This window comes from Physella acuta, unplaced genomic scaffold, assembly GCF_028476545.2.
Source record: "Physella acuta isolate Inbredline_101_S28 unplaced genomic scaffold, ASM2847654v3 ptg000875l, whole genome shotgun sequence".
NCBI classification, from domain to species: Eukaryota; Metazoa; Mollusca; class Gastropoda; family Physidae; genus Physella; species Physella acuta.
Genome location: NW_026732392.1, coordinates 366,096 through 430,000, shown reverse-complemented (window position 1 = coordinate 430,000; position 63,905 = coordinate 366,096). Strand labels below are relative to the sequence as shown.

General features: G+C 36.6%; 6 protein-coding genes across 15 annotated transcripts in view; 5 read left to right on the top strand and 1 right to left on the bottom strand.

Moving 5' to 3' along the window:
• The first annotated feature begins 3,259 nt into the window (after nt 1–3,259).
• On the top strand, nt 3,260–16,800 carry LOC131952493 (uncharacterized). Its single transcript, XM_059315180.1, has 8 exons — nt 3,260–3,271; nt 6,435–6,584; nt 7,261–7,355; nt 7,682–7,776; nt 12,708–12,734; nt 14,840–14,941; nt 15,501–15,632; nt 16,670–16,800. The coding sequence occupies exons 1-8, from the start codon at nt 3,260–3,262 to the stop codon at nt 16,705–16,707; spliced, it is 651 nt and encodes a 216-aa protein (XP_059171163.1). The 3' UTR covers nt 16,708–16,800.
• Nucleotides 16,801–22,641: 5,841 nt separating this feature from the next.
• Nucleotides 22,642–29,188, top strand: LOC131952492 (uncharacterized). Its single transcript, XM_059315179.1, has 8 exons — nt 22,642–23,029; nt 23,781–24,010; nt 24,573–24,656; nt 25,475–25,632; nt 27,919–28,096; nt 28,213–28,322; nt 28,495–28,558; nt 29,045–29,188. Exons 1-8 carry the CDS (start codon nt 22,933–22,935, stop codon nt 29,186–29,188), a joined length of 1,065 nt encoding a protein of 354 aa, XP_059171162.1. The 5' UTR covers nt 22,642–22,932.
• Nucleotides 29,189–29,232: 44 nt separating this feature from the next.
• On the top strand, nt 29,233–39,700 carry LOC131952532 (uncharacterized). Its single transcript, XM_059315243.1, has 12 exons — nt 29,233–29,356; nt 29,776–29,875; nt 30,075–30,153; nt 31,508–31,641; nt 32,749–32,834; nt 33,449–33,610; nt 34,360–34,549; nt 35,754–35,938; nt 36,984–37,208; nt 37,778–37,892; nt 38,808–38,918; nt 39,431–39,700. Exons 2-11 carry the CDS (start codon nt 29,782–29,784, stop codon nt 38,888–38,890), a joined length of 1,353 nt encoding a protein of 450 aa, XP_059171226.1. The 5' UTR covers nt 29,233–29,356; nt 29,776–29,781; the 3' UTR covers nt 38,891–38,918; nt 39,431–39,700.
• Nucleotides 39,701–43,205: 3,505 nt separating this feature from the next.
• LOC131952474 (papilin-like) lies at nt 43,206–47,089 on the bottom strand. Its single transcript, XM_059315156.1, has 3 exons — nt 47,009–47,089; nt 46,296–46,484; nt 43,206–45,405 (listed from the first exon to the last, which is right to left on the bottom strand). Exon 3 carries the CDS (start codon nt 45,002–45,004, stop codon nt 43,520–43,522), a length of 1,485 nt encoding a protein of 494 aa, XP_059171139.1. The 5' UTR covers nt 45,005–45,405; nt 46,296–46,484; nt 47,009–47,089; the 3' UTR covers nt 43,206–43,519.
• Nucleotides 47,090–49,765: 2,676 nt separating this feature from the next.
• LOC131952477 (uncharacterized) lies at nt 49,766–54,097 on the top strand. Its single transcript, XM_059315158.1, has 2 exons — nt 49,766–49,874; nt 51,794–54,097. Exon 2 carries the CDS (start codon nt 52,191–52,193, stop codon nt 53,622–53,624), a length of 1,434 nt encoding a protein of 477 aa, XP_059171141.1. The 5' UTR covers nt 49,766–49,874; nt 51,794–52,190; the 3' UTR covers nt 53,625–54,097.
• A 6,598-nt stretch (nt 54,098–60,695) lies between these two features.
• LOC131952533 (levansucrase) overlaps nt 60,696–63,905 on the top strand; it is a 24,589-nt gene continuing 21,379 nt past the window's right edge. For 7 of the 10 annotated variants that reach the window (XM_059315254.1, XM_059315253.1, XM_059315249.1 and 4 more), the window contains exon 1: nt 61,687–61,770. The gene's annotated coding sequence lies outside the window, so the exon portion shown is untranslated. Of the gene's footprint in view, nt 60,715–61,686; nt 61,771–63,905 lie in introns of those variants that run through there. The other 3 variants (XM_059315250.1, XM_059315251.1, XM_059315246.1) reach the window with 2 other exon arrangements.

The following is a 63,905-nucleotide window of genomic DNA, read 5'->3' as shown; positions in this document are numbered from 1 at the left end:
TATAGATTGAAATTTTCATTTAAAATTTTCCCCCATTAATTTGAATTTTACGCCTTGGTTTCCAGTAATGATATTTAAAATGGAGAAATACCGAAAATGCGTTTTAATAAAATCAAAACACTAATAGGAATATTACTACAGCACCGTTCGTGGGACCCACCGGGATTTTTTTCCTGCGTGCCAAATTTTTGCTGGGGGCCCATCGATATTTTTTTCCAGGGGGCCAACCGAGATTTTTTGCTAGGGGCCCACCGGGATGGTGTATGCACAATAGTTATCATAAATTAGGCCTACTCCCTTTATTAACCTATGATATTGGTAAATATTGTTATGTTCGGCGTGGTCGAGTCGGTAAATCTCATGGTTGCTAAACGTAAAAGTCTCGAGTTCGAACCCTCGGGCAGATGAGGCTAGTTAGCTGAGGACAGCCATTCTCTAGGACAATGGCTATGGTTTCAAATCCAAAAAGAAAAGCAGGCTGAAATCGGAATCGAAAAAGTCTCGAGTTCGAACTAAGGCTCGATCCCTTCCAACACTTAAAGTTAAGAACGAAGAAGAAGAAATTATATTAATGTTTTTCCCCTATATTAATTCGATCTCTAATTAAACTATTTTCACGCGTGAAACAAACATACCCAGATAGTTTTAAACTAGGTCGGTGTTTCGGCGCTGACGCACTGGGTAATTTCCCTTTGTGATCAAATTACTTTTTTTAATGACGGAAATATTTGCGTTGAAATAATCACCATTGTTATAGACAAATACGGATGAGAGATTGAGTTACATGTTCGTTGTTCACTACAGGTAGCTAGATAGCCTCATTTAAAATACTTTAGAATGTTCTCTTAAAAGCTTAATATTATTTCCCAAAGTCAGCATTTTTTTTTTTTAGATTTATTATTTCAAATTTTAAAAACTAAAATAAATAAACCGGTAGTGATCTCCCCTAAACTTTCTCGAATATTCTTATATAAAACAACAAGGGGATGGTAACTGGGGATATAGTTATGATTTTTAATCCATTTTAAATACTAAAACTTTTAAAAATAGAATAGAATCTCAGTAAAAAACAATTGCGCACCAAGCGAACGCCTAATAAAGGTGTGTATAATAGTTCGCAATATTATTAGTACTTTTAAAATTTACATTAGTTTTTTGAGAAATCGGAAGTAGCGTAAATTACTACTTCCTGTCAACGGAAATTACTCAAAATTTAACAGAAGGTAGAGAATTAGATCTTTTACTTACATGTGAAATTTCATTTATCTATCTGAAATAGTACTCAAGTTATAGGCTTTTAAAAAATTCAAAGTAGGAAAAGTACCACTTCCGGTTATCGGAAATCGCTCAAAAGTTGATACGGATCTACGATTTTGATAAAATACTTATATATGAAATTTCATCAACCTAGCTGTAACGGTACTCAAGTTATCGTGTTTACACACGGACAGACAGACAGACAGACACACACACACACAGACATACGGACAAGATTGCAAAATTATGTTTTTCCGTATCAGTGAGGTGTAAAACGTCGAGATTTGTAAAAATCTCGATTTTTTTTTTTTGCACGATTACAATACTTTCTCTATACTACGTATATACGAGAAAGTAAAAAACACAACCTATAACAATAAAGCTGATGAAACGTTTTTCTAAATGTTAACATCAGATGTAAATCATTTCAACGCTGGCCAAAGCCAAGCAGTTAAAATGTTGTGAGAGTGGTAATTATCTCATCACAAAAATAAAACGTTTATACTTACAAAGTTTCCAGTCATTAATATTTCATCAACAAGAAGTCTGATGATATCCTTTTTACCGTAGAGAAATAATCTTGAGTGTCAGATTACTCGTTGATGTGCTCACGTTGAAATTTGAATCAACATTCATAACTAGAATCGTATGCACATCACTATCACATCAATATCCCTATCATTATCCTAATCCTAATCTGTACCCTCACCCGCACCCGCACCTACACCTACACCTACACCTACACCCACACCCACACCCGCATCAGCACCCACGCCCGCACCCACACCCACACCCACACTCACACCCATACTCACACCCACACCCACACCCACACCCACACCCACACCTACACCTACACCCACACCCACACCTACACCCACACCCACACCCACACCCACACCCACACCCGCACCCACACCCACACCTACACCCACACCTACACCTACACCTACACCTACACCCACACCCACACCTACACCTACACCTACACCTACACCTACACCCACACCCACACCCGCACCCACCCCCGCACCCGCACCCACACCCACACCCACACCCACACCCACACCCACACCCACACCCACACCCACACCTACACCCACACCCACACCCACACCCACACCCACACCTACACCTACACCCACACCCACACCTACACCTACACCTACACCTACACCTACACCTACACCTACACCTACACCTACACCTACACCTACACCTACACCTACACCTACACCTACACCTACACCTACACCTACACCTACACCTACACCTACACCTACACTTACACCTACACCTACACCTACACCTACACCTACACCTACACCTACACCTACACCTACACCTACACCTACACCTACACCTACACCTACACCTACACCTACACCTACACCTACACCTACACCCACACCCACACCCACACCCACACCCACACCCACACCCACACCCACACCCACACCCACACCCACACCCACACCCACACCCACACCCACACCCACACCCACACCTACACCTACACCTACACCCACACCCACACCCACACCCACACCCACACCCACACCCACACCCACACCTACACCTACACCTACACCTACACCTACACCTACACCTACACCTACACCCGCTTGAAATTTCCCGGGGGGGGGGGCGGCGGACACTGGTAAAAGTATATATTTTCTATATACATTCTATTTCGTTCGGGGGGTAGGGGCGAAAGGGGGTTGGTGTAAACGTTCTCCGTGGGTGGGGGGTGGGGTGGGGGGCGGGTGGGCAGATCCCCTCTCCGAAGTAATGCCTGGAAGAAACTCTGTTTATTATTATTGTTTTCATGAAACACCTATCTATTTTAACATCATAATGGGTTTTCTTCCTACCTGTTCCAGGCCACCTACTACAAATGGTGCTTAGTTTGAACGCCACTGAAATCAACACCATCCTGTCCCTCCACAACCAGTACCGACGTAACATGACCACAAGAAACCCCAGATTCCATATCTCCAACATGCAGGAACTGGTAAGTTTTTAATGACCCACAGAACATATTGTGATGGTGTGTGAGTGTGTGTGCACGTATGTGTGTGTGTGTGTGCGTGTGCGTGTGTGTAGGTTTAACCTGACCCGCAGAACATATTGTAATGGTGTGTGAGTGTGTGTGCACGTGTGTGTGTTTGTGTGCGTGTGTGTAGGTTTATCATGACCCGCAGAACATATTGTGATGGTGTGTGAGTGTGTGTGCACGTGTGTGTGTTTGTGTGCGTGTGTGTAGGTTTAACCTGACCCGCAGAACATGTTGTGATGAGATCTTTTCTAAAATAAATCACCAACTCATGTGGGTAATTATACAGGACTATAGGAAATCTCCATAAACCACGTGTGCGATGGTGTGTGAGTGTGTGTGCACGTTTGTGTGTGAGTTATGTGTGAGTTGTATGTGTGGGTTGTGTGTGAGTTGTGTGAGCCCCATGTATCTTGGGCACGACCATGAAAAGATGGTGATGAATCGTTTAAAAAGACTATTGTACAAAGTTAAGAAAGTTGAACAATGAACCTAATTTTGACACATATCCGTTATAAATGTCAGTATCAAAGTACTGATTTCGAGGTTTTAGTCAAATTCGACCGGTTAATTTTAAAGATAATGTCAAATTCATTAGCCAATTCTCTTTGTTGTAGAAAACAAACGTAATTTATGTTGTAAAAAATAAATTGCTGCATATAAAATTAAAGCTAACGGTATTTTGTTCCGTGTAACGTAAGTAAATGAAGGGGGGGGGGGGAGGGCGACACTAAAGAATGCCATATTATGGGAAATTGCTATTTTATGACGTTGTTTGATTATGCGGGGATCAATAAGCGTTAAATAATTCGTAGACAACATAATAACACTTTTACGAAAGGTGGTAAAAAAAATAAAAATAAAAAAACCTTGTGTAGAAAGCTACATTCTGGCCACATGTACTTTTGTTAATCATAAACTTGTTATTTACCTCGCCTTATTGATTCCATCTCAAGCCTTCAGATGTACTGACTAAATTCTGTAGTTTATTATAGAACATGAAACCAATTAATTTTATGCATTCATTAACATGACTTCTCTTCTATTTTAGAATAATTAATGAAACTTGCTGATTAACACAATTTTAAACAAATTTTTATACTAATAGTGTTTCTACTGATAATCTTTTAGTCTTTACATTATTCAACGTTAATCCGATTACTTTCTCTATATTTAGAATGACACGATCATCATTTTTTCAAAAGCTGAATTTAAGGTGATAAAAACAACGATAGTCTTTATAGTCTTTAAAGAGTTCAGTACCTGTTAGCAAACCTCCCATAAAACAGCTTATACTAAAGTACATCCTAGTTTTACCAGTTGTTCGCCTACCTGAATGGCGAATGAGACTAAACGACACTAAAAAATACCGATAATCAGAGACACAGAGGCGTAGCGACACATTCCGGCGCCCTGGGCGAACTATACTTTTTACGCCCCCTAGTTACACCCACATATTTATTCGTTATGGAACGACGTGGCCTAAGTGGTAGAGCGCTAGGCTGCTAACCTGAAAGTCTAGAGTTCGAATTCCGGGTCCAAGTGAGTAGAATGTCCCTGTTAGGGAAAGTAAAAGTGTCTGGGCAAAGTGCTGACCACACATTCTCATCATATGACGAGATCAAGAAACATATACGTTCTACTTCATCTGCCCAATGGATCGCTAGTTCCAAAATGATTATTTAATTTTTTAATTTGTTTACTCAAGTTAGCCACCCCCCCCCCACACACACACCACGAACTTGAAAAGTTGTGGTGCTTTTATTTCAGTCACTCTCCCTTACACGTTTTTATTTTAGTATCACACACTTGATGTAGAAAACAGCCCATTAATCCAAGCTACAGTATATTTAACGAATAATGCAGCTCAAAATAAGCTTATATTTTATTGCATTGCCCCGTGTAGCGCCCCCTAAGGTCCCCGCCCGGGACCGACGCCCCACCTGCCCTCCCTAGCTACGCCTCTGCATAGACAATATAAAATGTAATGTAAAAGCCTATGAAGAGAATAAGATTTATTTACGTCATAGGATCATTTTTTTTAGTCAGAATAACTGTTGACGTCATTGAAATTAGGAGCAGATTTGTATACAAGAGCTGGTGTCGTTAATAACTAGAGGAGGTGTCGTGTATAGCTACAGAAGGTGTCATGTATAACTAGATGAGGTGTTATGCATAACTAGAAAGATTGTCATGTATAACATATTTAACTAGAAAAGGTGACATGTATAACTAGAGGCAGTGTCATGTAGGCCTATAACTATAGCACTTATAATGTATAAATAAAGATGGTTATAACAATACTAGGCGTCAAGCATAACTAGTATAGGAATCATATATAGCTAAATCAATTTCGAGTAGAAATTACCAGTGCATTTATAAATCCCATTATTTGATAGAAAATCTGAAAGAAAGTTTTGTATGAAAAATAAACCGGGAGTGATATCCCCTAAACTTTCTCGAATATTCTTATATAACTTGGAATATAGACATGATTTTTAATTACTTACACTTTTAAAAATAGAATAGAATCTCGTAGAAAAAAGAATTGCGCACCAAGCGAACGCCAAAACAAAATGTGCATAATAGTGCGGAATATTATTAGTACTTTTTAAATTTACATGCGTTTTTTGAGAAATCGGAAATAGCGTAAATTAGTACTTCCCGTCAACGGAAATTACTCAAAATTTGATAGAAGGTAGAGAATTAGATCTTTTACTAACATGTGAAATTTTATTTATCTATCTGAAATAGTACTCAAGTTATAGGCTTTTGAAAAATTCAAAGTAGAAAAAGTACCACTTCCAGTTATCGGAAATCGCTCAAAAGTTGATACGGATCTACGATTTTGATAAAATACTTATATATGAAATTTCATCAACCTAGCTATAACGGTACTCAAGTAATCGTGTTTACACACAGACAGACACACACACAGACAGACAGACACACAGACATACGGACAAGATTGCAAAATTATGTTTTTCCGTATCCGTGAGGTGTAAAACGTCGAGATTTGTGAAAATCTCGATTGTTTTCTGCACGATTACAAGACTTTCTCTATACTTCGTATATACGAGAAAGTAAAAATGACAATTTTCCCTCTTAACCTCTCTTCTAGGTATGGGATGAAGATCTTGCATCACAGGCTAGAACAAACGTCATTAGATTGCCTTACGTACACTGGAAACCTGAAAATCTACACCTGAACGTTGCCTCTAACTTTGGCTGGGAGTTCAGAGGTCAAAATGTCATCGCTGAGGTCATAAGGGTCTGGTTCAGTAGAGTCCAAATTTATAATTTCAGCTATAAATTATGTAACCCGATTAACGAATGTAAAGAGTTCCGCAATGTGAGTACATAAATAATTTACTTAAAGTGATATTGCAATAATTAAAATATATGTTAGTTTTGGTTTATATTTCTAAAAAGTGTACATTATTCAATATATCGAACTATTTAAAAAAAAACGAAAACTTAACTGCTAAAAGGCAAATCAACAAAAAGCTGATTAGTTTAAAAAAAATTAAACTTTTTAAATGTTTGTGGCAAAGTGTTGATATTTAAATCTCTTTTGTGTTTTAGATGTTTGATATTTAAAATCCCTTTTTGTTTTGTTTTCGAAAGAGCGACACTTAAATATTGTTTTTAAATATTGAAAAAAGAAAGTCTATTTTACCTAAATAAACATAGGCCTACTAAGATCATGTGACCAGGATATTTTTATTTTGTTTTATTCATCTCTTTCATAACTAAATAAAATATATAAATATACGATATGTAAAAATTTGATAAAATTACTGCAAAATACAGGTTATACTCAACAAGCAAAAACATTAATAAAAATAATTTTATTATCTTATTGTTTTTTATTTTATTACAGTTTTTCTGTCCCTTATAACATAAAAAATTACATATTATATATAAAAAAGTTATTTTTGTTGCAGTTGGTGAACGCAAAGTTTCACAGCATAGGCTGTGCTAGCCGTCGTGTTGCCAGTCGAAGACCTGCTGACGTTCTTTTTTGTTTATATAAAGGGAAGTAAGTCAAAATGTTTAAAATTAAATATATAAAGGGAAGTAAGTTAAACCGTTTAAAAAAAACAAATATATAAAGTGAAGTAAGTCGAAAAGTTTGAAAACAAATGATAAAAACAAAGTACGCCTTTGTTTAAAAAAAATACAACCATTATATACCTGTTAAAGAGTATTTCTAATTATTCTTTCGCCAAATTAATATCCTAGTAAGAAAGTGAAATAAAAACATAAAATCAGAAACAAATACTATAAAAAAAAACCTTTCATGAAAGCAAATAAAAGACTATTCAACTCGTAAAATCTCAGTATTTTTGATACTATCTTTTTCAGTCCAGGAACATCCGAGGAAGAATTCGGTTTCGAGTACGGCGAGCCGTGTACAAAGTGTGTTGGACCGAATAATTTTTGCAGGGAAAATCTATGTGGTTAGTGCATACATACTATATACATATATATATATATATATATCTATATATATATATATATATATATATATATATATATATATATATATATATATATATATATATATATATATATATATATATATATATATATATACATACATATATATATATATATATATATATATATATATATATATATATATATATATATATATATATATATATATATATATATATATATATATATATTTCGCAAGAATTGGCATAAAATTTAACAAAACATATACATCAAATAATAAAACAAAAGAAAGCAATAAACATAAGGGCTTTATTAACTTGCAAATAAAAAAAATATGTCTCTACATAAACAGATACAATGCGGTTTGTTTTTTTCAACAGAGAAATGTCACTCCGTAATTCGCTCACAATTTTACTCTTTTAATTATAACAATTATAACAAGTTGCGTCTCACGTATATTGTTTTCTGATTCGACCATCAGCATTTATTCGCCTCGCCCAACGTGTCGTTTTAAATTCAGTGTAAAGGAAAATGCTCGGGGTGGCAATTTTCTAATGTAAAGTAATACTGAGAGAGTGTAAAACAAATTTAAATTGCACTTTCCCCCACTGAATTCGTTCTCAACATGGGTTAAGAAAACTAGGAACCAGTGTTTCTTCCAGACTTGTTTCTCCATGTGGGGGGGGGGGGGGGGCACTTGAAATTTTGTTTGGGGGGGGGGGCGGTAGACTTTCTTTGGGGGGGGGGGGCACTGTTAAAAGTATATATTTTCTATATAAATTTCATTTCGTTCGGGGGGGGGGGAGTATTGAAAAATATCTACCCCCCCCCCTTACCTCAAGAAAATGTATACCCCTTCCGCCAAGCGCACTATAATTTATTTAGATAATATATATTTTACAAGTGTCCGTCTCCCCCCCCCCCCCATCCCCCCGGAAAATTTAGTCCGCAATCAAAGTTAGATTTTTAAACCGAGAACGAATTCAACGAAAACAAAAGAGCAATTAAAATTGTATTTACACACTCTGTAAAAAAGCTGTAAACTTTAACTTCATTGTGCCAATGCCGAGCCTGAAAACGCAGGAACTATTGATCTACTTCCTGGGAGCATTCAACGGCCTTGACATTAAGCCGAAGATGACCCGCCAGCCTATGTTAATTAAAAATGTAATGGTTGTTACTCGACATTATCCGATGTTTAATGAAAAAAATATAATTTAAAATGTTGAGGTAAAAAAAAAATATTCCTATGAACATCATCCGCCCACTCGGTTTTTTAACTTTTATTTGTTTACACAACTACGGCAATACTTGCGTGTAATACAATCTGCCAACATAACTTTAGAAGATCGTGGTTGGCAGTGGCGTATTCCACGTTTCTTGACCTCTGCATATGAAGGGATTGTGTAGTCAACATTATGCCCAGCCACCTTTACTTTCCACTATGAGTCGGGGCGAGGTTGGGTACGTTCTGAGGTCTCCAATTTGGACCAAGATCCAAACTCGATACCTTAAGGCTAGCAGTCGAGTGCTCTACAACATAACAACGCTATCCCAATACAATTTTGTTGGTAAAAGACATCAAATTCTTCAATTTTTTATTTGTTTTGGATTAGTCTGAAAATTTCAATTATTAATTCAGCGAATTATTTTTCTTTTTTCTTTAACCTTGAAGCCAACTATTTCTTTACTAGACTAAAAAAAATCGAAATTATATTGATAAGTAAATATGAAAGCATTCTTACAGCGCGTTTGCACTTGCAACATGTATAACAATACATGTCTATAAAAATAAACTTGCGTATGCCCACCTATGCAATGTACTAATAAAATTAACATATTTATATGGCGAAGTTTTGTGTAAACGCGGTATAAGCTATCATACAGGCCACACCCTGAATAGATACGCCACTTTGGTATGGCACAGTTAACGGTAAATTAGATTAAATTTTGCATAATTAATAGAATTATAAATGTCTAGGTAGGGTTTTTAAATAATAATTCACACTTTAGGAATTTTCCTTCTGTTTTGAAAATGAGATATTAAAAAATAAATAAAACGAAACCCAATACTGAAATATAAATCTATCTAATACTACTAAAAGTCAAGTTTGTTTACATGTTTGAATATTTATTTTTTTGTTTGTTTGTTTGTTTGGCTGATCGACTATTGTGATATGTTCTACTCTATCTGGAAAGCTGTAAAATAGTATGTAGGTAGAGAATTTTTTTTTAATGCAGACAGACTGTTAATCACAAATTTATTTAAAGACGTTAATTAATTTATTGATTTATTCATACGTATATTAACCACAATTTTTTAAAAAGATTTGAAAAGCCACTAGACTCGACGGAAACAGTGACGTCACATGATGTGTTTATTTTTTTACATCGATAATGGCGGCCTATCGAAGAAGATTGTGTTCCCATTCCAATGTTTAACGCGTTCTAAAGCTAATTTTCTGTCGGCTTTAACTTTAATAATACGTCCGTTTGCTGTATTTATTACGTTCCAACACTTATATCAATTTTAAACTGTCTTTTTCATTTAGTTTTACAATAAATTTCTCTAGATCTAAAGATCAGCTGTCGAAGGAAAGTTATGAATCTAGCCTAGATCTAGATCTAGCCTAGATCTAGGTCACTAGACTCAATGTAAATTCTAGATCTAGACTTAATGTAAATTCTACATCTAGAATCTATTTCAGGCCTTAATACATCTAGAATCTATTTCAGGCCTTAATTATGTTATATAAATCTTTGTTTGGCTAATTTAAGATAAAATTTAATTTGAAAGTTACTACTACTAGACTTAGATCTAGATCTATGCGCGTAAATCAAGTTGCATAAGGAGACTCAAAGTATAGTATAAAAATTCATTTGTGACGTCAGGAGTAAATAGCTAAGTTGGTAGCGTCGTCGGCTCTCATGCGTGTGGCACAGGTTCTAGACCAATATGTCAATGATATTTTTTTTTCAATTTTTTTTTAGATGTGAATGATAAAGTTGCCTATCTGAACTTGGCAAGATACAGGGCAGGTGAAGTAGAGTTCATCTGTTTCTTTGTCCTAAGCATTTGAAAGGATAGTGTGGTCAGAGACATGCTCGGCTGGAATCGTTTTTTAAACGATAAAAACATGTTGTCTGAGACTTGGCGGGACACTGGGCAGGTGAAGTAGAGTTGAGTAGGTCACCTGTGACGTCAGTATATGAAGGGATAGTCCGAAATCGGTGTTTTTGGTGTTTTTAAAAGATAAAAAAACATATTTTTGAATGTGGGGTCTGTTTTTTGTGACGATAAGTGACACTGCATTAGCGTAGCGAGGAGGGGGGGGACATATGTCCCCGGGCACCGACTTTAGGGGGCGCCAAAATGGGTTGGGAAAATAAATTGAAAGGTTGAGGGGGTGCAAATCGAAAGTTTGAGTGTGGGGGGGGGGGTTCAAATCGAAATCTTGAGGGAAGGGTGCACATCAAAAGTTTGGGGGGGGGGGGGGTTGCAAATCGAAATCCTGCGGGGCGGGGGGGGGGGGGTGTTCAAATCGAAAAGTTTGTCCCCGGGCGCCGGGAAGGGTTGCTATGCCTCTGAGTGACAGACGTGATGTTTTTTGATGGATGACCCCCGAAACCCACAGTTATCTAACGGATGACGGGTAGTCTAGTGTCAATTAAAAAAGACGCATTTGGCAACCTCCTACGTCAGCTATAAGTTGTTTTTTTTATTTATTAGTTTTTGTGGTTTCAATAACCCCATTCCCCTTCAAGCATATCATAACAAACTGTTTTTCTGAAAATTAGTTATTGTTTTAAATACATCTAAGGCTTTTATATAAAAAAAACACCAACGAATAAACTCTTGATGTGAATTTTAGCAATTAGACTATATTTAAAGCATACCATTATATAAAGAAAACGGAAGACTATGAACCAAGAAAAAAATATTTATTGACGTTGAAGTTTTTCAGTAATAAATGAAAGTGGCAACATTTTTATAACATCTATTCACCTATCATTCTAGTTGGACTTAAGAGGTTTAAAAATAAATATCGTAAGATCGGTTTTAAATTTAATTAACCTTTTAATCTTAGAAAAGAAAAGTAGAAACGAAATTCATAGGAAATTTTAAAATAGTTTCGAAAGAGGAACACAACAAACTTGATTGATATAGTGGCCGGATTCGTCTTGGTGCCGTTAGCACTCAGACTCTACTTGACTCTACTTGATTCTACTTGACACTACTTGACATCTTCAATAACGTCAGACACGTTTTGTTATTTTAACTATTGACCTCTTTATCGGAGAAAATAAATAATGTCACATCGATATTCACATCCACATCTACATCATACAAGGTACACAGATTATACTTCTCATAACCATGGTGCGCAGCATCCACATCCACATCCACATCCACATCCACATCCACACCCACACCCACACCTACACCCACACCCACACCCACACCCACACCCACACCCACACCCACATCCACATTCACATTCACATTCACATGCACATGCACATGCACATGCACGTGCACATGCACATGCACATGAACATCAACATTCACATTCACACTTGCACCAACATCCACATCCACACCAAATTCACTTCCGCATCCATACGCTTGTGTAATTGATTTAAATAGGTAGCCGGTTAAACCTTTTCTCCTGTAAATACGAATACACACACATATTCATAGTGTAACCATATTCCCAGACATTTGTATAAAGACACACTATAATTATAATTTAACACAACACTATACACTTTGTTTAAAAAAACCTATTTAGTTCATATATATATATATATATATATATAATATATATATATATATATATATATATATATATATATATACTGGTGTTGTAATATGCTGATTTTTAAAATAATGTTCATCCAAGTAATGACGTTTTTTTTTACTTTACAGTGGCATGTAACAACCAAGATAACTGTGGTAGGTATTTTTTTTCTAACTGTATAATTTTAAATTTAAGAGCAAAAAATAATAATTTTTTTTCTAGATTTTTAGGGCTCTTTGTATGGATGTTTAAAAACTATATTCCTTTTGAGAATTATTTGAAGGTTTTATTTAGTTCACAATGTCTGTTTGTTTAGAGGTTTATGGCGAGTATATATATATATATATATATATATATATATATATATATATATATATATATATATATATATATATATATATATATATATATAATATATATAAAGCTCAGTTCTGTATGTATCGCATATGTTTGTCGTTGGTCTTCGATGGATTTAAGTGTTAGACAATCATCGTGCGCATTTGTCTAAATTTATGAGTTAAAAAATTACTATTGAAAGTGTTGGGAAATAATTTTCATTTTTCAAATTATAGTAATAATTGTCGGCATGTTCATTAAACACAAGTTTTAAAAAAATATCATCTTTTACAAAAATTCTAATTATGTCTTTATTTAGTCCTATAGCACTTACTTCCCTTTGATAAATTAGGAAAACACAATTACTTCCCTTTATAAAACCATTGCATTTGTGGAAAAGAATTTACTTTTTAATTACTTTGTTTTGGTGTTGGGAAAAAAAATAATTACATAATTAGCGGGGATTGATCAAGTGCAAATGTTGTAGGTATTTTACGGATAAGCTTGGAGTATTATAATTGTTCATCAAATTGAAACAGGCGCGTTCGTTTAAGTGAGTGCAAAAGACTATGAATAAGTTGGGGTACTATAGTCGTTCATTAAGCTAAAACAGGTGAATCCCCCCCCCCCTGGCGTTTATGTTCGCGTTAGTGTTTTCTTTGTGTTTAGGTGGGTTTGCGTTAGTGGTTGCGTTTTGATTTGGTTCGTTTTTATTCTTTCTTTTTTCGTTTTTGTTTGTGTTTTTTTGTTTGGGTTTGTATTTGTGTTTTTGGTTGGTTTTGCGTTTGGATTTGGTTTGTTTTCGTTTGCTTTTTCGTTTTTTTGTGTGTTGTTATTGGTTGGTATTGGTGTTTGTGGTTGTGGTTGGGTTTGTTGTTAGGTTTTTGTTTTCGTTTGCTTTTTTGTTTGTTTTTTCTTTGTGTTTGTATTGGTGTTTGTGGTTGTGGTTGGGTTTGTTGTTAGGTTTTTGTTTTCGTTTGTATTTGTAATTGTGTTAGCGTTATGTTTGCGTTTTGTTGTTTTGGTTTTGGTTGGTTGTGGTTTGGGTGGGCAATGCCGGGTTTATGATGATTACTAAACACACAGGTAATGGTCTTAAACAGAAAGGTTTTTCACAGAAGCCAGAGCAGGGCCTGGCCGGGACGGCTAGTATATATATATATATATATATATATATATATATATATATATATATATATATATATATATATATATATATATAAAATTAACAATAACGAAATTCAACCATGAAAGGGACATAACCAGATTAAATTGTAGTGTTCGCTCGATCAGCTAACCGACGACTGTGAACTGCTGGTCACGGTTGGTTGGTTTCTTGCCAGAGTGTTGACCACGGACTGTGAAGAGGCATCACAAGTTACTGATGGGGGGGTTGTCGGCTTTTTAAAAATAAATTAAAAAAACCTTTTTAAATACACTAAATAATACAACAAATTTGTTTTCCTTATTTAAACGTATTTTTTCGACTAAAGTTTGTTACATAAAAAGCAAGATTGGTTTATTGTTTTCAGATTTTCATTCATTTAAAATATTATCATTATTATTGTATTTATTTATATTTGTTTAATGAAAATTAACAAAGTGAATAAAGTTGTAATTAAATATGTTAGTGTAGTAAAGTAAAGTGAAGTTGCCCTTCTAAACCGGACGGCCTATGGGGCAAGTGAAGTAGAGTTCACCTGTTTCTGTGACCTCAGCATATGAAAGGATTGTGTGGTCAGCACTATTCCCAGCCATTTTTACTTTCCCTAACGTGAGTTAGGTACCCATCAGAGCTGAGTGGACTCAGGGACGTTCTACTGACTTGAACCCGGATTTGGACTCGATACTTCCGGGCTAGCAGTTTAGCGCTCTACTGCTAGGCCACTTAGTATGTGCTAAAACACTGTCCAATATTTTACAGACTGTCGAAAAACATGTGCAGAAAATAACGTAGGCGCAGGCGTTTTAGACCGCAGTACGTGCACATGCACGTGCACCTACGGGAACGGACCAAACTGTGATCGTGAGTATTTTCCTTTGTTGAATTCACTAAACCAAGTAAAATTTTTTTTTTAGTTTCAGATATCTGTCATTATTTATTTAAAATGTTTTCAAATACCAGAGATAAAATGTATGGGATTTTAAATATTTTTTTAGTTATAATTATCTGTGATATTTGAGATATATAGAATGTTATACTTTGTCTCTTAATATAGATAATCGTTCAAATGTATATATATATATATATATATATATATATATATATATATATATATATATATATATATATATATATATATATATATATATATATGTACGCTACCCAGTTACCGAGTAATATAGTATAATACCTTCACGTGTACACACATATTCTGCAACCTTTGAACGGCATTAGAACTCAATTATATTCTGCAACTGAATACCCTTTCTAAAATTCATAGATATAGTATTGCTTTATAATATTTAAAGAACATCATTTTATTTTCTTCTTCATTTTTGTGTGCATGAACAAACCTTATTAATATAAACATTTTAAAAATATTATTTAATTAAGAATGCTTTCCACCCCCCCCCCTTTCCAGAGCCGTGTAGAAACATACAGATATACAACACGCTTGACATCTGCCAGTTGGTCGTTGATGAACAGGATTGTCAAGCTCCAGAAATGATCGAGGACTTCAAAAAGTTCTGCCCTTTATCGTGTGGCTTTTGTCGTAAGTATTCTTTATACACAAAGGGGGTGGGTGGTGGTCTAGCGGTAGAGCTTTCGACTGCTAACCCGAAAGTCTGGGATTCTAGGTTTGTGTCTGTACTATTTCCCTGAGTCAACCCATCTCTAGTGGGTAAAGGAAAGCGAAGGGGGCCTGGCTACAATATCCGAGGTAATTGAAACAGTTGAACTCTACTTCACCTTCTCAATGGACCTTAAGGTTCGAAAGGGTACTTTACTTACTTTTCTTTATACGTCGTACTTCACATATATAGTAATATTTAAAATATTCCGCAATAGATTTTTGCTAAAAGTGAAGATAATCTGCCTTTACGTTAATAAAACGTCACCATTTGTTTATTTTTGTTTTGGTAACTTTACGCAAGGCGTCTTAGTAACATTAGAAACTAAACAGTGACAGAAGCAAATGGTAATTAATCTACTGTTTAAAGTTCAAGATTTGTGAATTTTAAAATTTTTAGGTAATCGATGTTTGGTTAACATGGGTTTCCTTTTTGATATTGAGCGATAATAGTTTTTTTTGTGTTACACAAACATATGAATACTATTTCCTAGTTAAAAAGTTTTGCCGTAGGATGTGAAAAAAAGAGTAACAATCAAAAACCGTTGTAATGATTAGAGGGGTCGTCCAAAAATGACGTCACGCTATTAGGGAGTAAAGGGTTTGTTATTTTTGACAATGTTTGATGATGGGAAAGGGGTGGGGGGGTAGCGTAGACAGTGTGACGTCACACTTTTGCATTAAAAAAAAGTAATGTCAAAAATTGAATTTTACTAAATTATTTCGTGTTTTTGAAAACTGTTTTTGTAAAATGTAAAAGAAATTGATTAATGTACTCTATGTCAACCGCTCTGACTGTGAAGGGTTGTAGGGAAGGTCTAGCTTTTTGTGACAATGTGTGACGTTGGAAGGTGGGGGGGGGGGGGGGTAAAAAGCGTTAAAAAAAGCGTGACGTCGTTTATGGATGACTCCCTTATGAGATATATTTTTAAAACATTTTATTTTTATGTTTGAAACAGGACCTGCACCACAAAGTGGAAATACGACAAGCAGCTGAAGTAGTCAACTTTCTACACAAATACCCCAACATTTTCTAAACTATACTTACTCTAAGCTATTGTAAATAATTAAGGCTTCTAGTAATCTCTGATCTATATAAAACATTATATATATATATATATATATATATATATATATATATATATATATATATATATATATATATATATATATTTGTATATGTATATATTTGCCTCTCTCTCTCTGTATATATATATATATATATATATATATATATATATATATATATATATATATATATAAATATATATATATATATATACATATATATATATATATATATATATATATATATATATATATATATATATATATATATATATATATATATATATACATATACGGTTATAATTATATTAAAAGAAAACATTAGTTAAAAGCAGAACAGATTACATTAACTACTAAATTAATGTTGAAGTGTTTCCAAAGTTGTAAATTCAATCAATTTATACTTTTTGTAGCGGTTAAATTTAATTCTGTTAAATTTGTTTGACATTTTACCTTGTATTTATAAGGAGAAGAATTCATGTGTAGAAACTATTATTTATTATTGGAATGTGAATAGTAACGATCGTTTGTTTAACTTGAAAAGTTCTCTATGTCTCAGATTTCTACTTTAAAATAGGAAAATTCTATAATACAAGAACATTTTGAACCAGAAAAATGTAACGTATTCGATTTAATGATTAGTGATCCATTATAAGCTCAGGTTTTTATTATTTATTTATTTTACAAACCTTTTACAGTTTCATTTCTATTAACATTTTTTTTATTTGCTTCACAAACTCTGAAGCAGAATATCCTTTCGTTTTTTTTAATTTAATGTGACCAGTGTTATGCTCATATAATATTATTCAGTTTAAAAATCTTATAGACTGTCTCATTATGCCTTACAAAGCTACACGCCTTCAATGTACTGAATATAATGTCAAAACCAATTAGAAATCAAAACAGAGGACAAAAAATATACAATTTTAAAATAAATTTTGAATTGAAAGAAATGTATGAAGTTTATTAATTAAAACACCTTTCCAACTATGGTTTATTTCTTCCTGATAAGAAAAAAAAATGAGGTAAATTAGTAAAAAAAAGTTATTTATAGCCCTCTCATTGATTTTGCTTAGGAAATATAAAAAATGAAATTAATTTAAAGTAAAAATAGAAAGAAAACCAATTGTCATAAATGGATATATTTTAAAGCATAAAAAGATTTTTAAAATGTTATGTAAAAATAAATGTGTTGTCATTTACAGTTAATAGATTTATCGTTTAAATTTAAATTCTCTATGGCTTTTTATTCAGTAACTAAGATAATCATTGTGCTATGAAATAACTTGTATGTATAAAAAAAATCCACTTACTTTAATTTACTAAAATAGGAATTAAATAGTGTCTAAAAATGAACAACGGTAATAAAATATTTTAAAAATAAAATAATTTTGCATTGTATTTTTTGGAGTGCAAAGAATGTCAGGAGGTAATTTTATATAGACAAACAGCAAGCAGTGGCTGATGGATTTAAATGGTAAAGGGAGATAAAAAAGTAAATGGCAGTATATAATTACAAGGGAGATAAACGTCTGGCCCAGATATTGCCAGCTAGTATTACATTTTAAATTATTCTTTACAGATCCAAAGGTTGAATGTTCATAAACAAAACATGAGAAGCTGCATTTTAATGGACACATTAGTTTGATATTTTGAGACATCTTTCGTTTTTCGTAAAGAATTCCTTGATCGTCGCTCTTCTGATTTTTAACAGAAATTTGATCATTTTTATCTGAATGTCATTTTAAACACGAGGTAACGTTTTCTGGACACAACACGAAACCAGTCTATAAATTAAAAATGATTTTAATTGCAAGAAAATATTCACATATAAATTCACAATTGATAGTCCAGATGCAACACTATCTCTTTTCGGTATTATTTTAATACAATTCTTTATAGTACTTTTATTTTTTGGACGTTAAAAAAACACAACATGAGCTAAGATATAAAAATATATCAAAATGTAGTTGGAACAGTGGCGTAGCCAGGATCGTCTCGAGGGGGGGTTCCAATTTTTACCCGGGTACAAACTTTCGATTTGCATCCCCCCTCAAACTTTCGATTTGCACCCCCCTTCAAACTTTCGATTTGCACCCCCCACAAACTTTCGATTTGCACCCCCCTTATACTTTTTATATATACCGAAGGGTCTATGGGGGGGGGGGGGGGGGTTATGACCCCCCTAACCCCCCCCCTGCATACGCCACTGAGTTGGAAGAAGTTTTTGTGTTATCCCTAGAGGAAGATAGTGGTGAATTTTTTTTCCAACGCCCTGCGACAGTGCTAGGATTCTATTTATAGCGTCGTCTCTTAAACGCATCAGTTTGTATTGTTCATGGATGTGAAAGAAAAAATTAAAGTTCCTTTCTAGGGTACATGGGACAACTGAAGTAGAGTTGACATGTTTCTGTGACCTCGGCAAATGAAGATATAGTGTGGTCAGCTCTATGCCCAGCCGCCTTTGTTTTCCCTAACGTAAGTCTGGAACCCATCACAGCTGGGTGGTCCCAGGGACGTTCTACTGACTTGAACCCGGATTCGAACCCCAAAACTTTCTGGTTAGCCGTTTAGAGGTCTACTATGTGATAATTTAATCTAGTAGTGTTTCTGAGTTTTTCCACTGTCTATTCTCACCTGTATTATGGCATGAAATGGTGAAAGTGGTAAGAGATCAACTATCGATCTGTCTAAGACCCTACGGGAAAAGGACATTACCCCCCACCCCGCTACGTCAATTCCCCCCTCTCGACATTCACCCCAGGCTTGATTTAGGGTCATGATTCTTGAGCTTTGGATAAGGGGGAGGGTAATTAATTACCCAGGGGTTATTACGCTGACGGAGGGGAGGGGTAATTGCTCCGGAATAATGTCGGGTAATTAACAGGGGGGGGGGGGTAATATCCTAGACTGACCTAGACCAATACTTTACTCTGTAAACCAGAGAAAATTGTCTTACAGTAACTGTGCTTGTCGTCTAGAACTCGTCCAGTGCGGCAGGGGACTAAGACCTTACTCTCAGTGTTTCTTCCAGACTTTTTTCACCTGGGGGGGGCGGTATTTTTTTGAGGGGGGGGCGGACACTGTTAAAAGTATATATTTTCTATATAAATTTCATTTCGTTGGGGGTGGGGGGGGGGGTCGGGAAGGGCGGTAGACCTTAATCGGGGGGGGGGGGGGGGGGGCTCCGTCCCTCCCCCCCCCCCCCCCCCCCGAAGAGATGCCTGGAGGTCACATTGTCACCATAAAGGGAAACAGCGCAATTAAAACAATATAGAAACAGGAAAAATAAGGATAATTGCTGGGTTTGTGTTGAGTTGTAAAGTCATTTTAGGGAGTCGGACATGGTCTTTCATTGACGGTTAAAGGTTAAAGGTGTGGGGTGTATGTGTGTGTGTGTAGGTTGGGAGGGGGGTGGTCAAATAAAAATGGGCAAAACAAGCGTGACGTTATTTATGGAATACTGTTGACTGACTTTTTTTTCTACCGTACATCTAATAACTTGTGCACCAACTCAAAATTAATTGTTGAGAATATGATGAACACACACACACATACTCACACACACTCACACACACTCACACACACTCACACACACACCCACCCACATCCCCCTCCCCCCACACACCCCCATACACACCCACACACACCCCAACACACACACCATCCCACACAGCCTAACCCACACACTCATACACACACTCTCTCTCTTTCTCACACACACAAACACATACACACAAACACACACACGGCTAGGATTTGTCGCGGCTAGCATGGACTCCGCCCATTATGGTATAATAAATATAATGATGTGATCTGTGTGATAGTGTGTATCGAAAGAGTAGGGGGGGGGGGAGGGAGGGGGTATTGTCATACTTATATGACACTACACAAACATGCATTAAAGAGCTGTACAATTTTAAGCACTTTTAAATAGTTGGTCTTGTGCATTCGTATAAGTTATCCAGACACAAACTCTTCAGCTTCAATCAACATAACACCCGCACAGCTGTTTACATGAGGCAGAAAGTATCATTGTTATTCGAACTCGCTGGCAATTTAGTTTCGTATAATTTAGATTGCGTACAATTTCATTATCGAGCAATCTAGAAAATCTCGCACTATTTTGTTAGAGTACAATATTAAGGGGGTAAGATCCTGAAAAAAAAAACCGAGAAAAAAACTTCTTATTACTAAGCCTTTTAAAATTTATTTGTGTATGTATAAGTTAGGGTACTTAATGGAAAATATTAGCATGTACCAGCGACTCTTTTGAAAATATGGTTGCCATGGCAACGGCAGCCATCTTGGAAAAATTAACCTTTTAAATCAATAAAACGTTTTAATTAAGATGTTTTTTCTAGAGCCTACCCCCTTAAAGAACTGTTTGCTAGAAAATTAAACAAATATAAATTGTTACGCGCCCAAAGGATGACTACGTATGTCGATGAGACCAAAGGATGACTATGTATGTCAATGAGACCAAAGGATGACTATGTATGTCAATGAAACCAAAGGATGACTAAGTATGTCAATGAGACCAAAGGATGACTAAGTATGTCAATGAGACCAAAGGATGACTAAGTATGTCAATTAGACCAAAGGATGACTATGTATGTCAATGAGACCAAAGGATGACTATGTATGTCAATGAGACCAAAGGATGACTATGTATGTCAATGAGACCAAAGGATGATTATGTATGCCAATGAGACCAAAGGATGACTATGTATGTCAATGAGACCAAAGGATGACTAAGTATGTCAATGAGACCAAAGGATGATTATGTATGCCAATGAGACCAAAGGATGACTATGTATGTCAATGAGACCAAAGGATGACTATGTATGTCAATGAGACCAAAGGATGACTAAGTATGTCAATGTGACCAAAGGATGACTATGTATGTCAATGAGACCACAGGATGACTAAGTATGTCAATGAGACCAAAGGATGACTATGTATGTCAATGAGACCAAAGGATGACTATGTATGTCAATGAGACCAAAGGATGACTATGTATGTCAATGAGATCTCCGCTTGTTGTTGATATCACTAGCCTATTTATAGTTGACCCCACAGTTACCTTTGATTTCTTAATTATAATTACAATATGGGGAAAAAGAGTGGTTTGCGAATACAGTATTTTAAGAGACAGTGTGGAAGATTGTGAATTCCCAATCTTCCTAAAGGAATTTGACTATCTTTTACTGAAAAAATACTGTTATTGATATTAGTTTTTTTGTTAAACGCCAACGTAAAAAAATGCCTTCGTGTTGACTGTTGTAACTGTTATAAAAAAAAGTTTTATGATTGTTATTATTACTATTATTAGGGCCTATTACTATTTTTATTATTAATATTATTATTATTATTACTACTATTATTATTTTTATATATTATTATTACTATAATAATAATAATAATAATAATAATAATAATAATAATAATAATAATAATAATAATAATAAAAATAATTGTTATTATTACCACTAAAAGTATCTGTACACATTACCTATACCCCTCACCACACACACCTAGCGGTTGTGAATTGTCGTTCTTTGTAAAATTAACCCTGAAAAACAGAACAACAGTTTAGACAATTAAAATAGTAATTAGCGATGTTTATTGCTCTGTGTCCCCTTCACGGTACGTATTTCTAGCTAACAAGGTAAAACGGTTTCGTGGTTAGCCAGAAACGGTAAACAATGAGTTGATTATCCTGCGCAGTAGTAGTTTAATGAGAACTCTTTGACGTCAAGGTTTTGATATACACCTCTGATATGAAATTAACCGCTTTGTTGTGCTGTTATTTGTGAAAGAGAGAGAGGGAGAATTTTTTGTTATGTATTTATTTTGCTGTTGGTCTTTCGTAAAGTGCGTTTGTAAAATTAATTCGGGCACTATAGAACAGGAAGTAGGCAGGTATAAAAGTCAGAACAAATTGCAAACACGATTCACTTATTTTCAGTGTTAATAAACGTGTATATTTTAAGAATTTAATTTATATACTTTTGCTTTGCGTAGACTGAATAGTCAAAATTTTTTAATACTTTCAGATTTAATTAAATGAAATTAATAAATGTATATAAATAAAAGTGGCTTAGCTGTTTAACTTAAATTATTGTACATTTGAACATTTTCTTTGAGAAAAATGTTCACTTTAAGAGGTCAGCGCTTGATGCATTTTATACTTTTTATCTGGTTGGTGACTCAATGCGGCTATACCAGTGGTCAAGTCAAAGGTCAAGGTGAGCTTTTCAGTTTGCATTTCAACATTCCAAGTAGTATATATATATATATATATATATATATATATATATATATATATATATATATATATATATATATATATATATATATAGGAGCTAGCGGTAGAGCGCTAGACTACTAACCTGAACGCCACTGAGTCTACCCAGTTCTGATGGGTACCTAACTGACGTTAAAGAACGGAAAAAAGGCGTCTGGGCATAGTACTGACCACACTATCCCTTCATATCCCGAGTTTACAAAAATAGGTGAACTGTATGTCACTTGCCCCATGGACCGTCAAGTTAAAAAAGGATATATATATATATATATATATATATATATATATATATATATATATATATATATATATATATATATATATATATATATATATATATATATATATATATATATATAAATAATTAAATAAATAAATAAATAAATAAATATATATATATATATATATATATATATATATATATATATATATATATATATATATATATATATATATATAAAATATATATATATATATATATATATATATATATATATATATATATATATAGTGAAATTTATGTTTTTCATGAAAATGAGTATTTAAGAATATAGTCTTAAAATCGACCCGAGTAAGCCTTGTAAGATGTAAACGTAAGCAGTGTGTTCTAGCTTCCTTCCCCCACCTCCTTCACACCCTTCTTGCCTACGTCTAAAACACGTTGTATTGTAGTTATACCTCATACCTATCAGACAAATGCCCAGAGAAACCCTCAGGTGTGACGTTAACGGCCGAGGCCAACCTTGCAGGCGAGGGCGTCCTGCCCTGCTCGCTGAACGAGTACCCAGGGGACGACGTGGTGGTCAGGTTTACCTGGGAGGTGGATGGCGTCACTAGCAACACCTGGGTGAGGGAGGTCAAGGGAGAGAAGGCGGCAACTCTTCCTGCAAAAGACATGGATGTTGACTTGTTTGAGAAAAAGGTGAAAATATAGTTAACAGTACATTTGTTTTTAACATATAATCCGATAAGGCTAACCTTTACGCAAAAACTGAGAAACAGTATCCTTTTCATACTTTAAACAATAAATACATTAGCTTAGCTTTATCTTAACGTTAACTCTTTAAACTGATTTTTAACTAAATAAATTCTTATCCTAAAAATTCTTTCATTCCTCTACTTCAAATAACAATTTAACTTTATCGTAGAGCGTTAATAAAGCATCGTTTTGATTCACGTTAAAATAAACTCATAAATAGCCTAGGCATTTATTAACGAAGTTGATTGTGTAAGATATGGTGTGCTAATTACATAAAAAGTATCTAACATTCACTTTGAAAACTGGCTACAGTCATGTCATAACGAATGTCATTGTTTCTATTAATACTTCTTTGGCATCATCTATTTAAGTTACCTAATTTAAAAATGTAACTAACCACTCGTTAATCCTTAAACTAAAGCAATATTATTTTCTGTTTTGCGTGTACTTTTTCGGTAACACAACAGCTTATTTTCAACTTTAAAACGAATTTTTCTATACTCAGATCAAGTGCTTTGCCGAGCTGAAATTTCAAGGCGGCAAGTTTTGTGACAAAATAGAAAGTGACACTATCACGCCAACAATAACGGTACATTTTAAAAAAAAATTTCACACCTCAGTTAACTGTACAATGTATATAGAATCTACCTTATTCTTAAAGTTTGTACAATTCTCCATTTGAATAAAACGGACGGCTCCCTCGTTACGCCTACAAAATAGGACACATATTTCTAGATGATGTTGTAGATGTTGACTGGCGTCCGGAAGCGATTTAGCTAGTAATGCTATAATGCTCAATAAAAAAAATACATTTTAAAACATGTACCCATGCAACTCGAAACATATTTTATTTTAAATTCATCATCATCATCCCTTAATCCTTACTGAGGTCTTTGTGGCACCATAGTTGACGTTATAATTCTCCGACAAACATCTCGGTCCTCTGCCATTTTGATTAGTTCTAAGACAGGTAGCCCCGCCCAATCCTTGATGTCATCCATCTAGTGACGTCTTTGCCTTCCCCTTCTGCTCTCTCCCACCACGGCGCCTTGTAATATAGTTTTGGTTAGGCTCACAGGCGTAGCGGGAGGGGAGGGGGTACATATGACCCCGGGCGCCGACCTTAGGGGGCGCCAAAATGGGTTGTAAAAACAAATCAAAATCTCATTTTAGCTGCAGTTTTGCATTATAAATATATAAAAAAAATATATAATGGGGGGTGGTGCAAATTGAAAGTTTGAAGGGGGGGGGGGGAGTGCTAATTGAAAGGTTGTTCCCGAGGGGGGCGCCAAATTAAAAGTTTATCCCCGGGCACCTCTGGGTAGGCTTTTCAATTGCTAAAACACCACATATAAGAGGGAAAAATTTAGTAAAACGTGTAAATAATTGTCCTTTGTTTCACCGCAGTGCCCAGCGCTAACACCTATCACAATAGCAGAAGGGGAGACCCACACAGTGGACATGAAACTCAACGCCCCGCCCTCAATGTACTGTAACTCTAAGCGTAAGCCCGACTGTGGGGTGGATGTCTTTTTGGAGCTGGTCCCACACGTCCTAGACCTTAAGTAAGTTGTGTCATCCAGTCTCGAGCTGTGTTGTTAAATTGTTGAAAGTTGTGTCATCCAGTCTCGAGCGGTGTTGTTAAATTGTTGTAAGTTGTGTCATCCAGCCTCGAGCTGTATTGTTAAATTGTTGCAAGTTGTGTTATATCTAAAGATCGATGACCGGAAATATGCGCAAGAAAAAAAAATTGCGCAACGGAAATCTGCACACAAAAAAGTGCGCAAGGGTATTTATCTTTTTTAAAATCGAGCATTTTTAGACATTAACAAGGAGTGATGACATGAATATTGTAGCATAAAACATATTTTCACGAAGTGTAAGAAATTTAAGTGATTTCTGTCTTCGCAGTTTTCGATGCGCAGTTTACCGATTGCGCATTTTCTGGGAAGCCTAAATATTACATTGGTTTTCTTTAGGTAACTTTGGTTTACATATATATATTACATTTGTTTTCTTAAAGTAAATAGTGCTTCACTTAAGTAATAGATTTGTTTTGTTAAATTAAGCATGCAAATTAAATGTTTATATACATTAAAAATATATTGGACGACACCATATGAAACTGCACACAATCGAGGTTGATATCCCCCCGTTACCCGCAAAAGATGTGATAAAAATGGTTAATCGGGTATACATTAATCTAAAACCATTTTATTCATATTATTTAAAAACAATGAGGCCAAACCTCCTATCTTTTGAGAATAGTATACCTTTCTATGCGTAAAAAATAAGTGCTTTTTCATTGGAGCATTAATTTCTATTTCTATACAAGTGAAACTAAGCATTTAGAAAAAAAAAACCCAAAAAACTTTAGATATTAATGGAAACACTTCAGTTTGAACGAATATTCATGTTTGTGCATTTTTATTCAGGTTTCACGCGGTTAGAGAATAAGTAGAAATAAAATTCTAAAAATTTAACTTTGAATCGTGGGTGAATTTGCAGATTTTTTATCGATTGTAATATAGTCGAACCTATAGTATATCGGTGTTTTAAATTCTTTTGTTTTGACAAATGTGTTAGTCATCTAAACTTATTTGGTGAATTTCAACCATAGCAAGAGGTGACCAGATAAATGTGCAACAGAAAACTGCTCACCAAATAATGCTCACAACGAAATGAGTATTTTAAAACCATCATTTATAGACGTTAGCAAAGATTAACGACATTTACTTTATATTTTATAGAATAACAAAACATTTTTAACAAAATATAGTATTCGCGCACTTTATTGATTGCACAGTTTTCGGTTGAGCATTATTCAGTATTTGCGTTGTTAATTGTTTGCGTTCAGTATGCATTTGCAAATGTTAACCTCTTTTACTATTTGTTTATGAAAACAAGAGCTACCTTCAGGCCGCGGCTAGTAAAAAAAAAAGGCAGTAAAGATTTTGCATTAAGATACTGTATAATTTATGTTAATTAGCTCGCGCCCGTCATCCCACTGCCTCATCAAACGTTTCGTTTAAATTGTGGAAGTATACAGGTGAGGTGTTATTGATAAAGCATGTGGTTGTTGTTTAACCCACATGTAAACCACATGTCACATTGTGGTTAGTCATGGTGTTTGTTGTTGCTGTTTGCTAACCTCTGGGGTAGGATGCGGTGAGTGTGTGAGACGGAGAGTATTTCACGACCCGGAAGTAGCCTACATAAACCCAACTTACGTAGACACACAAACACAATCACGAACGTAAAACACATGGTTGTAGATGGTAGGCTTAGACTAACGCACGCTCTCCCATCCGCAGACTTACAAGTATAGACACGAAAAAAAACAACTCACACAAAAAACTACACACGCACAAGCACACACACACCATATATATATATATATATATATATATATATATATATATATATATATATATATATATATATATATATATATATATTCATATAAATAAATAAATACATAAATAAATACACATACATACACACCCACATATATATATATATACATACACACACACACATATATATATATATATATATATATATATATATATATATATATATATATATATATATATATATATATATATATATATATATATATATACATACACACACACACATATATATATATATATATATATATATATATATATATATATATATATATATATATATGTTTGTTTAGCATGATTCCTATCATATTAAGTCAAGGATTTAATTAAACTAAGCATTTCTCCTAACATTTTACCAACTGTCAATACTGTACCTGACAAATAAAAAAACTGTAAATATTATACCTAACAATCCAACCCACTGATCCCACGAACCAGGTGCACAGAGCAGGACATCATCCCACAAGCGGTCCTGCAGACAGAAGATTGCGTGGTCAAATTCACAAGAAAGACCTGGAAGACTGGCCTCTCCATCCCCATCAAAGCGGTTCTAGACGGCATGAAAGACGGCGATAGAAAAATTCAACTGCAAGTCACTGTCGGTATCAACGGGCAGGTAACTCTGATTTCTTCTTATTTCCTCGATTCTCTCCCTTGTTTTTACCTCCCTTGTTTACTAATAAAGTCGACTGTTTTATGTGAGCGATTTAATGTGTTGTGATGAATTCACAGACTCCCAAATACATAGAATGTGGAAGCGTTGAAGTGACAGTTACGGACGAAGATAAACCCGCTTTATGCAGCTCGCACGGTGATCCACATTTAGTTACATTTGACCAGCTGTAAGTTTACCCTTTGGGGTCATCCATTTATGACGTCCACACGGAGGTTGGGAGGGGGTGGGGGTGGGGGGTCCGAAAAACACATACAATAACATAATAATATAATTATTTTGAAATTATTTTGAATTTTAGACAAATGAAAATCGGATTATGTATTATCCATCTATTTCAGAACTTTTGATAACCAAATTTTCGGCGAGTTTGTTGTATACAAACACAAGACCCTACCTTATGAGGTAATTTACATTTAAATTAACTCTAGCTTAGCTTAAAATTAACTAAAAAAAACCATCCTCGGTAAATAGTTTAGCTCTTACTTTACTGACTCGCTAATTTTTCAAACGTTAAAGTTAAGAGTCAAAATAGCAGTGAACATACAATGTCTTATTTTAGAATTAAAGAGTGTAGCAGTATATTTTTGTTTTATCAGTCCTATGGATAGTCAGGTGCTATGAAATTTAAAGAATACACCAGTATATTTTTTTTTTATCCGTCTTATGAATAGTCAGGGCCTAGAAGATTTAAAGAATGTAGCAGTATATTTTGTTATAGTCAGTTCCTGGAAGATTTAAATAATGTAGCAGTATATTCTTGTTTTGTCCGTCCTATGGATAGTCAGGACCTAGAAGATTGAAAGAATACACCAGTATATTTTTGTTATAGTTAGGTGCTATGAGATTGAAAGAATACACCGGTATATTTTGTTTTGTCTACCACATCAGGTGAGAGCTGATCAAGTGGCCTGTACCCCTCCCTGGGGTGCTACGTGTAACTGTAAAGTTGCCGTCAGGGTAGGGGATGATGTTTTCACATTCAGGTTGGTCTGTGTTTTCGTATTTGTGCTAAAGTTTGATGCAGTTGACTAGTATGTGAAGTATTGATACAGCGATTAGTATGTAAAGTAACAAATAACCTGTGTTGTATTGCCATCTAGCGGCTGTAAAGGACCCATCACGACCGTGCAGTTGTACAAGAATGGCGGACTTACACCTGGTACATTCGTCAAGCGTTTTGGTGATGGAAAAAAATACGAGGTGACATTTTTATTGGTTTTTGTTGAAAAAGTTAATAACGAGGACAAAAATTACAAGAAGAAATTTTAATATGTTTTTGTTGTAAGCAAATACAAGTTGACATTTTTATAGTTTTTAGTTGTAAAATGACTTGGAAAAACATAAGAGGTGCATTTTTTATAGTTTTGTTGGAAATGTTAATTACGTGGAAAAAATTGTAAATGTAATATTTTAAGATGATTGAATATTGTTTCTATTTTTGAATGAGGAATTTGTGCAATGATCATAATTAACTTGTGTCAATACAAGGGAAATTCGACAAAACATTCAGCTTGGACAAATGTACACAAATAACATTGATACAATTTAAATTTTTTAGAAAAATATAAATAAATAATACAATAACCCTTTGTTATAAATACAATTATCTTTTAATGTAGGTTTATATGCCTACTGGAACTAAGATAACAATAGACAACAATGGCGTTTGTTTGAACATTTATGTTCATGGTTCGATGTCTGAATTTTCAAATACAGAAGGTAAAAGACATTTTTATATACGTATATGTTTGCATGTAGGGATATTTCATTTTACTATTCGTTTCTTGAAATATGTAAAATAATACAAAAAGTATAAGAATAATGATTACAGATTGGTAAGGTACATAACCCCCCGCTTAAGCAGACAGAAAGTATTATACACAATAAATATATATTAATGGTATCTACCTTTTTATAGGTATGTGCGGTAACTTTAACGGAAAGAAAGCAGACGACTTGGAAGGTGAAAGGGTCCAGGAGTTTAACATAAAGTGGAGGTAATTTTCTTGTGATTTGTATTTAGCTTTAGACCAATACCTTTTAGAAATAAAAGAGAGGATCATTTTAGACATGAAATGGAGGTAGTTTTCTTGTGATTTGTATTTAGCTTTAGACCAATACCTTTTATAAATAAAAGAGAGAATCATATTAGACATAGTTAAAAATGATATGATCAAAATAAAAATCTTAATTGTGATAAGCTATTCCTTAAAGGAAAAGCGAACACGTTTCGGCTTAATTATATTTTCTTCAATATAACACAGTGTATTTCACCGAAATTAATTTTTTTTTAAAACGTCGAACAGACAACATATTTAAATGTAATTGTTTTCAAAGACAACATATTTAAATGTAATTATTTTTCACATACAAACAGACAACATATTTAAATGGAATTCTATACATAGACAACATATTTAAATGTAGTTATTTTTCACATACAAACATAGAGCATATTCAAATTTAATTATTTTCCACAGACGAACAGACAACATATTTAAATGTAATTATTTTTCACATAAAAACAGACAGCATATGGAAATGGAATTATTGTTTTTATATACAAACAGATAGATATTTAACTGGAATTATTTTCCACAGACGAGCAGACAGCATATTTAACTGGAATTATTTTCCACAGACGAGCAGACAGCATATTTAACTGGAATTATTTTCCACAGATAACAAACAGCATATTTAACTGGAATTATTTTCCACAGATAACAAACAGCATATTTAACTGGAATTATTTTCCACAGATAACAAACAGCATATTTAACTGGAATTATTTTCCACAGATAACAAACAGCATATTTAACTGGAATTATTTTCCACAGACGAACAGACAGCATACTTAACTGGAATTATTTTCCACAGATAACAAACAGCATATTTAACTGGAATTATTTTCCACAGACGAACAGACAGCATATTTAACTGGAATTATTTTCCACAGACGAGCAGACAGCATATTTAACTGGAATTATTTTCCACAGACGAGCAGACAGCATATTTAACTGGAATTATTTTCCACAGATAACAAACAGCATATTTAACTGGAATTATTTTCCACAGATAACAAACAGCATATTTAACTGGAATTATTTTCCACAGATAACAAACAGCATATTTAACTGGAATTATTTTCCACAGATAACAAACAGCATATTTAACTGGAATTATTTTCCACAGATAACAAACAGCATATTTAACTGGAATTATTTTCCACAGACGAACAGACAGCATATTTAACTGGAATTATTTTCCACAGACGAACAGACAGCATATTTAACTGGAATTATTTTCCACAGACGAACAGACAGCATATTTAACTGGAATTATTTTCCACAGACGAACAGACAGCATATTTAAAGGCGTGGCCCCTAGTCCCACAGCAGCCATGCCGACTTACTGCTACTGCGTCAGGTTCAGAAAACCAGACTGTCGCACCAGTCTTGACAACTTCAGGTGTAACGTCTTTGACTGTAAGCAACAACGTTTCTTTAAAAAAAAAATAATTAAAACCAATGAGGAGTCCTTGAACTCCTCGAAATTGATCTGGATAGGGTGAGAGATCACACCCTCTACACCGCAATTTTTTAACTGCTTATTTTAAAGATCAAATTTAATCAACACAATTGAAATATTTTTTTTAATGTCAAATGTAGTAATTGGAAAAACAACGTAGTCGAATGGTAGAGTATACGACTTCTAGCCCGAAAGTCTCGAGTTTGAATCCGGGTGGAAGACGGTAGAATGTCTACACAGTTCTGATGAATAACCGACTCACGTTAGGGAAAGTAAAGGTGGTTGGGTATAATGCTGACAATATTATCATTTGATATGCCGAGGTTACAGAAAAAGTTAAACTCTACTTCACTTGTCACCCTTGGACCGTCGGGATCAAAAGTGAACTTAACTTCTACAAAAGTAGTTAAATATTTTACACTTTAAATCTACTTCTTAAAATTCTCCTTTAAAATATGCATGTTCATTTGCATAGCTAATTTTAGATTTTCTTTCAGTACATTTAAATATTCTTTTGTTCAAAAAAGCTAATGCAGGTTGTTTTAAACAAAAAATATTTGACTGTTAACATCTGTAAATGCTTCATTGTAAAGTTAAACAATTTTTCAATAGCTTTTCTACAAATTTCTAATTTAGTTAAGCTTCTCTTTCTGCTAGAAAATTAAAATCGGATTCACATATTAAATCACATAGAGAGTACTTTAGTCATATTAATGTGACATGATTTATTTTCAAATAATATCATATGCCAAAAGATTATTTTCTGTACATAGTAACCATCAAATACCATCATTACATGAAAGTAAAGATTTCATTTTGGACTTTATAGTCACTTGGGCACTTAAAGCATAGTTTATCTGTTTTTTCGGTAAGCATATGAAGGGAAATGATGGTGAGGTCAGTTTTGTGCACAGACGTTTGTTTACTAATCCCAACGTGAGTCAGGTACAAATCATGACTCATGGACATCCTACAGGCTCCACGGCCTAACTTTGAGACGTTTGGATTAGCAGACATGCGCGCTACCACCCGACCACGCCGCTAAATTATCGATATATTTTCAGTGTCTGACATCACTGATCTTCTGGTCAAACACGCCAAGACGCCTGCTCCAACCAAAACTACCAGACGAAGACGAGCAGACGACACTGTGAGTACACTATAATAGGGCTGGTAAGTAGGTCACCAACCAGTTTTATAGCTCATGCAGGTTTTATTGAGCTGTAGAACTGGTTGGTGGCCTATTTACCAGCCCTATTGCTCCGTTGGCTCCGAATTATTTATATTTTTACTCTACCATTGTCTTAGAAATATGTTTGTGAAACATTGAGCAGTTAAAAATAACTTTAAAATTACTTGATCTAATGACAGCGTTAAAGCAAATCACGCGCGGAGACAAAAGGTATACATATAGTATAACTTACAGAACAATGGTTTAATTTCTTTTGTTATTTAGCAACTTTTTCCAAATTTTAACTAATACTTTCTTATTTACGTAGTTTTGAGCATTTTTCAAGTATTTTTATGTTAAAACCCGTTTAAAAATTGATCAATTTATCTGAATACTAAGGACAGTTTTACTTTGTTAACATTCTTAAGTAGCATTCCGACTGACCCATCCAGCGCCATCTTATTGTTTCGATTCGAAACGGCTTCCATTTCTCATAGTAATCTATGATTTGAGCCATGCAGGAAGAATACATTATTTTGCATGATTAAAAACGAATGCTTACAACATTATTATAAGCCACTTTAATCCCCTAGCCTCCGGAAGTCGGATTAAAGGCTCCAAACTATACCAACGCCGAGGCTACGAAAATCTGCAAGGACATGATAGAAACCAGCAAAACTGTTGAAATCTGCCGCGACTACCTGCCCAACACGACAGTCTCACAGAGCATTACTGATTGTACTTTTGATATTGAGGTTGGTGACTGCTGATTGTCAAATACAACTCGGAGGCAGAGTTTCTTTCAGGCATCTCTGTTCCGACGCCCCCCCCCCCCCCAGAACAAAATAATTTGGAGCGGGACATTCAGTCTTTCATGGAGGCTTTATGATACCTTAGAGACTAGCCGTTTGATTCCTCTTGGGGAGTGGATATATGATTGTTTAGGGAGTGGTGAAATTGTTAGGGAATGCCAAGCAAAAATAAACGCTTAGTACGTGGTTTGGTATAGCGCTACGCCACATTTAGCACCTCTAATGTTGTATTATAATATGTATTCTGATACAACTTCCTATATGACTGAAAACAAATGTTTACCTGAAAGAGATTCAAAACTGTATTGTACAGAAATCATTTCTGACTTTGACTTAGTCCTCTTTGCTCCTTATGGAACGTAGGACCTTCATCATTTCCTTCCATTTCGTCCGATCCCCGGCTATTAAATTTGCCATCTCCCAAGACATCCCTGTTGGCTTCAGTTCTTCAAGAAGACTCCGCCTCCAGGTCTGTCATGGGCGCCCACTCTTCCGCTTTCCCTGGGGGTTCCACTCAAGCACCTTCGTGTCACAACAGCAATCACGTATAGCTCTTTAAATGCAACTAATAATACGCAGGCCATGTTAAAGCTTTAGGTTCGATTAACTGACTGCAACTAATAAGTTGTAATTAATGCTACGATTAATTAACTACTGCAACTAATACGTTGTAATTAATGCTAATGATACAGACCACAGGTGAGAGTGATTGGGCTGAGGCCCACGTCTCCACGCTAGCAGAGCTGTGTATCGCAGAAGCCAGGAAGGATCCAGATCTCTGGACAGGTAACGGCACCACACCTGGCGAACCCGAGCTGCCACAGGACATTGCTGGAGGACTTTGTGTCAAGGACTGCGGTCAAAACGGGGACTGTGTAAATGGTGAGTTGTATTTTCTAGGTCCACAACAAATTACTCAAAGACATATGCCAGAATTCCATTTAATGAAAGCCGTTCTCTCGAATGGACACTTGCACGAATGGGACAAATGCGAAATGCTCAAATAGACACTTGCCCGAATGGGACAAATGCCCGAATGGACACTTGCCCGAATGGGACAAATGCCCGAATGGACACTTGCCCGAATGGGACAAATACTCGAATGGACACTTGCCCGAATGGGACAAATACTCGAATGGACACTTGTCCGAATGGGACAAATGCCAAATACTCAAATGGACACTTGCCCGAATGGGACAAATGCTCGAACGGAAACACTCGGGCAAACGGTATTCGGGCAATTGCGTTTCGTGAAAAGTTCCGGCTCCGGTATTTTCAACATAACTTTGATGGCATGGTCGAGTTGTAGAGCGCACGTTATCTAAACCAAATATCCTCGAGTTCGTTTCAGTACTCGAATCAAAAGGTGGCCATAGACTCCACTTATCTTTGAGGCGTGAAATAAATTCAACTCTGCTGACCACGCAATCAAATTACATAGAGAGAACATAAAAGCTACCTAAGCAGTAGAACGCTAGGCTAATAACCCGAAAGTCTCGAGTTCGAATCCGGGTTCAAGTCAGTAGAACGTACCTGAGTCCACCCAACTCTGATGGGTACCTAACTCATGTTAGGGAAAGTAAAGGCGGCTGGGCATAGTGCTGACCACACCTTCCCTTCGGATGCCTAGGTTAAAGAAAAAAACATGCCCTTTATCTGCCCAATGGATCGCTGGGTCTAAAGAGGATTTTTTACCTTTTACATAAAAACATAAGCACAACGTATTCAAAAGTTTCCTCTTCGTAATTATTTAGCTTTACTCCTTTGTACTAACATACATAACAAATTAAAATAATGCCACATCCGTTTTCAAAATCTACTTTTTGCGCTTTAATCAGAAAAACTTGTCGTATTCCCCTTTTTGTCGTTTTAATCTGAAGCACTTGTCGTATTCCCCTTTCGTCGTTTTAATCTGAAGCACTTGTCGTATTCCACTTTTGTCGTTTTAATCTGAAGCACTTGTCGTATTCCCCTTTTTGTCGTTTTAATCTGAAGCACTTGTCGTATTCGCCTTTTGTCGTTTTAACCTGAAGCACTTGTCGTATTCCCCTTTTGTCGTTTTAATCTGAAGCACTTTATTCCCCAGCACTTTGCAGGTGTAAGAACGGCTTTGATGGTGTTACCTGCCAGGTGTCACCTGACAGTACACCAGTGGTGACACCTGGTGTGCAGCTGTGTGACCTCATGACCTCTTCGTGTGGGAGTTTTGTGGTGGACGGCTTCAACTTCACCAGTAGCAAAAAGTTAACCTGTGTCTACACCTACGTCACGGTGAGCTGGCTTGTTGTTTTAACATCTTTGTTGAGAGTTTGGGATTAAGGAATGTTATAATGATAATCTCATTGGACTTTTTGATAGAACACTCAACGATGTGATTTTATGGTCGTTGTTTTAAGGCAATCTTTAAACAATGTCGTGATTTTTAAAAACTGTTTAATTAGAATACCAACTGTTGTGATTTTTTATATATTAGAGTCATAATATCAGATACAATTGTTTAATTAGAAAACTCAATTTTGTAATTTAGGGATTAAAGAACAGCTTTTAGTGATGTAACCAGATATAATTGTTACGTAAGAGCACTCAAACAAATGCACGCAGCATTAGCGAGATCTAAATGTTAAATGGGAGCATATATTAATTTGTAATCTTTGATAAATAAAATTTTATTGTCTAATAGTTATTTAAGAAATATCTGAATCATATACTTCAAATATGAAAGTAATAAAAGACAGTCTAATAAGTATATATATATATATATATATATATATATATATATATATATATATATATATATATATATATATATATATAAATAAATAAATAAATAAATAAATAAATAAATAAATAAATAAATAAATAAATATATATATATATATATATATATATATAAATAAATAAATAAATAAATAAATAAATAAATAAATAAATAAATAAATAAATAAATAAATAACTAAATAAATAAATAAATAAATAAATAAATAAATAAATAAATAAATAAATAAATAAATAAATATATATATATATATATATATATATATATATATATATATATATATATATATATATATATATATATATATATATATATATATATATATATATATATATATATATAACACTTTTGATAACTTAGAAAAATATCAAATTTATAATATATCAAAATCACTTTATTTAACAATTCTCAATACCACTCCTGTATCATATTTAATGAAACTAAAACGCTAAAATTAGTTTAAAAATATATTCACAATTTATAAGAAATAATGCATAAACATAAATTATAACCAAAATCTTATATTTTTTGACATCATAGCCTGACCTGACGCCAGTGCCAGGTGTGTCACGTGGTACAGCGACAGCCGAACGCATCAACCTGCAGCAGGTGGGCTGCACCATGGCCCCGGATCAAACCCGCACGGCTCTGGTGTCTGTGAGAGCGGGGGACGTGACGAGCGAGCAGAGCATGTTGTACGTGGTCTACAACTCCAGCTGTCAGGAGTGTCAGGTGGCGGAGAACAATGTCACGTGTCAGTGGAAGGTGGGTCAGGGGGGGGTTTACATTATTTATTTGTTTCATTGAAGGTGGGTCAGGGGGGGTCTACATTATTGACTTGGTTCATTGAAGGTGGGTCAAGGGGGGGGGTCTACATTATTGACTTGGTTCATTGAAGGTGGGTTGGGGGGGGGTCTACATTATTGACTCTGTTCATTGAAGGTGGGTCAGGGGGGGGGGTCTACATTATGGGTATTAATGAAAGGTTATTCAGAGGGGTCTTAATTATTGACTTGTTTTAATGAAGGTGGGTCAGTGTGGGGAGGGGGGGGGGTCTACATTATTGATATTAATGGAAGGTTAGTCAGAGGGGTCTTAATTACTGACATTAATGGAAGGTTGGTCAGAGTGGTTTACACTATTGACTTATTTAATGAGGTGGGTTATATTATTAAATTTCAGATCTAAACTTTATTTATTTTGATGGTTGAATTTTAATATATATGTGTAAGCAGTTGCGTCGCTAGGTCGGGTGTCACATGGTGCGGCCGCATCTTCTCCCCGGCCTCGCTGCTCATCTGTTTCTAAGCACATGACGTGTTTTTTTTCCAAAGCCTAACCACTGTGTGATCAATGATAAATGTTATTCCAACCTTCAAGTCGATCCAGCCAATTCATGTCAAGTCTGTGATCTGGCAGCAAGCACATCCAAATGGACAAAATTGAATGGTAACACTAAAACTATAATTTAACACTTTGTATGCAGATTGCAGGGCATAGTGTTTTCATTGTCATCTCTTTAATTTCTTCGTTTATGTGTTAAATTTTTAAGTACTTTCACAGAACTGAAGGTCGCTGCTTAGAAATAAAACGTAAAGGCTGCATAGCGATTCGCATATTAAATAGTCACACACATACACATACACATATATACAAACATAGTAACAAACAAGCACATATGTAGATACAAACATTAACAAAACAGATGAAACACTACTGTATTCGACACCATGTGGAATATATATCTCTCTATATAAAAAGCAATGTATGTGTGTGTGTGTGTGTGTGTGTGTGTCTGTCTCTCTTTTATGCATTACTACATCTCTCATCACATCGCCGTGAAACTTTGGGAAGTTGTTGAGAATATTCCTGTGGAGGTTTCTGTGAGAAAAAAAAATCAAATTCGCAGAGGTGGCGCCCCAAAAAAACATGGGTTCGCCATAGAAAGGTCTTTCCATTTCTGCCAGTCTCAGGTAATTATTTGGCAGCCCCACAAGACAGTCCTGCCTTTGTCAGTTGCTATTCTGCTATACACCTCTACTTCTCTTTTAGCCTTTCCCGTTTTCTTTCTCTATAAGGAACCCAGATTTGAACTCATCATTAAAACATGACCCATCCAACGTATTTTCGATTACCTCTGAACGACTTCCGTTTCCCTTTCTCTTAGTAATCTATCATGGGAAGATATTGTTCGGTCAGTGGATATCCTAGTTTAGTAAGATCATCATCGTCGTTACTTAACCCTAATTGGGGTTGTTGGGGCACCAAATTAACCTTATAATTCTCCGTCATTCATTTCGGTCCTCTGCTGGTCTGAAAAGTTTAGAAATGTAATGCCAATTATTCTACTATTGTATGTTGCAGTTCCACAATGTACAGCACCGAAAGTGCAGCAAATGCCAGCTTGGTGCCAATGGTACTGGTGGTGTTACATGTATCGATTTTAGCCTGACGCAGCGCATGCACGTGCAGATTGTGAGTATAATATAAAAAAATCAAATATAACTTTATTTAAAATTTTTATTCTACGTGCGAATTGTGAGTAAAATACTGACTCAAATATAAGCAAAAGTTTATTCTTATTCTACGTGCGGATTGTGAGTAAAATTTAAAAACTCAAATATAAACACAATTTTATTTTTATTTCACGCACGGATTGTGAGTGAAATTTTAACTCAGACACAAACAAAATTTTGTTCTTAAACACATTTTAATTCTTATGAAAACATGAAAGATATGAACCACACTTTTTCAGCTTTATATAGATCGTTAGGTTTTACTAACCATCGCATCAATGTATTAATACTTTTCAGATTTTAGTAAAATTTTGATTGAAATTTAACAACTCAGTAATAAAAAATTAAACCTGCATAAATGGGCCTATAAATTGATTTTTCTGTACATAAACACAGAATTTCTTAACTACAAAAAAAAAAAAAAAAAAAAAAAAAAACGTCAGTGTAGTAAATTTTTTTCTTTTCATCTAGGAAGACTGTCGACAGAGCTTCAAATATTCTTCTCCGTTTTTTTCCGATTGCATGAACATTAGTTTATATTTAATAATTCTTTATTTTGAAAATAAAATAGCCAGAACATTGATTTTGAAAATGTTTGATTTTAGTAATTATAAAATTTAAAATATATGAAAATATTTACTATTGTTTTGGTATACATATATTTTATGTTAAATGCAAAATATTTAAATATTTTCCACACTAAAGATTGGATCTTCTAAAATGCTTTCATTAATTTGATCTATTGTGTTTTGGAAAATAAAATGATTTTACAATTGTAATTTGTTTTACTCTTTTAACTCGACTTTGTAAGCAATGCTTTATGTTAATCGTCTTCTCTTAACTAACAATATTACAAGTTTACATTTTATGTAGCTACGTAGATCTATAGTACTTACGAGCCGATCCGCGGCATATCATACGCCGCTATTTAGTTGTTTTATTTTCTACTTTTCAGTAATTCATAATTTGTGAATTCGACAGTAATAATGCTGCCACTGAAAATATTTGCTTTAAAACACTATCAGTGGGTCGTTAAGGATGATACTACCCTCACCCTCCTTTCCCCCAACCCCTACCTTACACCCCTCCCCCTGTGAAAGCAGCCTCCTCTTAGTTACATTCCATAAGTATAAAATAGTTTTAAACTCAATTATCTGCCCCTAGTAGCCGTCAGTAAACCCGGCTCTACGATTGTAAACATTTAGCGTGAAACAAAGCTCACCAGACGATGTAGGGGTGGGGGTGGTAGGGAGCGCGCTTACAGCTTGTTTTCTAGCGTCTCCAAGAAGATAATTATATTTATAGATAGATGTGTATTCTCCGTGATTACGTTTTCGATATTTTTATTAAATCAGGGGAAGCAACTCATACTGCCTCAAATTATTGGGAGAAAAAACAAGTTGCGTCCCTTATAAAATTTGAAAGTTTTTTAAAATATGATCCTACAATTTTATGTCATTTACACAAAAAAAGGGTCAGAAATTAGAAGTAAGACTTTCTCGGGTGTATGAATTCTGTTTAATTTATCGCTCACTCATTGCTTTAGTCACACTTTTGGGAAGGGGGATTTAGAAAGCACAATGAAATACTTTTGAAATAATTATTATTATTTCGTGATGTTAGATTTACACATTTAAAAAATGCCATTACATTAATCAGAACAGAGGCGTAGCGAGGGGGGGGGGGGTCGGGGGGTGCGGACCGCACCGGGTGACACCATTTAGGGCGGTGACACCAAGGCAAAAAGTAGCAAAATAAATAGAGAAAAACTTGAGGGTGGGGAGTACAAATTTGTCCCCGGGAAGGGTAGCTACGCCTCTGGGGGGGGGGGGGGGTGACACCATTAAGTGCCGCACCGGGTGACACCCGACCTCGCTACGCCACTGAATCAGAATACTCAATGTTGACCGAGTTAGGAAATATTTTTTAGAAAGAAATCGTAAGTTGTTTAAAAGAAAACTATCTTAAGAGGGATGCGAGTTGCTGAGGTTTGATGCCATTTTTGGCTATGTAGGGCTTGTCTGGTTTTATGTGACGATCAGAGGCGTAGCGACCCCTCTCGGCGCCCGGGGACAAACTTTCAATTTGCCCCCCCCCCCCCACATATTTTTTTTTATATTTACAATTCAAAATAGCAGCTAACATGAGCTTATTTTGGCGCCACTAGGGTTGGCGCCCGGGGACATATTCACCCCATTGCCCCCCGTCGCTACGCCTCTGATGACGATGTGTGACGATAAGGAGGAAAATAATAAAAACGTAAAAAGTGTGACGTCGTGTTTGGACGGCCTCTTAGGGTTGTTGTGTGTTCATAATTGTAATATCAAAGTTGATTCCCTCTAACATTTTTCTCCTTGGGGGGGGGGGGGGGGGAGGGGGCACTTGATATTTTCGGGAAGGGGGGGGGGGGGGAGCGGACACTGGTAAAAGTATAAGTTTTCTATATAAACTCCATTTAGTTCGCCCCCCCCCCCCCCACCCGAAGAGATGCCTTGTATAAACTCTGATAAATTAGTATTACGTGTTAGCATGTTATACGGCCATACAGCCCGTGAACTCCGACTTCTGCCTACATTTTTGATCTGGCTAAGCTTCTATAGCCTTTGTCCAGCCAAAAACATCAGCAAAGCAGTTTTTATTTAATTTTTTTGGTTTTTTTTTTTCCTAGACGGGTTGCTCTCCCTTGCATAAAAGCCTCATTGTTATGGGGATCTGAACTCGAGACTTGAGAAGTTGAGCTTATACGCTCGACCACGCCGTCCCCTGTTGTGTATTAAGACATCAGGTATGGAGGGAATGAGTCCATCAGCACTATTTCAGCCGCATATTTAGGGTTAGGGCTATCGAGCCTCATTTGCCGAGGGGTTCGAACTCAAGACCAGGGGCGTAGCGAGGGGGGGGGGGCGGGGGTGCGGATCGCACCGGGTGACACCATTTAGGGGGGTGACACCAAGGCAAAAAATAGCAAAATATATAGAGAAAAACTTGAGGGGGGTACAAATCGAAAGTTTGAGGGGGGGGGGGTACAAATCGAAAACTAAGGGGAAGGGGGTGCAAATCGAAAGTTTGAGAGGGGGGGGGGGGTGCAAATCGAAAACTTGAAAGTTTGTCCCCGGGAAGGGTCGCTACGCCTCTGGGGGGTGACTCCATTAAGTGCCGCACCGGGTGACACCGGACCTCGCTAAGCCACTGCTCAAGACCTCTCGGTTTTACCGACTCGACCATGCTACATTTGATTGTTTTTGTAAATCAATAGAACAGAAAGTCTATTGTAAAAATCAATAGCTCGTATGAAACAGGTTTATGAAAGTGAAAGTTCTCCAGGTGAATTCCTGGAAATAACGATCGCGGTGACGTGTTCATATCCGGACCAGCAGCCATCAACCAGACGAGGGTTAACCCGGCAGACGTTGTTTACAGTGTAACGAATTAGGTCAAGGTCAAGTATTCCTGGTGACACGTGGTGTCGGCCCTGCTGTTGACGGGTTAACCCGTGGCTAGCGAGCGTGTGTGTGTATATGTCTTTGTGTGTGTGTGCTTTCGCTAAAGTGTGTGTTTGTGTGTGTGTATAAGGTTTTTAGGACTTGCGAACAGGCTGGCGTGGCGATCCATTTCTGCGCCCTATGCGAACTATCAACTTTGAACCCACCCCCCTCCACCAATTTTTATATAGTAAGGATCTTGTCTAGAAAAGCCCCACCACTTATGACCTATTTCTGATGTTTGGACATTTGAATATCTAAACTCACGCCGTAACTAAAATTAGCAAGTTGACTTTATTATATGTAGTAAAAGAAGGATAATCAATACATGTGATTATTTATGACCTTTGAGATCTAAACACAATGTTTTCTTTTCCTAAAGTGACCGAATTGCTAAAGAGGGTGTCTGATGCATGCACAGATTTTCCCTTCACTTACCCATAGCTACAAATTTAAAAAAAAAAAGAAAAAAGTGATTATTTAATTATTTTTTTTCGTTTTATGATGCTACCTTAAAATGTTGAATAAGATATCAAATACTAAATTAGTTTATTTTTTTTTTTACAAATATCTCAACATGGATTGAATTATATATAACAATCCATTAGTAAACTAATTTTATTTAATTAAAAAAATCATCAGGTTAAATTTGGCAACAGGGTTATCATGGCGTCTGTGCACTGTTCGTTACTGGCATTGTCTGCTTCATCATATCATATCGACTATTGCAATCATGAAGCCAGAAAAAAGTCAAAAGGGCTAGCTCACGAATTAAATACCGCTTTATTATATTCACAATGCCGGACAAGCATTCACAACCTAACAGTACATGCAAAAATATAAAAAAAAGGATAGTAGTTCATAGATAAACTGTCGTGGAATATTGTGTTTAAAGTGTTTTTAACTTTCGTTTACAAAATAAAACTAGAAAAAAAAAAACAACAACGCCCAAACAAAACTGTTTTGAAATACCAGCACTATGAAGTACTAATTAACAAAGTTGTTTGCAACAAAGAAACATGTTATTTCATGCTCCAAACGACTAAATATTAAACCACCTTTAATTGTGTACGTCTGTTCAACCAACCGAATCTGATGTAGGCTGTGAGTTTTTAACTGCTGGCGTGTCTATTTTCGGAGACTTGTGTGGACTGACATTGCTGGAATTTCTACTTGATAATGAGCTTCGTCTTTTATGAGTCCTGCACTTTACAGTATTGTATGACGTCTCTAATACATCACTGTCTGATAACACTAATACAGTATTGTATGACGTCTGTAATACATCACTGTCGGATGCCACTAGTACAGTACTGTATGACGTCCCTAGCTGACCCAGCTTTGAGAATGTTCTGCCGTTTACAGCACTGTTTGACGTCAATAATACATCACTGCCAGACGTCTCTAAAACACCACTGTTTGACGTCCCAAGCTGATTCAGTTTTGAGAACGTCCTGCCGTTTACAGCAATATTTGATGTCTCCAATACATCACTGCCAGACGTCTCTAATACACCACTGTCTGACTTCTTAAATACAGCACTGTTTGACGTCACTAATACATCACTGCCAGACGTCTCCGAAACATCACTGTCGGACGTCCCAAGCTGATTCAGCTTTGAGAAAGCTCTGCCGTTTGCAGCAATGTTTGACGTCTTCAATACATCCCTGCCAGGCGTCTCCAATACACCACTGTCTGACGTCTTGAATACAGCACTCTCTGACGTCTCTAAAACACCACTGTCTGACGTCCCAATCTGATCCAGCTTTAAGAACGTCCTGCTGTTTACACCGCTGTCTGACGTCTCCAATACACCACTGTCTGACGTCTTTAATACACCACTGTTAGACGTCCCAATCTGATCCAGCTTTAAGAACGTCCTGCTGTTTACACCACTGTCTGACGTCTCCAATACACCACTGTCTGACGTCTTTAATAAACCACTGTTAGACGCCCCAAGCTGATCCAGCTGTGTGAACGTCCTGCTGTTTACACCACTGTCTGACGTCTTGAATACACCACAGTCTGACGTCCCAATCTGATCCAGCTTTGAGAACGTCGCAGCCAGACAATTTTTGATGCTACCAACCAGAGTCAGGTCTGGGAAAATTCTCGAACCTTTCCTGGCACACAGCTGGGTCACGGCGTTGTGAAGGTCAATCGTTTTCTCCAGCACGCCCAGAACTGACGTCATGAAAAACAAATCTGAAAACTTCCCAGCGTTCCATAGTCTCGCCTCCCCTTCCAACACTTCCGGAAATTTCCCTTCATTTTTAAGATGTCTCTGTAGCGCTTCAAACTTCTTCACCAAAACCTGCTTCGTGTCCTTAGGGTTGGTGGTTGGATTTTTCCAGGCCAGCCCCACCTCTTGGTCCCACCAGCTTGGCTTAAACCTCTGGCTCCACACCGTCTCCTGACCGTTGACCTTCCCAACGACAGTTCTAGACAGCAGACGCACAGCGAATATAAGCCAGGCCTTCTCGTTGTTGACAGGCTCCCGTCTGGCACCATGAATGTCAGTTGACCAGTCCAAGTGGCACGGACAAGTGCCAGCACTGCTCATCTTAGTGTTCTATAAATAAACCTTCAGCACAGAATCATTTCTATAAATAAACCTTCATCACAGAATCGCAGCTATAAATAAACCTTTATTACAGAATCATGTCTACTTTTGTCAAATTGTCTATAAGTAACAATAAAATAAAAGTAAATTTTAAATGTTTTGTGGATCTATAGATATTTTACGATTTCGCCTTTTGAATTTCACTCCCCTATAGAATAGGAATCCAAATAAATGCTTATTGAAGCTTATTAAAAACTGCATTTTGATGACTGGCGTAATTTTCAACAGTTTGTGGTCTAACTGACGCTGACTGTCTTGACAACTTTGTTGTTGGTGTATCACCATGTCCGTCATGTGGAGCGTAGCTCTCATCTTGGGATAGGAATGAGAAATCTGTCACTCTGGCAGGATAATGGAGAAAAAAATTATCTTGTTATAGTTATAGCTTAAGTGAAACGTTAATCATGCTTCATTTTTTTTTACTGTTTTCTATCTACTACTAAAACTCAAGTTTGTTTACAAGTTTGTTTAATTTTTGTTTGTCTGTTTGGTTACATGTGAGAATCTGCACTATGTGTAGAGCTGTAAAATACGTATTCATGTAGAGAATAATGTTCTTTTTTTTACCAAACTGTTAATCACAAATTCGATTTAAGACGTTAATTAATTTATTGATATATTGATTGGTGGAAATACCACTTTAATTATAAAAGTTCAGGACAATTACTTTATAGTCACTTCACATGATTTTTTTTTTTCAACAAGCATGGCGGCTTCCATGGAAGACCATGCTGCCCATTCAAAAGTTTAACGCATTATAAAGCAACATTTTCTGTCGGCTATAGCTTTAACGATACGCCTGTTTGCTATTTTTATTAGGTTACAACACTATTTTCAATTTTCATTAGGATACGCTGAGCAGTTCTTCTATTTTGACAATAAAATAAATTTATCTAGCCTAGATCTCTAGAGATTCTAAATCTACCGATAGGCCAAATCTAATATATAGATCTAACTATCTATGTTTAACTGACTTCAGTTTTCGAAATGAAATGCGGCTAGTCATAGAGCTGGCCATACAATACCTTTTTATGTTTATGTCTTTGAGAGGGATGAAATAATTTTCAAATGCACCGCAAACCTTTGTTATGAAAATTTACTTGAATTTTTTTGTCAGTTAATTGATAAATATTTATGTTTGGCATACAAACACTATACAAATATTTTTCTTTTTAGTATGTGAAAGAAAATGCAACGCAACAAATAGATAGGATGGACACATTAAAATTACCTGTTGATCAACAAGGTGCTTCGTCCAATAGACAGTCGCAGATGACGATATGATCACTTGGTACATATCTGTTTATCCAATACCATCTTTGTAACGGAGAGTATGCGAATCACTGGTAACATAGATCATTATGTTCGGTAACTATGGGGACTGAATAATACAGTTTCACTTGATCGATCGACCTAAGATCTAAAAAAAACAAACAAAAAAAAACTACATTTTCTTATCTTGACAATAATTAAACATAGTTTTCATTATTTTTTTTTACAAAAATCTTACGTGAAATTAACAACATATCATACTATTATTTTAAAGACAAGTAGACTACTTTTCATATCTTGAAAGTAACTGATTAAAGATTTTATTATTATTGTTAAAAAATCTTACATAATCTTACATAAAATTAACAGCAGATGTTAAGATTATTTTAAAGACAAGTAGACAAGTACTTTTTGATATCTTGACACTAACTAATAAAAGATTTTATTATTATTGTTCAAAAATCTTACATAATCTTACATAAAATTAACAGCAGATCATACTATTATTTTAAAGATAAGTAGACTACGTTTGATATCTTGACAATAACTTATTAAAGAATTTATTATTATTTTACGAAATTCGTATGTAAAATAATTAACTACAAATAAAATATTATTTTAAAGAACATTAGCTCATTTAACTTGTGTATTACTGACATTGAACCGACGGACCTTAGCTGATTACCAGGAAACATTTTACCAGACGTTTTTCTAGGTAATGCCCCGTCTCTGAGAATTACGTGTTTATATCCGGACCAGCAGCCAGTCACGAGGGAAGGGTTAACCATGCAGACTATGATGCAGCCGTCGGCAATCAGCCCACCTCTCCCTGGCAAACAACCAACGATGACGTCATTTAAATCGGTCAATAACGGCTTAACCCTCGTCCAGGAGATGATTTAAAAAAAATGTTTTTTACTGAAAGTGAATAGGAAACTTATCTTGCAACGAGTATTTTAATCATTTGCATATAGACTTATCTTATTCCTTTGCAGCTACAGTTTTTTAAAGGTTCGTGGACTTACGCAGCATGGTCAAATATTTACTGTGTGGGAGTATTCAGAGCAGTTTTTTTTCTGCCTTTTTTTTTCTCCGGGGGATACTTGACACTTTTTTAGGGAGGGGGGGGGGGGGGGGGGGAATACGTTTTTCGGAAAGGGGTGGAGGTACGGACACTGCTAAAAAATATATATAATTTTTAATATATATATATATATATATATATATTTTAATATTTAATATTTAATATATAATATATAATTTTTAATATATATAATTTATATATATATATATATATATATATATATATATATATATATATATATATATATTTATAAAAATTATATTTTGTTCCAAGAGTGTGTGTGTGTGTGTGAGTTTGTGTGTGTGTATATGTGTGTATGTTGGGGGGGGGGGGGGGTGCGGTAAACGTGCTTTGTTGTGGTGGGGGAGTGCAATATTTTCTGTAATATTTTCTCTGGATTAGGCATGCCAAGAAACCATTAATAAAATAACAAACACTAAGTAATATCTAATGGGAACAGTATGGCAAGGCTATACTCAATGTTGACAGTAAGCCTAGGCATTACTTCATGTTACCAGAAAGACTAGGTAATATTTCACGTTAAAGTAATACTAGGCATCTGCAAAGAAAGGTGATACGATAATAATATCTGCAACCAAATCTAGCGAAGTCAGAAATAAAAAAATAAATATATTATTCAGCTTTAAAACATATACATTAAGTTGAACTTTGAACTTTGAGCTTGTGACCCCGTCCACGAAGTCACGATCTTCTAAGCGGCATCCTACACGTTGCTTCATTATAATTGCAAATGAGGCTATGTTTACACACAATTAACAGGTCAGGTCATGATGACACTTGACGGGATGTGTGTGTTGTTTAAACTCATCTCTGGTTTCCCAGTTGAGTGTTGATAAAACATGCAGAAGTAGACCAAAGAACCGGGTTGTGGAGGTGGAGGGTGGGGGGGGGGGGGGAGAAGGGGGGTATATTTTGTTATATTCAGTTTATAAGCATGGGTGTATTCATCACTCACCCAGAAATAGAAAGTCATGCTTGAATGCAGAGTTAAACTTAAGTTGAAATTTATTACATAATGGTGCACCAAAAAGGTAAAAAAAGTTTAATAAGTTAATTTTGAGCAGCAGTACTGAATTAGAGTTAAGAAAAAAAGACATGGATTAAAGACGGATTCATGGATTTGTTGAAAAGTCAATAAGCCCCCCCCCCACCCCCCTTTCGTGTGCTTGATCAATGTACACAGTCGATATTATCCATATACACAGTCAGTGTGTGCTCTAGTTTACACATCATCTCGCTGTGAACACAATTTATTAAGCTCAAATTAATTATAGTATACGACTGAAGCTGGGGCCCTGTTAAGGATACAGGGAGCATTTAAAAATGGGGATAGGGTCGAGGACAGGCTTCTATTCTAAAACGGCATTGACCTCATTACATTTCTAAAAACATCAAGCTTGAAAAATAAGGGCATAATGAAAAACAGTTTTTCTTTCTTTTTTAATGTTATTCAACATACAATTCGTTCGCCTCACGATGTCATTTTGAGAAAACCCGTTTCTATTTTTAAATCACACCGTCGTAGGTGGAGCCAATGTCATTTGTTTGATGGGGTTTACAAACCAACATTTGTATTAATCAGATTGAGAACTTTAGTAATATTTTTTATAACCACTGGAGGAACAATGTCTCGAATTCCATATGGAAAGCTTGGAAACACAACAGAGAGGAAAAATTTTGTGACTATAAATCTTGATCAAAATGTTCTTTCTCTGCAGTCTAGAATCCATAATGACGAGGATACCATTGAACATTTTGAAACTACTAATCTCGTTTACAACAAACACACTGTATTGAGCTATACCCACACCATATTGAGCTATCCCCACACCATATTGAGTGATCCCCACACCATATTGAGCTATACCCACACCATATTGAGCTATACCCACACCCTATTGAGCTATCCCCACACCCTATTTAACTGTCCTCACACCATATTGAGCTATCCCCACATCATTTTGAGCTATCCCCACACCATATTGAGCTATCCCCACAATATATTTAGCTATACCCACACCATATTGAGCTATACCCACACCCTATTGAGCTATCCCCACACCATATTGACGTATCCACACATCATATTGAGCTTTCCACACACCGTATCGAGCTATCCTCACACCATATTGAGCTTTCCCCACACCATATTGATCTATCCCCACACCATATTGAGCTATTCCCACACTATATTGAGCTAAACCTCACACCGTATTGACACATCCTGTTGTGCTGCTAGTCTAACGCGAGCATCCCCCCAGTCGATACGCCGCTGGTTTGCTCACGTGACCAGCCAGGCGAGAGGGTTAACCCTCCGGTGCTATAAATACCAGAGCAGGCAACTACGCTAGTACTTTCCCAATTTGCAGCTGGCCATAGCACCTCGTGTGCTGTCAACAATTCATTCCCTACTTCTTGCGACAGGGAATCCAGGTAAATTTTTAAAGACATAGTTTTTTAAAATTCGCAGGTTAAATAACATTTACTAAACGTTTATGTGTTTAGGTTCACAGATTTCAATCGCATTGCTACGCGTCTGTAGATCCCCATCCTTTTTTATACAGTTTGTTTTGAAATTAGAGAATCTGTTATGTTGTAACATGTTTGCCAGCTTTAGGGGTCATCCATTTATGACGTCCACCAATATGTGGAATTTTAGACCCCCCCCCTCTATCCGTGTACACGCGTCCACTTTCGACAAACATCCCCCCCCCCCCACATTGTGGACTTCCACAAAAATTAAGTAAACCTCCCCAAAACATGCTGCACAATTGCTAATTCATTTACTTGCAATGTGAATATTAAATGATAATGTAATATAGGGATTAGCTATTTTCGGTAATTATTATTACTAGGCCTAAATAAAAATTGGGAGTTAAGCTTTTCCAAGATGTCCTTAAGTCTACGGCGTGTAAACTTTCTGAGTGTGTTCTAAGACTATCTAAAATTGTTCTATATTGAAAGAGTGATTGCGCATGGACCTCTTGACTTTAAAGCTTTTTTTTTTACCCACTATTTTTCATAAAAAAGTCAGAGATTGCAGGCAGTCATAATTTTTTTTAAATTGAAGAAGCTGTAGATTGAACTTTATTGTCATTTGTGGGCGTCTAGCTATGCATTCTATATGAGTTCTGGTAAATTCGGCTAATCAACAAGACGTCATTACTCAACTTTACGCTGCATGTGTTTCCATAACAAACCGCCTCTCCCCCTTTTTGAGGTCACGCTGACCGTTAGCCCTACACACCTGACCAAGCGAGCACATTAGACACGCGCTGATATTTAAATATCTAATTGTACCGTGGTTGTTTTGAGTTTTTTACTTAAAAAAACTAGATTTACATCATCTTAGGCTTTGACACAAAATAATGATTTAGGCATACTATGATTTGTGTGTATATGTGGTTGTTGGTGAGGAGAAGGTTATGTGTGTGTGGGGGGGGGGGGGGGGGAGGGCCGGGAGGGGGGGTGATAATGTTTATTGACAAATATCTGCAATTTAGAAAAATATATATTTGTAAACACACGTTTTCAATTACACGTATTTGGCCATTTTTTATTTTGACTTCGTAAATATTATTTGACCAGCTTGCCGAATCCCGGCACCATTTGGCGTGTAATTGTTACGGGTTTAGGACACTAACCCCTGTTAATTTAATTAACATAATAGGCGTTCTAAAACATAATAGGCCCATATACACGGGTAAAAGTATATTTTTTTCTATATAAATTACATATACTTTGGTAAGCTGCTTGAAGTAAACACTGGTGTAATCGGTTGGGGAATGGTGTTCAGTACTCCAGAGCGTTATTGTTAAGGGGAAATAACCAGAAAATTGCGACTGAGGTAATAGATAGGATGGGTAGTCTCCCGTACTCAGCTGGGGTCACGGTAAAAATCAATTAGGTAGTTAACAAGAGTTTGTTATTTATTTGGTTATTTGCCTTCGTTCAAGGGAACTCAGAGGTAGAAATAAATTGCCCTCTGGTCAAAATCTAATGTGAAAAAAAGGGAGGGAATTAGGTTGATCTAAGTGCCCAATCATCTTAGAGAGAACATGATTTTTTGGGACGAGGGAGGTGGGGGGTAGTGCGATAGGACGGAGATAAAATATTGTTTAGAAGTGTCAATCCTACCCAGATATAAAACTACACACACCTACATCACGCTGTCATACGCACACATACGCACACACGCACACACACACACACAGCACACACACAGACACACACAGACACACGCACACACACGCACACACACATACACACACACATATATATATATATATATATATATGTATATATATTGCAAATGTATTTATTTTTCTGAACTCTGGTATTGCTATCCACAGAAAATGGCCTCAACAATTTCAATGATTGTGAGCGGAGACATCCAGGGCGGCTCCACGATGTCGTAGACGGCCACACTGCTTGACCCGGTGACACGCTGAGGGGCTGGTGAGGTCATGGCGGCTGCCAGGCCCACCAGTGTCCCAGCTGTCCCGGGGGTGAGCGAGAAAGTCGCCATGGTCCGACCATCACCTGGGATGGAGGTCGTGGTGATTTTCATCTTCTGGCCGCCCCCTGGGCGTAAGAGAAAGAGATTGCAAAAATTGTTCACGCACTAAAACACTTGATAAAACAATAAATTTTATTCTTTCATTTTTATAATCATCATCATTTGATTATAAAGCTTGTTACGGTCGTAACATAGCTGCCTTTAGCTGGGCATATCCAGCTTTCTGGATCATGGATCCGGAAGGATCATCCAGGGAACCAGCAAACAGCGAGAAGGAATGGCTGATCTCTGCTGTTCGGACGCTGTCCAGAATCGTGGCTGGGAAGGAGAAGGGTCAGGAAAAAATCTGGAACATTGAGTGTAAACCTGACTGGTGGGATGAAAAGACAGGGGGACTTCAATGGAGAAACCCAACAGGTAATAGAAAAGATTCGCTGCAAGTATTGCAAAAAAAGTACCGCGTTTTGGAGGAATATGTGAAAGCTGAAAAACGATTCCCAGAATCTCTTCAAAAGGAGGCAGAGCTTTGGAGCACTAATCAATTTGATAAGCTGTTCGCATTTACACATTTGATTTACTTTTATAATGAAGCTAAAAAATTAGCGACAGTTTGGGAGAAGTTTATCAAATTATACCCTGGCAAAGATGGGTCACTTGATGCAGAATTTTTCAATTATTTCAAGAATTGTAAAGCTAGTTTTAAAGAAATTCAACATAAAATGACTGAATATACAGAGCAGCTTTCCCATGTGCGTGTAAAACAAACGAGACCGAATGATTCTAGAGAGTCAACACCTCCAACTCCTGCAGTTGTCTCCTCTAAATCATCTTATAACCACCAGGCTTCAATGTCAGCACTGCCAAAACTTCAGAGAAAACGCCCGCTGGAAAATGTTCAAGTGAACTTCTCTGAAAAAAAACGGAAGACGCAATCTAAAACAAATGCTCCAACACAGTCGTCAAACTTTCAGATTTTACAGAATACACCATCTACATTAGAAAAGATAGATGGAGGTAATGAACCTGGCCGTGACAAAAGTGATTGCTCATCGTCTGATGAAGGCTTTTCGGACGGCTGCGATAATTTATCTGAACGCATCAATGCAGAAATGTCGCATAGATTTCATCTAGCCCCCAATGAATACCCTATGTACTTGCAAAGTGAAAAAAACAATAACATTAATTTGTTATATGATAAGCAATCAGAAGTATCCATTATACATAATGATCAGTCAGTCAATCAAAACATTATGAGCCCTACATCAGCAACTGAGCAATTACTCATTCACAGTCCTATAGAGCCCACATCAACGTATGAACAATTAATTACTCCTAGTTTCATACACAGTACATCAAGAACTATGGATGAGTTCTCCGGCAATAATGCTCTAAATACGACTATCAATGATTTTAGCAAAACGAGTACTGAAGAAAATCGCGCAGAAAGTAGCTCATTCGATAGTATACATTTCACCAAGAACAAAGATGAAGATTTTTTAGACATGTATTTAAAAAATTCCGAAAAAGGCCTACCCATACATCCGTCATTTTTGGATTTTTTTTTAGAAATTCCTTCAAATGAGAGCAACGTTTCAGACTATCATTTGGTCTGTCTCTCTAAGCTACTTGGACAAATCGAATCTGCTACCCCAACAGCCACATAGCTGTGTTCCATTTCAAATGCATTCGTTTACTCGCAGTTCTAGACACGTCTGCTATCCTCCTAGCCACTGAACAATGTTCCCGCCATTTATCATTCCTGATAGCCCAGCAGTAAAGTTGTTTTCACACATCAATCATTGTATCATATATAAATACACATTATATATTTTTTTTATTTGTAGCACTAGTGTTTTACTGATCTAATGTGAATAGTATTAACTGATACATTTGATCCATTCTTTGAAAAGGAAGTTAAAATTTTATTATAATTTAGGAAATGTTAAAAAGCGAAAAGGTATATGTACTTTACATTTTTTTAAACACAAAATTCGGTAACTGAGAAATTTCGCTGCATTAAAAATTGTTTAGGTGATACCTCAGTTACAAAAAAAAAACAAACACTAAAAGTAATATAATATATCAAATTGTGTTGTAATTACGTATTTTTTTTCAAAAATAAAAAAAATTACAAATATCTTGCGATTTTTATTTGGTTTATCTGCCTGACTGTAATTGTTGAATTCTCAGAAACATGTAACAAAAAGTACACAATATATCGCAAACTTGTGCAATGTAAATACCTGAGTTTACCATTAAGTCCACTTCATCTTGTAGCATACACCGGACCCACATACACAAACACGTGACAAACACATACACACATCTGAACCAGTGTTTCTTCCAGACTTTTTTCTCCGGGGGGGGGGGGGGGGGGGGGGCGGTAGACTTTCTTGGGGGGGGGGGGGGGCGGACACTGTTAAAAGTATATATTTTCTATATAAATTAAAAAAAATTTCGGGCGGGGGGAAGAGATGCCTGGAAGAAACTCTGCGCATAAACATAGCAATGTATGCATACACACACACACAAAGAAATCCACACTCTGACTTACATACACACATACACACAAAGGAATGTTCACACACAAATGCTAAGAAGTGAATTACACACGTAGGCATATATACATAAACTCAAACGCATGCTAACACGTACACACACTCACCACAAAAACGCATACATACTTAAACATGTACACGCGGAAATACACACTCACAAAACACACTACCACATGAATAAAAAAAAACAAAAAAAAAAACACTTCTCAAGCAAACGCACACACACACACACACACATATACATGCACACACACACACACATGCACACACACACATGCACACATGCACGTGCAATGGACGACTTTTCGATCGATCAGACGCCAGGTATACCCAGCTAGATTTGACCTCTGACCTCTGACGTATTGAGCCACAATGCTGCCACGTCAGCTGGGTCTGGGTAACCTGACCTCGTTGTTGGCTGCTGCACCGGACTGAAAAAGGCAGGTGATGGCTGCTGGTCCGGATACCACACAAACCAAGGCATACTTGAACAAGTACACACGAAAATATACACAGTTAAAACACACTACCACAGGAATAAATACACACAAACATAAACAGGGCAATTTAAGGCTGCTGGTCCGGAAACCACACAAATCACGGCATACTTAAACAAGTACACACGAAAATATACACACTACCGTATAAATAAACACACTCAAACATAAACACGTCACTTTAAGGCTGCGGGTATTATTAAATAAAAATGCTGGCTGCTGGTCCGGATATAATAACGACATGTTGATTGCTACTGATCTGAATATTATTAGGTCACCAAGCTGGCTATTGGTCCGGATATAAATACATGCCGCATTGAGATCGATACTGGGTGGCGTCGTTAGGTCGGGTGTCACCAGGGGCAGCAAATGGGAGTGTCACCCCCCACCCCACTCCAACAATGTAGAAGTTTTTTGTTAATTGTTAATGGTCTATTGCTCCTTAAACTAGTTTGCATTCATTACACTTTGATTAATATTGCAAACAAGGTTGTACATCGGTTTGGAGATGTGAATTTTTTTTTATGTCGCGAGTCAACCGTTGGAGAAAGTATAGGCTGCTGACCCCCAGTGGCGGAACTAGAAAAAAAGCCCCCGCTGAATTTATTTTGGCCCCCCTACCCCCGAAAAAAAAAAATAAAAAAAAAAAAATAAATAAAATAAAATAAAATAAATAAATAAATAAATAAATAAATAAATAAATAAATAAATAAATAAATATATATATATATATATATATATATATATATATATATATATATATATATATATATATATATATATATATATATATATATATATATATATATGACTAAATCTAATCAAAGGTTGCACCCAACACCAGTGCAGTAATGTAGCGATAGCTCCCAAGAGCCCTCTGACTCTCCTGACACGTTGGTGTGTCTAGTTGGTAGTGTGGACAAAGCCGCGCCCCATCAACTGGATCCAAGAAATGAACTGTCGACATTAAACACATTTAATTAAACCTCTGGAAAACAGGACACACGTCTAAAATATACGATATGCATTTAAATCGTGCGGCGTCAATTCGGCCAATGACGAAACGGCCCCGTCAAAACGACCCCGACAAAACGACCCCGTCAAAACGACCCCGTCAAATCGGCCCCGTCAAAAGGGCCAGCGACATATGGACCCCGTCATATAGGCTCCCGACAAATGGGCTCCCGTCATTTAGGCTACCGACAAATAGGCTCCCGTTATATAGGCTCCCGACAAAAGGGCTCCAGTCAATAAGGCTCCTGACAAATAGGCTCCCGTCATTTTGGCTCCCGACATATAGTCTCCCGTCATTTAGTTTTTTCCACAAAACGGCCCCCGTCATTACGACTCCCGACAAATAGGCTCCCGCCATTTAGTTTCTCCACAAAACGGCCCCCGTCATTACGACTCCCGACAAATAGGCTAGCGTCATTTTGGCTCCCGACAAAAAGGCTCCTGTCAATTTGGCTCCAGACAAAAGGACCACTGACACAGTGGCGTAGCTACCGTAAAGCTAGCGTAAGCAAGGCATGGGGGCTCAAGGCACATAGGGGCCCTTTTCCCTCATAAAAAATTAAAACTTTTACAATGGAATTTTAATATTTGTTACATATAAATAATTTTAAAAAAGAAAAAGGTTAAAAGTTCCAAAAAGCCCCCCCCCCCCCCCCACCGTTTCGGCAGTGGGATTCAGTGTTTGTGGGTCAAACAGAGCCCGATCGTTATAATAACACTACAGGCTATATCACTTTGTCGTGCAAGACATTGAGAGAATCAGCCTATAAATAAACTTTTTAGCAGTAGTAGGCAAGCATAATAATATAGTATAAATACAAAATCAGGACATATGAAATACAAAATGTTGCCTTCAGAATATTTATATATTAAAAAATATCCATCGTAAGTAGAAGTTGATCTCTTCGTTTAACTCCTCTGTAGCCTAACGCAGAGGCGTAGCGAAGGCGAGGCGGGGGGTGCGGACCGCAACGGGTGACACCATTTAGGGGGGGGGGTGACACCAAAGGCAAAAAATTGTAAAATTTATAGAACGAAATGCCATTTTCCAGATCCATTAGTTAAAGTTAAATAGTCTTCTAAGTACAAATCAAAAATTATATCAAGAGGGGGGGGGGGGTGTGACACCACGACGTAAACGTAAACTATAAAGAAAACAATGCTACATCCAACTGTATTATAAACAGACTGTAGATAAACATCGTTACTATTAAGTCAGCAGTGATTAAAGCTTAAACACGTACGTGTACCAGTATGTGGCATATATATAAATTTTAGGCCTATGTAGGCCGACACACACACACACACACACATACATATATATATATATATATATATATATATATATATATATATATATATATATATATATGCTTTGTTTCCTGGGAGGGGGTGACAATACGAAGTGCCGCACCGGGTGAGACCCGACCTAGCGACGCCACTGGCCTAACGGCTGACGAAGGGGCCCACTGATAATTTTTGCATAGGGGCCCAAAAATCCTAGCTACGCCACTGCACTGACAATACCGCTTCTGTAGAGACTAAGTCTCCCGGCAAAGCGGTCTCATTGAATATGACATCTGCCAGTGGGACCCCTTCATCAATATTCTTTAGAGTTAGCTTATCCAACACTCTTATGTAATACAACGTATGCATCTCTTGTTCGGCAGGCCTTATTTTTATATTAGTTTATCTATTATAAAATATAGTTTTAATTTAAGGGTCATCTATCTATGACATCCATAATTGAGTCAGTTATAGGCTGTTCCAACTCATTGTGTGGGGAGAAGGGTCCACGCTGTACCTTCCTAACTGCAATATGCTTGTACAGGGGCGTAGCGAGGGGGGAGGGCGGGGGGTGCGGACCGCACCGGGTGACACCATTTAGGGGGGTGACAAAAAGGCAAAAAAATAGCAAAATATATAGAGAAAAAGTTGAGGGGGTGGGGGTGCAAATCGAAAGTTTGGGGGGGGGGGGGGGGGGGATGCAAATCGAAAACTTGAAAGTTTGTCGCAACGCCTCTGGGGGGGGGGGGGGTGACACCATTAAGTGCCGCACCGGGTGACACCCGACCTCGCTACGCCACTGTGCTTGTAGGTTATCAAAACAAAATGCTGTTATCATGTTAACATCATGTATATCATACATTTACACTTCTGTGCTCGCTTTTAATAAGCAACATATCTTTTATGTTGTAAATTAAACATTATCAAAACTTTAGAATTGGTGGAATTTAGCTGTTAAGGGCTCGATTTGTTTGTGAATTAATGTTGGTTCATGAAAAAATAATTTCATTCGGGCATTAAAAAGAGGTTATGGTGGTATTGGAGGTAGGACACAATGGTTACTTTTATGCCAATAGTGGTCATATTCATTTTTCTGGAGCCAATATGTCGGGAGTCATTTTGTCAAAAGCCAATATGTCGGGAGCCCAATTGCCGGGAGCCAATATGTCGGGAGCCCATTTGTCGGTAGCCAAAATGTCGTGAGCCCATTTGCCGGGAGCCCATTTGTCTTGAGCCCTTATGTCGGGAGCCAATATGTCGGGAGCCGCTTTGTCGGGAGCCAATATGTCCTGAGCCTATTTGTCAGGGGTTAATATGTCGGGAGTCCATTTGTCGGGAGCCTAAATATCGGGAGCCCATTTGTCGGGAGCCTATATGTCGCAAGTCAATATGACGGGAGCCCATTTGACGGGAGCCAATAAGTCGGGGCCCTTTTGACGGGGCTATTTTGACGGGGTCGGTTTGTCGGGGGTCGATTTGACGGGGTCGTATTAACGGGGCCGTTTTGACGGGGCCGATTTGTCCCGGGCCGTTTTGACAGGGCACCATTTAAATATATATATTTAAATATATATATATGTATATATATATATATATGTATATATATACACATATATATATATATATATATATATATATATATATATATATATATATATATATATATATATATATATATATATATTCCCGTTGCCGCGGGTATAGAAGAAAGTCCGACGAAATATATAAGAAGGGTTTCATCCATGCGTTACCAATCCTATATTCTTAGACTCGTGACCTTGTTTTCTAAAAGTGAGTTATTTAAATGTAAACAATGCCTGCGCTTGGATCATAAATATCGGGCACTGGTTTACCTACACTACCTCATGAAAACCTTGCGTGCACATTAATCACTCACCGAAATAATATGGTAGAACACACTTCGGTGACCGCGCATATGTCAGAGACGTAGAGGGGCGCTCTCAGGAGCCCCCCCCCCCGATTATACTACCGTATAGGCGCGGCGTACGACCTCTGGCTCCTTAAAACTAACAGGCGCCATCGTGCCAAATAGCATCATGTTAACAATGATGCATATTGCGTCATTCGCTAAAGTGACACAAATGAACAGGATTTGTTATTTAACACGTACACAAATTATTAGACGTGTTTTAAACATCCGTGTGACTGATGCAATATGTTAACGTTACTATTATTAAATGCTCGATCTCAATTTCTGATTGGATTTTCTGAAAATAGATGCTAATTGCATCACTCGCAAAGTGACGAAACTGTTTGGGTTTTTTTTTACGGACAAAAAAGAAACATCCCAGTTAATAATCTAACATTTGTTAATTTTTCTGATTATTAAAATAAAACGTATTACATGGCCCTCAGCGGCCCATGTGAGCCTTTGGGGGCCGAAACAGACATTTTTATTTACAGCCTAATCGCACCCTACCAGTGCGCCAGAGGACACGCCTGATTCAATTTAGTGAGCATTTGTAACGCCCCATCCTCTCCATTGTCTATCACACTGTTTAGACCGAACGTAGTCGCCATAGCGCTCACGGGAAAGACCAAGGCGCCAAATCGCATCCTGCCTGGGGTCTTCCATGCAAAATTAAACCCCCCTTCCCCACCACCCACCCATCGTTAATCCCCCCCCCCCCCTCACACCCCAGAAACCTCGGGAGTATTCATCAACCCCTAAAGTTTTATGGCACCTGGATAAACTGTGTCGAACCGCAATTTGTCTTTTACTTTTATATACCGTATATAGAGAAAAATCCCACTATCGCCGCCCTTGCGAAATTACATTTTTTTTTTTTACAGAAACCTTCCCTGGAGCGTTCTAATAAACTCCCCAAAGTTTGATGGTGATCGAATGAACGCCGTGAAACCGCAATCGACGTTTATTTTTAAATATCGTACATAGAGAAAAAAAATTGCGCCCTGCCGGGGCGCCACCCCTGTGAATTTGAAATTTTTTCCCCCGCAGAAACCTCCCCAGGATTATTCGCAACAACTTCGCAAAGTTTCACGGCGATGTGATGAGAGGTGTAGTAATGCATACAAGACAGACAGACAAAAATACATTTCTTTATATATATATATATATATATATATATATATATATATATATATATATATATATATATATATATATATATATATATATATATATATATATATATATATATGCTAGTACTGAATGTCGCGGATAAAGAAGATAGCACACTATAGACCCCCCCCCTCCAGCCACCATATTTTAAGCCACATACTAATCAATATCAGTTTTTCAATTAACTTTTTAGTGTTTAAGGTAAGATCAATAGATATAAATAATGTGTTTAGGTTAAAATATTAAGTTCCGGACAGGTGAAAATAATGAAGTAGGTGTAGGGACAGGTGTATGTGTAAGTATGAGTGTTGGTGTGATTATGTGAGTAAAGGTTGATGTTATGTAATTTTAGATGTGGATGCGAATTCGGATGTGTCTGTAGATAAAGGTGTCTATGTGGGTATGGGGGTTTCAGGAAAGAAGCGCAAAGGAAAAATGAGCAAACAGAAAAATGCACAGACAGAAAATTGAGCACTCAAAAATGTGTGAATTTCTGTTGGCGCATTTTTCCGTCGCCCATCTTGTGCTAACAGGTGTTTCTGTAGGTGTAGATGTAGGTGTAGGTGAAGTTGTAGGTGTAGGTGTAGGTGTAGGTGTAGGTGTAGGTGTAGGTGTAGGTGTAGGTGTAGGTGTAGGTGTAGGTGTAGGTGTAGGTGTAGGTGTAGGTGTAGGTGTAGGTGTAGGTGTAGGTGTAGGTGTAGGTGTAGGTGTAGGTGTAGGTGTAAGTGTAGGTGTAGGTGTAGGTGTAGGTGTAGGTGTAGGTGTAGGTGTAGGTGTAGGTGTAGGTGTAAGTGTAGGTGTAGGTGTAGGTGTAGGTGTGGTGTAGGTGTAGGTGTAGGTGTAGGTGTGGTGTAGGTGTAGGTGTAGGTGTAGGTGTAGGTGTAGGTGTAGGTGTAGGTGTAGGTGTGGTGTAGGTGTAGGTGTAGGTGTAGGTGTAGGTGTGGGTGTAGGTGTAGGTGTAGGTGTTTTGTGTGGGTGTAGGTGTGGTGTAAGTGTAGGTGTAGGTGTAGGTGTAGGTGTAGGTGTGGGTGTAGGTGTAGGTGTAGGTGTAGGTGTGGGTGTAGGTGTAGGTGTAGGTGTAGGTGTTTTGTGTGGGTGTAGGTGTCGTGTAGGTGTGGTGTAGGTGTAGGTTTTGGTATTGGTGCACGTTCAGATGTGTTGTTGGTGTATTAGTTTTGGAATTGTGTGTGAGACAGTGAGTGGGGGTGGAGTTATTCGTTGTTTTAGTTCTGTCCCCTGATCAGCCATTGGCTATCTCCGTTTGTAGACTGATGACGTGTGAACTGTAACCACATGTTGGTATACAAATTACCAGTTTGTCATCGAGCACAGGCAGGTGTGTTCTACAAAGGTGATGCGTTATACATTGTACTATTTATGAATATTTGATAAATATTTAAATTTGATAAGATTAGTTGCTACTTAATCCTACCAAATTTTGTTTTTTAAGTTTAGAATAGGTCACCACTTTTAATTTTTTACAAACTTGTGGATCAAAAGTAAGCCATATTTTATACATACTTGTTTTTTTTTGGTACTAAATGTATTACTTATTAGCATTCATTCGGACAATACGGCAAAGACCGAGAGAGGCAAAATGGAGCCTTATATGTGAAGTAAATTTCCCACGACGGTCCATGGAGCAAATGAAGTAGAGCTGACCTCGGCACAAGAATGGTGAGGTTAACACAATGTCCAGCCGCCTATATTTTCCCTAACGTGAGTTTGGTACCCATCAGCGATGGGTGGACTTAGTGACGTTTAACAAACTTGAACCCGGATTTTCCCCCGCTCAACAAAGGTAGAGGACTTTGATTTTGCTGATTATCTGATGTTGTTAGCTAGCAGACCCTCTGGCATTCTACAGAAGGCAAATATCTTACTAAATTATACAGCATACAAAAGTCTTAAATGAAAAAATGTCTTGAAAATAAAAACCAGTCAAAGAACAACTCAGCTTAAAAGACAAATTTACAATTAAATCTTCATTCGATGACTTGCATTTCGCTGATGATCTGATCTTGGTAGCAAGCAGTAAAAATTCCAATAGCAGACAAACTATGCTGCTAAGTAATGCCAAAGTCAAGGAATAATTTAGCTTTAAAAAATACAGCAAAATCTATATAGCAGGAAACGTATGCTGACAAAAATACTAAAGTCTAAGAACACTTTAGCTTTTAAAACTACAGCAAACTCTAAAGAGCAGGCAATGTATGCTAGCAAATAACACATTCTAGAAACCATTAGCTTGGTAGGCAAACAAAAAGAGGAAGCAGGGTAATTCGTATCTTAGGAAGTGGAGTCACAAGTAATAAAATTTACTTCAAAGAAGGTGAAAACTAGCATAGGGAAAGTTAGCCATCGCTTTCGTATGCTTAGAAAAATCAGAGAAGAAGAATAGTGTCCTCAGGCAGTGGCGTAGCGAGGTCGGGTGTCACCCGGTGCGGCACTTAATGGTGTCACCCCCCAGAGGCGTAGCGACCCTTCCCGGGGATAAACTTTCAAGTTTTCGATTTGCACCCCCCTTAAACTTTCGATTTGCACCCCCTCAAGTTTTTCTTATATATTTTGCTATTTTTTGCCTTGGTGTCACCCCCTAAATGGTGTCATCCGGTGCGGTCCGCACCCCGCCCCCCCCCCTCTCTACGCCCCTGTCCTCAGGTATGGTTTTCGAATGTTGGAAAACCACAAATGCGATGGAGATTATGCTAAAAGCTTTTCACCAAAAGAGGTTACGAGAAAATATAATCTCAAACGGGATGTTGCCCATGTATACGATTCCCCTCAACACACAAGGGACAGGCGTAGCCAGTACAACTTGGCATCAGCAGTGCCATTATGAAACCAATGGTGGTGAGCCTCTCCCCCAAGGCGATCCGCTCCTGTTTTGTTGTCGGAGTTTCTTTCTTAGATGGCTTGCTGCCACAGCTAACGACCTTCACCTTCCCGTATGTTCAGAATTTTTGGGTTCCTGATGTTCGAACTCAGGACGTTTCGTGTCAGCAACCTCGTAATTTACCCCGCTCGACAACTGACTTCTGTTTCTTTAGTAAGCCAAAGCTTAGGTAGAGCAAATAGTTTACATCGCTCGACCACTTGCCATCTGCACGGATGAGAATTGCCAAGTAATTTTCCTTTTAACAAGCCAAATGATAAGATGAGCATCGATCTCAGTACCACCAGAAAATAATCCGAAACGTCAAAGGAACTGAGAGGAGGGTAGATAATTTGAAGTAGCAATTAAATAAATCGGTAGTCCACTAGATTACCTTTAAGGCAATAACATTGGTAAGAGTAACGGCAGAGATTATGAAAATAATTGTTTTATTAAGTGCGTTAAATTTATTTTTTGCCAATCCTGGAAGTAAAAACTCTGCTTTTTGCAAATATATTAGCAACTTAGTAAGCCAATGTATTAATACTGAATTAAATGTACGCATACTCATTTTACTTGAGCCAAAAGCCTACTACTAATAAAAAAAATTG

Coding starts and splice junctions, on each gene's coding strand:
- LOC131952493 (XM_059315180.1), top strand. Junction 7,356..7,681: donor TTTTGTTTATATAAAGGGAA/GTAAGTCAAAAT, acceptor TATCTTTTTCAG/TCCAGGAACATCCGAGGAAG. Junction 12,735..14,839: donor TAACAACCAAGATAACTGTG/GTAGGTATTTTT, acceptor AATATTTTACAG/ACTGTCGAAAAACATGTGCA.
- LOC131952492 (XM_059315179.1), top strand. CDS start 22,933: ATGTTCACTTTAAGAGGTCAGCGCTTGATGCATTTTATACTTTTTATC. Junction 24,657..25,474: donor CTATCACGCCAACAATAACG/GTACATTTTAAA, acceptor GTTTCACCGCAG/TGCCCAGCGCTAACACCTAT. Junction 28,323..28,494: donor TTAGTTACATTTGACCAGCT/GTAAGTTTACCC, acceptor CATCTATTTCAG/AACTTTTGATAACCAAATTT.
- LOC131952532 (XM_059315243.1), top strand. CDS start 29,782: ATGCCTACTGGAACTAAGATAACAATAGACAACAATGGCGTTTGTTTG. Junction 31,642..32,748: donor CAGGTGTAACGTCTTTGACT/GTAAGCAACAAC, acceptor ATATATTTTCAG/TGTCTGACATCACTGATCTT. Junction 37,209..37,777: donor ATGTCACGTGTCAGTGGAAG/GTGGGTCAGGGG, acceptor TTTTTTCCAAAG/CCTAACCACTGTGTGATCAA.
- LOC131952474 (XM_059315156.1), bottom strand. CDS start 45,004: ATGAGCAGTGCTGGCACTTGTCCGTGCCACTTGGACTGGTCAACTGAC.
- LOC131952477 (XM_059315158.1), top strand. CDS start 52,191: ATGGATCCGGAAGGATCATCCAGGGAACCAGCAAACAGCGAGAAGGAA.